The 71,356-nt window shown below is 46.9% G+C and overlaps 2 protein-coding genes and 1 pseudogene across 4 annotated transcripts in view; all 3 read right to left on the reverse strand.

Moving 5' to 3' along the window:
* Window positions 1-6,549: 6,549 nt before the first annotated feature.
* SLC22A1 (solute carrier family 22 member 1) lies at window positions 6,550-41,625 on the reverse strand. 3 transcript variants are annotated; one of them, XM_032253141.1, is made up of 11 exons: window positions 40,871-41,625; window positions 33,959-34,062; window positions 31,936-32,090; window positions 30,234-30,402; window positions 28,038-28,152; window positions 27,722-27,828; window positions 24,706-24,920; window positions 21,287-21,395; window positions 10,367-10,479; window positions 9,206-9,305; window positions 6,550-6,753 (listed from the first exon to the last, which is right to left on the reverse strand). In XM_032253141.1, exons 1-11 carry the CDS (start codon window positions 41,279-41,281, stop codon window positions 6,687-6,689), a joined length of 1,665 nt encoding a protein of 554 aa, XP_032109032.1. In that variant the 5' UTR covers window positions 41,282-41,625; the 3' UTR covers window positions 6,550-6,686. The 3 variants fall into 3 exon arrangements, with proteins under 3 accessions (XP_032109032.1, XP_032109033.1, XP_032109034.1); XM_032253142.1 differs by lacking the exon at window positions 40,871-41,625 and adding an exon at window positions 40,399-40,535; XM_032253143.1 differs by lacking the exon at window positions 10,367-10,479 and having other exon boundaries at window positions 6,718-6,753.
* Window positions 41,626-53,173: 11,548 nt separating this feature from the next.
* Window positions 53,174-71,356, reverse strand: part of IGF2R (insulin like growth factor 2 receptor) — a 123,949-nt gene continuing 105,766 nt past the window's right edge. The window contains exons 42-48 of the mRNA XM_032253140.1: window positions 70,599-70,713; window positions 69,479-69,625; window positions 68,612-68,799; window positions 62,885-63,071; window positions 56,934-57,086; window positions 55,855-55,924; window positions 53,174-54,998 (exon numbers count right to left, since the gene is read on the reverse strand). Of these exons, the coding sequence (XP_032109031.1) occupies window positions 54,582-54,998; window positions 55,855-55,924; window positions 56,934-57,086; window positions 62,885-63,071; window positions 68,612-68,799; window positions 69,479-69,625; window positions 70,599-70,713 (1,277 nt within the window). The 3' untranslated portion in view covers window positions 53,174-54,581. The remainder of the gene's footprint in view (window positions 54,999-55,854; window positions 55,925-56,933; window positions 57,087-62,884; window positions 63,072-68,611; window positions 68,800-69,478; window positions 69,626-70,598; window positions 70,714-71,356) is intronic.
* Window positions 63,282-66,326, reverse strand: LOC116533414 (annotated as a pseudogene).

A 71,356-nucleotide genomic window follows, 5' to 3' on the forward strand; every position in this document is an offset into this window, starting at 1 on the left:
TCAGCTCCTTCTTGGGAAATCTAAAGCTTTTGAGCAGGGCTAGGGCCCTCAGCTGCTGTTCCTATTAGAGGCAGACAAATAGAACAGTGTGCCCATAGGCCAGGGTTAAAATTTATGAATCTGGGGGGCATTCCATTTCAGCAACTGAAGGTTGAGGAAGCAGAAATTGTAACTTGATAAAGAAATTTATTCACAGCCTTGCTGGGGTTTAATGTCAGTAGAGTTTACTGAACAAGAACAGAGCCTTAAACTAAGACATGAACTTCTCCCTAAGTAGGTTTAGGAGGGGTATTGTAACCAAGAGCCAGAAAGGTCTCTATGAAAAGAACTTCAAATCAATGAATTTACATAGTATTAATCCTTCTTCAATAGAAAAAGGGGAATATATACTCATTCAGGAGCCACGGTAATCATGTAGTAATATTCTCTATTCAAGAGAAAAGAAAAAATGGTTACACAAACACTTAACTAAATTAGTCCTGGGGATCCATTCAAGTCTTTCTGCATCCTATCATCCTGAGTGACTTTGTCTCCTTCTGAAAGTATTTTGATCATCTCTTCAATGTCTTTAGTCTGTCTCCCCCAACTAGAATGTAAATTAAATGAAGGCAAGAGATCTTGCCTTTGTTGTTCTCTAAGTGAAAGCCCAACACCTCGAACTGTGCCTGGCACATAATAGATGGTCAATTAACAACTACTAACTGAATTCATGGTGGATGGCTCGATGATGGATGCATCAGTGAATGAAAACAGGTAAGAAACTTCTCAAGCCATAGTTTTCCTTTATTTGGCCTTTACCCAAGACAAAATAAAAATTAGGGGGGCGTGATGGTTGGTTATGTAGCCCCACAAAGATGGTTAATATTGTATTGATCTAAGAATACCCAAGTAAGAGCACTTTTTACTGTTGCTATCAGAAGATCATCATTCATTGGTCTTAAACAGGTCATTAAGTCACCAACTACATTTGCCTTGTTGATTTTTTAAAATTACCCAGTGCACCATTTTCTTTAACTGATCATTAATTCAAATCTCTGCCTCCTTCACACAGTGGCTCTCACTGGCAGAAAATGCCGGGAACTCTTGACCAGCAAGAGGGTTCCAACCTGAATGGGGAGTGCGCAGGAAAAACAGGAGACAGAAAAGCAGAGTCAGGAGGTTTGGGGAGTAAGTGCTCCACCAGCAACTTTTTCAAGGCTCAGAATATGTACATTTTCAGGGTCTGATTGACGTCATGGTTAAGGAGAAAAACAAGTAGCTTAATCATTAATTCTATACAATAAATTGACAGCTAAGCAATAGGTGGTTATAGAAGATAATAATATCTTTGGTGCTCATAAGCAAGTTTCCGTAGCAAAAAACCTTGTTCCTCATGAATGCAGGCCATCTGGTTTCGCCCATCTGGTTATAACTAGATTCTCCTTTTTCTCTTGGCCCCGACTTCCTTATCTTGACTTCCCTCTGCCTGGAGGCCCTGCTCCTGGGCTCAACCTCCCATATAGTGAATACCTGCTTTGCAGTCTCACATGGGAGGGCTCCCAACAAGAAAACATGATCCTTTAACCAAATTAACCAGGGTTTCTGCACCAGATGTTGGAATGACCTGGCCTTTTCCTTGGTGGTAGTAGTCAGATACCGCACAACCATTCTTTAGAACAAAGCCAGCATAGGAACAAGGTTTCAAGGGCCACTCGTACACACATTGGCATTTGGGGTAGGGGTGTCAGCCCCAGGCTCTTACACATCTGTTTTTCTCATCCAAAGACAGCAGCCTTTGATTTGGAGCCTGCAACCTCAGAGGCCATGCAGTAGGGATGCACTGGGCAGGGTCTTGAGCTTTGAATACCGCCAGTCCTGTCAAGAGCAGGTGGTCCTAGGGACGACCCTGAAAAAGGGAATCTTTAGAACCTCCCCATTTTAGATGACTGTGGGTCACAAGCTATATTTCCCAAATCCCCAGACAATATTCTTCATGCCCTTGGTTTGGGTCATGGACACTTCTTTTTGCGGCAGGCCGGGTCTCACCGACCACTGAACAGGCAGACCGCCAGGACAACCATTTGTGCACTGACTGAGTGGTTAACTTACATATGAAAAGCTGGTAGAGCCAGTGTCCTTATACAAAGGCTAGAACATCACAAAAGCCCACCAACAGTTTTGCCTAGGCTTTTCCTGGGCCTTGAAGCATGACAAGATAACAAAGGAGTTCTTAACAGGACCTATTTAGGATTAAACAAGTTTAATTAGGGTCTGAAGAAATTCCCAGACCTCCACAAACAAGTTTTATTGGGGTCTAAAGGAACTCCCCAAACCTCCATGATTTAGCAGGAGACAAGACAAGGATAATCACCCCAGCACATTAGAGTCAGTAAATTTACTGAGGCTCCAGAGGAATGTCTTCAGGACTCAGACCTCAGAGATTAGACAAAGTTAATCACTTACACCTTTAGATGAATGCACACGTACATAGACATACAGCTTAGAAGGTGTTTAAGCTCTGGACAACATTGTAATTTTGAGTTGGTCTGGCGATATTTTCCCGGCCTTCTCCCTGTACCTGGTTACAGAAGTAAACTCTCCTCTTTTCCAGTTCATCTGCATCTTATTACTGGGCCAATAATCAGCCTGCCCCTCAGTTTGGTTCCGGAACACTTGCCTCCCCCACACTTCTGCCCTGCTCAGCCATCCCATGGCTAGAGGATATCATTTCAGTAGCCTTTTTGGCTAAGTATAATCAGTAAATCAGCATCAAATAATTCCCTCAAATTTTGTTCTAAAAACCCCAAATACCTATTGTTTTAAGTGCAAATGTCTGATCACTGTTTTCCAGTTCAATGACAATGGTGACCGTTTTGACCTCCTCAGTGGTCGTCCCCAGGTCCCTTCCTGGTGGCTTTATCAGGTCTGTATGGGTTGGGTCATCACCTGACCTCACCCTCCCTGAGCAGAGGACAGGTTGGGAGGGAGACTGTGGCTGTGGGAATTTCTGAGTCTTACGAGTTCTGGCCTGGAATTTAAAGTACCATTTGAAGGGTTGACTATAATTACCGTTAGAAGTATGACAGATAAGTTAAGAGGAACTGTCTTGTAATTCATGATTTTTCAGTATAAACAAGGGTTGTTTGTTGTCTCGCTCTGTCACCAGGCTGGAGTGCAATGGCCCAATCTCGGCTCGCTGTAACCTTCGCCTCACAGGTTCAAGCAATTCTCCTGCCTCAGCCTCCCAAGTAGCTGGGATTACAGGCGCCTGCCACCATGCCCAGCTAATTTTTGTGTTTTTAGTAGAGACGGGGTTTCACCCTGTTAGGCTAGTCTCAAACTCCTGACCTCAGTTGATCCACCCACCTCGGACTCCCAAAGTGCTGAGATTACAAGCGTGAGCCACCACGCCCAGCCTAAACTAAAAAGTTTTAAGATACCATTTTAATTTTTTTTTAAACTCTTCGAAAGTGATCAACAGTTCTGTGACTGTTTCTGCCCAAGGCGTAATTCCTTGGCTTGTTGACCAGCAGCTGAATCTGAGCCTTGAGAGCCACAGCAGGGAAAATGCCTCAGGGCCTCTAGAGCGCCCTCTAGCTTCCAGCCCCGGACTCTGCAGGCCATTATTCCCATGTGGGCTAAGCAGGTCTACATTCTCAATTCCAAATCTATCACCTTCAATTTGGATTGAGCCTTTGAAAGATTTGACCTTGGCTTCCAAGTCACTATAACACTGGATGGCCAAGATACTGTAATTTTAAATGATCAAACCATAGACATAATATATTTTAAGCACGCTTTAATTATTTCTTCTCTACATCTGCTTCTTATTTAGGATTGTTAACTTTGGTGTTTCTCTAACCTTGAGTCACATCAGTCTTGTTGAACTAATTGAACGTCTTGTAAACTTTATTGGAAACGTGTGCTTTTTCCTTGGCGCTTGCTATTTGTTCCATGTGAGTATTATCACAGACTTGTTTACAGGCTCAGCCTGTTCTGCTTGACTTCAGCCGCTGTTGTCAGGATGTTGAAGTTGTCTCTGCTTGGCATTGGGCACCATCCATATTTAGGCATCTTTGACTTTTGCTGCTACCCTAGACGTCTCCCAGAGTCCTTGCCCTTTGGCAAAACGTTTCCCTGACCTTCTTAAACTTTGCATTTCTTTTCTTTAGGACCAGCCACAGCAGCCCCATATCAGAGGCAGCCCCTGAAGGAGGGGCCTGGGTGTCTCACAGCAAGGCCTTGACCAGGAGCTTTGTGTGTTTCCTGATGCCCAAGTCGCAGCTACCAGCCTTTCCAAGTATTTAAAAGCCCATCTGGCCCCCCACCCACCTATTTCTGCCTTCACACTGCCAAACGCCCTTCACCACCCCTCATTTTTATCAAGACAGACTTTGGCTCTATCACAGCAACAGTGAGGAAGGCAGGAAGGGAAGGGTCCCCAGTGTCGCCTTCATGATGAATCAGGCAACAATGAAATATACTCTGTTTCCACTGGGCTCCATTTTTAAACCACTCTGTAATGGGAATAACACTCTCTCCCCACCTTGGGAGAGTATAAGCAGACACACCTGTGGGGAACCTGCCATGCTCCCAGATCCACTTCCTGAATGGTCAGTCAAACCTCACTGTGTGCTGTAAGCGGCTGTGCCTTATCCTGTAAGAACAGCACAGGTGCTAATCTGTTCATACGTGTCTACAGAGCCGTAGGGAAGCTTGGCCACGGAGTGTCGCTGTTTTTAATGGCAACCTTTTTTTTAAGGTCTTCCTCAGAAGTTTTCCCAAGAGGATTCTAAGAAAGATTAGCAAGGACATTTTTAATACACACTTGAAAAACATCATTCAAAGCCTACAATTTACATATTGGTTACCAGTAAATGGTGTGATCATTATCATCATAAAGTATAAGATACAGGACAAAGGCTTTGCTTCCAGCACTGAAATGAAGTGCTAGGTTCACTCCACTATTGAGAATCTCTTTTTCCTCTTCTTTTCTTTTTTTGCCAAGGACAAAGATTGGACTTTCCAAGTAGCAATGTCTAGTCTCAAAGGACAACCAAAGTGCTGTTGGGGACCCACTTCCATGACCTCAAGTCCTTGCAGCCATCACTGACCTCAGCTGGATGAGTCCGGAAGTGTCTATAATACAACCATGTGTATTTCACTGTGCCTCCATTTCCCGTTAGAAGCTTTTTCCTGATATGCCCCAAAGACTGGCTGTTGTTATCTTTGTGATTTGTCTGACAGGTAAAGAAATTTTAAAATAAAGTTTTTATGTCCTCCAGGAACAAAATCATGGCATAGGGTTTAGGAATCACATAACTCATTGTGAAGTGAACTCTCTCTGATATATTTACTGTGATATCTCATGGTTGGCACAGGAGTTTACCTTCTAGAATCACCAAGGAGAATCAAAACCAAGCATAAAATGTTCCTGAGACAAGGGGGCAGAAACATCTTCCCTAAAATGGCCGTAGTGCTTCTGGTATTTAAATGAGGAGCATGTTTTAGTCTGTCATGTGTATGTAAATGTCACAAAGACATGGTTTGCTGGCAGAGGCGCCATACTAAAAACCAGGACAGCTGCCCCTCGGTGTCCATGGGGATTGGTTCCAGGACCCCCATGGACACCAAAATCTGAGAATGTTCAAGTCCCTGATATAAAATGATGTCATTTCTGCATATAACTGGTTTACATCCTCCCGTATACTTTAAATCATCTCTAGATTAACTATAATACCTAATATAATGTAAATGCTATGTAAATAGTTGCTATACAGTGTTCTTTATGGAATAATGACACACAAAATAGTCTGTGTACACAGATGCAATCTTCTTTTTTCCACAAATATTTTCTTTCTTTTTTTTTTTGAGAAAGGGTCTCATTCACCTTTTCTCAAAAAATGCAACAGCCCAGGCTGGAATGCAACAGCAGAATTATGGCTCACTGCAGCCTTGAATTCCTGGGCTCAAGTGAGCCTCCCACCTTTACCTCCCTAATAGCTGGGGCTACAGGTGTGTGCCACCATGGCCAGCTAAATATTTTCTATTTTTTGTAGACACAGGTTCTCACTGTTGCCCAGGCTGGTCGCAAACTCCTAGGCTCAAGTGATCCCTCTGCCTCAGCCTCCCAAAGTGTTGGGATCACAGGCATGAGCCACCAACCCCAGCTACCCAAATATATTCAATCTGCAGTGGGTTGAATCCACAGATACGGAACCCACGGATGTGGAAGGGTGATGGTACTCTCCAAGCAATCTACATGTTGAAAGACTTTCACCAACATAGATACCTACAAATTCAAAGACATTTTCTTTCAGAGAGTGAATCAAACCAATTATCTTTCTAAAAAATTCTTTCCAGAACACTTATTCTAGGAATCTGGTTACACAGACCTCTTTTCTAGCAGTATTTAAATTCTACTGATCTTCAAAAGCCTTTAGATAATTAAGTATTTGATACCAATAGCACCAGCAGCTTTCCCTAGAATGAATGCACAGGTGAAGACAGCCAGGGCCTTGGATAACTTAAAAGAAAGAAAGCAAAATAAGATAAAGCCCATGCAAACCATTCTTTAGGACTGATATTAATTTGGAGGTAGGCAAGTATGAGAAAGAATACAGAGAAGTGAAGGCATCTAGGAATTTCCACAGAGGATAACTCCATCTTCATCCCTCCGACACTCCATCCTCCACAAAGCATCTCTCTCAGGTGCCCAAGGGTTCTGATGTTTGGACCTCAAGGCAAATCGTATTTTCTTTGCGCTTTGCTTTTCTGTAACAACGAAAAATAAAAGTTGAAGTTAAAATAAATAAATAAGCCATTAGTATGTTCATGATGAAACTGTCGCAAAGTTGTACACAGAAATGAGTAAGTGTCAAGACAAATAAAAAATAAGGATAGCAAACAGCAAAGAAGAAGAGGGCTTAGCAAACTATAGCCTGTGGCCCCAACCGGCCTTATTGCCTGTTTTTGTACCACCTGTGAGCTACGAATGGTTTTTTTTACATTTTAAATAGTTGGAAAAAATGAAAACATTTCATGGCACTTAAAAAAACTACATTAAATTCAAATTTCAACATCCATAAATAGCATCCTTCAACCATTGTCTGTAGCTGCTTCTCCAATACAGGGGCAGAGATGAGTGGTGTCAAGAGAGACCACAGGACCCTAAAACCTGAAATATTTACAATATGGCCCTTTCCAGAAAGAATCAGCCAACCCCTGAAGTAGAAGGTTGATCATGTTGTTGCCTAACACAGTCACTTAACTGGAGGCAGCATCCCATTTGGAATCTGGTGACTTTCGGGATACAGGTCATTATCTCCTTCCTCTGTGGAATGGGTCTGATAGCCATGGAAGCTGCCTCCTAATGTTTTGGGAGGATTCGGTGAAAACGCACATGGAGCTTTCAGGGAGGCAGACACACACAGTACGCACCCCATGAAGCTGAGCTAGAGTTACAGTCACTTCCATTCCTGATATTCTCCCCTTGCAAGTGGGGAAGAAGAAGTAATCAACATGATCACTCTGGCCATAGACTATGGCTCCTATATATGGAATTGGTATAGTAGAGTAGAGAAGACAAGCAACGAAATAAACAAATATTAGGAAGTGTGAAGAGTATTGCCAAGAACCCCAGATGCACAGGGGGCGCAGGTTCTGGGCAGCGGTACCTGCCTCCCCTGGCAGGGTGGGAATGGTTAGGATGAGGTAGTGAAGGGATTAAACAAAACACCTTAAAAGACGACCAAGCTGGGCGCGGTGTCTGACACCTGTAATCCCAGCACTTTGGGAGGCTGAGGCAGGCAGATCACCTGAAGTCAGGAGTTCAAGACTAGCCTGACCAACAGGGAGAAACCCCGTGACGTGATGGCACATGCCTGTAATCCCAGCTACTCAGGAGGCTGAGGCAGGAGAATCACTTGAGCCCAGGAGGTGGAGGTTGTGTTGAGCTGAGATCACACCATTGCACCCCAGCCTAGGCAACAAGAGTAAAACTCCGTCTAAAAATAAAAATAAAAAAAAGAAAAAAGAAAAAAGAAAAAAAATAAAGGCTACCAAGTGCCTGTAAACAAACTAGAATGAAATGTCTTTAAATCAGATAACACAACATTTGGGATCAAAAAGAAGGAAATCATCAGCAACTAGAAAACGTATTTACCGTTAAAATAAGTGTTTCACCCTTACCACTATGGAGAAATCTAGAATTTCTGCAAGTGAGGTGTACAGAGTGCCTATCTGCATGGGCATTGTTGGCAGGGATTATTAAAACAGATTCCTGAGTTGCATTGCTCACATTCTAAGTCAAAAACCAAGAAGGCCAAGGAATTCAGCATTTTAGCAAGTTCCATTTGTGCTTCTTCTGCACTCAGTTTTGAGGATCACTGGGGAAACAGTATAGTTTGCAAGAAGAATGGAGAAAATCTGAGCTCTGCGGAACACCTACTACATGCCAGGCAATGGATCAGTCACTGCTACCTACTTAATCTTATTGGATCTTCATAGAAACTCTGTAAACTAAATGTTACTGTGACTATTTTGCAGGCATGGAAATTAAATGAACTGTAAGATTCAATGACATTCCTGAAGTCACAAGGCTGCTGAGTCAGGTGACCTAGGTTCAGATCCAGATCCTCAGGATGGCATAGACTTTCCTCTTTATTCACAAGGACACAGGCATCCTTGCCGGGGAATCCGGAGAACTGAGCCTGTAAAGGATCCGGAGAGAGACCACTTCCTCAAGCTCTGTTCCTTCCTTTCCTTTTTCATTGCTCTAAGACTAGAATATGAAACTCCAGCAAATCTTGCTCTCTGTCACAAGAATTTTGTGAAGAAAGTCACTAAAGAATCTGAGACAATTGCTCAGGGGACAGAGACTGATTTTAAAATGTTCCCCACTCAGAGTGATTAACTCCCGGGTGAGCTAGGGATCTGGGTGCACCACAGCCAACATCACAAACAAATCATTCGCTGCCATGCAGTTGAGAACAGGTAACTGTCAACTCATGCTCTTCATTATTTCCTTACATAAAGTCAGTGGCTGTCGTGGGTTTTTTTCCCCCTCATAGCAGTTCTGGGAATAATAAAAAGACACACAAATATCTGTAAAGCTCTCCTAAACCTTTAAGATAGAGGAAATGGAGAATGTGGAGTGAAATTAGGCCCCTTTTGGAGGGTGTGTCAGACTCATGGGTCTCAGAGTCCTGGGCACCATGGGCTTCACCTCCCAAGGTTCTCGGCGTCCTTCATGGTCTCTGGCAAAGTGACCCCCTTGGTCTCCGGAAGAAGTAGCGTCATTCCTGCAGCAAGCAGGCCCAGCACCGCTTCAAAGGAAACAGATTGCAAACAGAGCCATTAGAGCACAGCCAATGCCATTTACAGAAATCATCACAGCTAGCCAGAGAGAGGAAGAGACAACACAGACGGGAGAGATACTATTTTTTTTTAAAGTGAGGAACATTTACAAAAGAAAATTAAAACAATAGGATAGCTGGCGAAATGTCAAAGTAAAGGAAACATCGCCTTCATTTTACTCCTATAGAAGTATAAAGTTCCATAGTAACTGATGTTTAAGTATTAGGGGATTTGTTGATTGGGGTACATATACACATATAATTAGCTACGGAGCACAGTCTATATTCTATACGTGGGCAGAGTGGACCCCTCCCATCACTCTCTCCCTCCTTTTTTCCCTCACCTTCTACCTCCCTTTCTCCCACCTTCTTCCTGTCTCCCTTTCCCTATCTCTTCCTCCACCCTTCTTTTTGTATTCACCTGTACCCAGGCATGGCAAGTTTCTGCAACCAACCAACCATTTTTGCCTTCTATGAAGTGGGTACGCAGGGTCTTGGAAGTTTCCTGGCCTAGGTTTGGAGAGAGAAGTAGGAGTCCCCTCTCCCTTTTAACATCCAACTGTATCAGGAAGAAAGCAGATACAGAACTTTGACTCCCACTCAACTCCTTGTGAGTGTTCTCAGTTGTTAAGCGCTAGATATAGGAGAGAGGTGACAATTCAGCACCTTCAAGACTCTAGCAATTATAAGTTAAATGTGTAAGAACTGGTGATCAGATTTATCAGGAGACTATGTCAAAAGGTCTCTCAGATTTTGTCCTATAGTATGAATGACTGGGGTCCAGAGCCAGAGGATAGAAATCTCTGACCCACCTTCTAGGAATGGCTTCTTATCTTTCCCATGAAGCAAGACAGAATAAGCCAGGAGACACCCCAAGAGCATGCACCATCCTAGCCTTCAGTAAACTCATTGAGAGCTATCATTCCCTTCACTCAACAGATATGACCAAGTACTCACACTCAGTCACACCCACGCTGAGCCGACTGCCAAGCTGGAAAACAAGGAATAATATATGCTTCACAAAGTCTTACCAAAAAAAATGAGAGGCAAGGCTTGCCAAACTGCCGTCAGTCTGAAGACTATGAAGGGGACGAGTATCCCACCTATGTCACACACAGAGGAACACACCATCACTGCAAGGTTCCTGATAAAATACAGAGGACAAAAAGTATGATAATTCTGTGATTCACTTTTCCAAATGTTAACTGATGCTAAAACAAACACAATACCAGTACCTGCAGCTTGCTGTGGGTGTCCAGTGCTTAACACCTCAGAAGCAAACTGCAGGGGTCAGGAGGAGCCATAAGGACCAGCCCAGAGGGTATTGAAAGGAGGTAACAGGCTAAAGGGAAAGTGGGTATGAGCCATCTATTGCCCATGCAATGGAAGAGAGCCTACCTCTTTTTAACTATCCATTCAAATATTTAGCTCTTAGGTGTGTAATTCCTGAAGACTTGCTACAAGCCTTACAAAGATAAAAAGAACACATGCTCCCTGCTCTAAATTTCAATTTCACCTCACTCCTCTCCCAGCTCCATGACCTGTGATCACCTGTGAGGAAAGCACAGTGTCTGGGAGTGACTGAGTCTAGTAGGATTTGGGCCCATCCAAGCCCTAAGACTCTGGGAGTAGGAGTTGAGCAAGGAGGGAAATCCTGGCTGATCTACACCAGGGACTAACTAACCAAGCCATCACCTCAATAACCAGCAAGTGACCCTTAGAGGAGACACATGGGGAAGAAAGGAGACCTAATCAGAATGAGGGATCCACCACTGGTATTCGCTGGTGAAGGGTCAATGAATGTGGTTCCTTATGCATGTGACCCAGAGATTTGTTGCACGGGGTAACAGGCCTTAAATAGACCTTCCCAAGGAAAACATGGATTCTAGCTTCTAGCACTAGCACCACGGGGGATCTGCAGTTTTGACGAGGATACTCTGGTGCTGAATGTATAGTTGTTGAGAAAGATAAGACTAATCACTGAAATTCTTAGAGCTCCTTTCCTGTGGCTGCAAGCCTTGGTCTTTGCTAAGACGAGCATTTTCTTGGGAAATGAGATTTAAACTGTGACTCGTTGCTTTTTCCACCCGATGAGTTGCTGGGGATGCTCAGAGCAGGTGTTAAGATATGGGAGGAAAAGAGTCTCCACTAGGGACCCCCCCTACCCCCATGCATGGAAAGATAGGGAAGGGTGGACAGAAGGCATTGAGGAATCAAGGACAAAGAAAGCTAGTGGGGAAACATGTAGAGAAACTGCCTACTTGAAATGACCCTCTTCATCTCTGGTAGTGTTCTTTGCTCTGAAATCTATACTATCTGATATTACTATAGCCTCTCCAGCTTTCTTTTGATTAGTATTAGCATAAAGTATTCTTCTCCATCTTTTCACTTTTAAACTATCTTTCTCCCTTAGTTATTTAAAGTGAGTTTCTTATAGGCAGCATGTTGTTGTTGGGTTTCACTTTTTGTTCAATCTGACAATCTCTGCCTTTTAACTGGAGTGTCTAGATCATTTATATTTCTTGTGATTACTGATACGATTGAGTTTAAATCTATCATCTTGCTATTTGTTTTCTTTTTGTTCTGTTTGTCCTTTGTAACCCTTACTTTCTTTTTCTGCCTTCTCATAAATTATTTTAAATGATTTCACTTTATCTTCTGTGTTGGCTTAATAGCTATAATTATTTTGTTTTTTAATTTTTGATTTAGGTTTACAGTAAACCTAACTCTTTGATCACCATACCTTCAAGTAATACTGTAACATTCATAGATTATATGTGAACTTTATAAGAGTACACTTGTATATCTTCCCTCCAGCCTTTGCACAACACATTGTGATTATTGCTTTCATTGGAAAACTATAACCCACAGGCCTATAAAGACAACATTTTTAGCTTTGGAGTAAAAAATTATTTTTGCATGATTAAAAGGTTTCTTTTTAAAGAAAGAATAATATGGAACAGAGACCACATGTGATCCACAACGCCTAAAACATTGGCTATCCAGCTCTGTACAGGAAAAGTTTGCCAATCCCTGCTTTAAACAGTCCATTGTCTTTTCAAGTAAATAACCAGAAAAAATAAATATTTCCATTTACCTCTGTAGTTATCATTTTCAGTGCTCTTCATTTTTTTGTGTAGATGTAGTTCCCATCTGATACTGTTTTCCTTTTTTCTGAAAGACTTTCAAGGCTAATATTTCCTGTAGTGTAGGTCTGCTGGTGATTAATTCTTTCAGACTTTGTATGTTTGAAAAAGTCTTTATTTTCCATTCTTTTTTGGAATTATTTTTGCTGGGTCAAGAATTTTGGATTGGCAATTTCTTTTTCTTTCTTTCGGCACTTTAAAAATGTTACTCAGCCATCTTCTTGTTTGTATCATTTCCAATGAGAAATTTGCTGTCATTCTTATCTTTGTTCTTGTTTGTGATATCTTTTTTCTCTGATTTCCTTTTAAGATTTTTTTTTTTTAGACAGGGTCTTGTTCTGTTACCCAGGCTGGAGTGCAGTGGCGTGATCTCGGCTCATCCGCCTCCCCAGCTGAAGCAAACCTCCTACCTCAGTCTCCAGAGTAACTGAGACTACATACACACACCACCATACCCAGCAAATTTTTGTATACTTTGTAGAAACAAGGTTTCACCATATTGCCCAGGCTGGCCTTTTTAAGATTTTTATAATGTGCCTTTCTTGATGTTTTTTGTGGTTAAGATTTATTGAAATTCTTATATCTATGTATTTGAAGCTTTTATCAAATTTGAAGAAGTTTTAAACATTATTTCTCTCTATTAACCCCTTCTACTCACTTCTACAGATTCCAATTACATGCATTGAATTGTCTCACAGCTCACTGATTCTGTCTTTCCTTTTTGGTAATTTCTATTGCTATCTTCAAGTTCACTAATCTTTTCTTCCATAATGTTTAATCTGCTGTTAACTCATGTGGTGTATTTTTCATCTCAGACATTGTGTTTTTATCTCTAGAAGTTTAATTTGAGACTTAACATTTTTTATTCTTATCTCTACTTAACATGCTCAATCTTTTCTCTAGGTGTTAAACACACAGAATATAGGTATCACAACTGTTCTAATGTTCTTGTCTACTAATTCTATCATCTACCCCATTTCTAGGTCAGTTTGAATTTATTTATTTTTCTCCTCAAAATTGGTTCTCTTTTCCTACTTCTTTGTATGTCTGGTAACTTTTGATTGGATGTTAAAAATTGTAAATTTCACTTTGTTCCATGCTCAATTTTGTATTCCTACAAACAATATCGAGCTTTGTTTTGAAAACATGATTAAATTAGGAATAATAAATCAGGAAACGTTCTATCCTTTAGGGTATTATTTTTAAGCTTCTTCAATTGAAATTATTTGCATAATTTCTTACTCTCTACAATGACTAATTACAAAATTCATATATTTATATTTCCTTCCCAATCCCTCTCTCCATGACCTATATCCTGATGATGTATTTGGTTATATCATCTCTTAGAAAATTTTAAAACAAATGTAGAGGTGGAAATTTTATTGAATGCCTTTCAGTATCTATGGAGATAATAATATAATTTTTCTTTTTTTACTTATAAACATGATTTATACTGTGAGATTTTCTAATACTAAGCCATCTTTGCACTCCTGGAGTAACTCATCTTTGACATAGCATAGTAATTATTTTAATGTTCTCCACCATTTGATAATATATTGTTTAGAATTTCTAAAACAACATTCATAAATATTTGTCTGTACTGTAGTTTCCTTTATCTTTGTTGTTCTTTGATACCAATATTATGCTAATTTTATTTTTTTTAACTCGGAAAATGTCCTCCTTTTTCTATGGTTTAGAGCAATTTAAATGTTACTGGAATTTTCTATTTATTAAATGTTTTATAAGATCCCCTTTCAAAATCATTGTGGATTCCTTCTTTATCATTATTTAGGGCCCTCCTTATCTTATTTAGTACATTTTCCCATAAATTCAACTTTGATTAGATTATGGTTCTTGCTATATATTTCCCTAGTATGCTTTTGTGCATTCTTTCCTTCTTAGCTTTTCTGAGGAACAGTTATACTTCATACATGTAGCATATTGTTGGATTTTGCTTTGTAATCAAGTAAGGTAGTCATCTTTTTTTTTTCCAATAAAGGATTTAAGCCTCTTTTCATTTATTTAAATGTCAGAAATGTTTGGTCTTAATTCTATCATGTCAATTCTATCATGTCAATGCTATCATCTATTTATATTCTACCTTCTGTTCACACCACAGCTTTTTATTGCTTCTGGTGTCTTTCATTTTCAGTATACGTTGGTTATGTGTATTTTTTCCTGATAATTTGGAAGGGCTGTAATTTATTCAAATGATTACCTGTATAACCTTATATAATATAATTAATACCATTCCTTTAGACCGTATTGATTAACTTTCCATTATGAACAATCACAAAATTAGTATAGTTCTACTTCCTCCTCAAACCATCCCTCCATTACCTGATTTCATTGATTATATCATTACTTATAGGGTTTTCCTTTGTATCTTAAAATATACCTAAGATATTACTTATCAGTTTTTAAAAATATATTGCTGCTGAACAAATTAAACTTGTCAGTTTTTAACAATACGCTTCCCCCCAAAAAAAAGTGTATTGAAGAAATCAGTGCATTACACCATCTCCAACATTCTCTTTCCTTTTCCTTTTCAATCTTTGTTAGTTATAACATTTCTTTATTGTCATATTTGTGATATTATATTCTGTTTTGTAGCCAAAAATACACTCATTTTAATATCAAATTCAATGATCCCTACCAATCATTCTGACACATTACTCCATTTGTCACTATATTTACTGAATTTTTTTTCTAACAGCTTTTTTTGGGAAAGGATCATAGGAACCATATTCTTTGAGGTAATTTTAAACGATTGGCTATTGCTGTTATATAGAAATGAGAGCTTTGTCAAATAAAGTTCATTGGATTCAGGCATGGTAGCTCACACCTGTAATCCCACCACTTTGGGAAGCGGAGGCAGGCTGATCATTTAAGGTCAGGAGTTCAAGACCAGCTTGACCAACACCGTCTCTCCTAAAAATACAAAAATTAGCCAGGTGTAGTGGTGGGCACCTGTAATCCCAGCTACTGGGGAGGCTGAGGCAGGAGAATGGCTTGAACCAGGGAGACAGAGGTTGTAGAGAGCCAAGATCATGCCACTGCACTCCAGCCTGGGTGACAGAGACTCCATCTCAAAAAATAATAATAAAAATCATTGGTAAAATTACACTTTATTTTCTTGCGATCATTGCAGGCATTGACTGTCTTCATCAAATGATACCAATTTGTTCTCCTTATATAGGTGACAAACTTGCAGCCTGGCTCCTTGATGACTCTTTATCTTTAAAGTATAGTAATCAAATAAAAATATGTCCTAATATTGTTCACTGGGTCAGTTTTCCCTGTTACATGTGTCCCTTTAATTTATAGATTGAAGCATTCTTTTATTTTCAGATGTATTCCTGAAGTATATTTATTGTGTATGTGTGAGTGGGGGGTGTATATATATCTTTTTTTTTTTTTACCAAAAGGGCTACAGACTGCATTCATACATACATATATGCATACATAGAACCTTTTAAACTCTATTTTTTTTTTAAAGACAGAATATCCCTCGGTGGCCCGGGCTGGAGTACAGTGGCCCTATCTTGGCTCATTGAAACATCTGCCTCCTGGGTTCAAGTGATCCTCCTACCTCAGCCTCCTGAGTAGCTGGGACTATAGGCACACACTACCATGCCCAGCTAATTTTTGTATTTTTAGTAGAGATGGGGTTTCACCATGTTGGCCAGGCTGATCTCAAACTTCTGGCTTCAAATGATCCATCCACCTCAGCCTCCCAAAGTGTTGGGATTACAGGTGCGAGCCACTGTGCCCAGCTTAAACTCTGCTTATTTCTTATTTCCGTTTTACTTTGCAACTCCTTGTCCTGTCTTGCCTTTCCCTTGCTATATTTATTCTTCTTTGCATTGTGTGTAAATTGGTCTTCGTTTCTCAAATGCAAAAATTTCTCTTCTTAATTTTTTTTTTATTTCTTAAGACAGCTTCAATGTCTTCTACTGTCTTGCCCTATAGTCTCTGAAGAACTATATCTCTGCTTTAAACACTTATTTTTATAGAGATGACTGATTTATCAATATTTTGCACTGAGTAGTGTATTTGGTTAGAACTCTGATCTAGTTTGTGATGGTATTTTTCTGGTAAGTATTTTTCATTTGACTTTTGCTTTTTCTGCCCATTTCCCCCTTTTTCTCACGATATGTTTGTGTAGCTCCTGAGTGAGTTACTTTTTGGTTTATTATTCGTCTTTTCATACTGTGATTTCTTCCTCTTTCAGCCATTTCTAGAAGGATTTGTGGGGAAGCAGCCAGGCCATATTCTGGGCTAGTAGAAATCCTTTTTTTTTTTTTTTTTTTAACCAGAGTTGTATGTGATTAGGTGCTTTTAGCTCACTCATTCCTGATCTACAGGGGCTGACGGTGTGGAACTAATCTCCTCCACCCGCCTCTCAGTAACTGCTGTCTGAAAGTTCCTGCGCGTCTTCTTTTACAGCATCTCCCTCCCTGCTTCACCTACAGCCACACAACGTACAGGGCAGGGAGCTTCCACCTCCAGCCCACGCACCCATCATTCTGTTCTTCCAGACAAGAGATCATGGCTCCCACCCTTCAAGGCACACTGTCTACTTTGGAAAGCTGGTGGCCTCGTCTATGATTTGCTGTCACAGGTGTCCTTTCCTGGAGTCTTCTCAGACCCCCTTAGACCTCACGCACTGGGCAGCCCTTCCTCTTGTGGATTGTCTTTTCATGTTATCTTAGTTTCAAATGCATTTGCATTTTCCCTCATTTTTCTGATAGTTTTGTGTGATTTCCAAGAGGTGCAAGAAAAGAAACCATTATTTTTTACTATTAATAAAAGATTACTGTTAAAAAGGAAAAAAATGGCAAGCAAGTATAGAGAAGCTAGAAGAAGTAGGGAACTGGGTCCCTTATTTAAAATTAGATGTTTGTGTACTTCATTGAGTCATTCTCCAGCATGTAGTGAGTGGGGCTATGGAAGGGTTTTGTGAGGTACAGAGAGTATGACGTAGTTTGTGTTTTCAAGGACCTCATAAGATAGTGAAGAGATAAAAATGGAAAGATCATTTTCAAAGTGAGGCAGTGGGCATTAATGCCAAACCAATCTTCTTACAACACGTGCTACACAAAGATGGGGGGCAGAGCAGTCCAACTCTGAAGCCGTCTGGGACAGAGGCAGGGTCAAAATGGTTTACACAGAGACTGTCTAAACTCGGACTGCTTATAACGTAATAAAGTCACAGAAATTATCCCTTTTCTGCAATTTAAATTTGATTCAATCGATGAGAAATACTGGAACTTGAATGACTGCCTTACCTGTGTGTGTATGTAACAAGTTGAGAGCTTTTTTGTGAACATCTAGCCTCCCTTCCCTAGTGAGTGAGAATGCTTTTCACACAGGCTTTCCGCAAGCGGTCAAGGGCTCCTTGGGGATGGGTTACTTGGCCTTTTTCCCTAGAGAACTACGCACTCAATACGTTGCATGGTTTATATTTTGAGTCAGTCCCCTGTGCCCGGTGGCCATGACAATGGAATTGTTTGGCCTGGCTATTTTAGACTCCGGGCTCAGAACTGCCAAATATAGAAGGCTTTCTCTCTAATTTGCCTTCATCTCCCTTACTCAGTCCAAGTAACTTTTTACAAGTGAGAGTCTCAGACATGGGCTCTTAATAAAGGATTAGTCGGGAAAGAGTGAATCAACACCATCCTGATGTCTTCTGGCTTTACTGAAGGGCTCAGAGCACTGTGCAAGTATAAGATGAGACTGGGGAGCTGGGGTATTTTTTAGAAACTGTTGGTATGATGACGTAGATGACCTAAGGAGAAGAAACAATTTATACAGAGGAAAAAGAGTTTAAGGTAACAAACAGAATGTCTAACGAATTACAATTTTTAAAAACTTTAAATAAAATGATTTATTTTATAATTAAAATAATCTCCATTTAATACTAAGTCTTCCAAGATACAGAAGGCAATAAGTACAGGCAAAGATACTCAACAGTACTAGCAATTAGATAAAGTAAAGTTACAATAATACTATTACCTCCCCCAAAACAACTTTTAGAAAGCTGAAAGCACCTGGCTCGGTGCAGTGGCTTATGCCTATAATCCCAGCACTTTGGGAGGCCAAGCTGGGTGGATCATCTGATGGAGGCCAAGCTGGGTGGATCATCTGAGGTCAGGAGTTCGAGACCAGCCTGGCCAACATGGTGAAACCCCATCTCTACTAAAAATTCAAAAAATTAGCCAGGCACAGTGGTGCATGCCTATAGTTGCAGCTGCTCAGGAGGCTGAGTCAGGAGAATCACTTGAACCTAGGAGGCAGAGGTTGCGGTGAGCCAAGATCACACCACTGCACTCTTGCCTGAGCGACAAGAGTGAAACTCCAACTCAGACAAAAAAAAAAAAGAAAAAAGAAAAAAAGGCTGACAACACCAAACACTGATGAGAATGAGGATCTACGGGATTCCTCAAACATGGCTGGTGGGAACACAAGATGGCACAGCCACTTCGGAAGGCGGTCTGACAGTTTCTCACAGAGTTAAACACACACTTACCATAGCACCTAACAATCCCATTCCTGAGTTTTTACCCAACATAAATGAAAACATGCATCCACTCAAAGACCTATACCCAAATGTCTACAGCATCTGCATCAGAATCACTCTGAAGCAGTCCAAATGTCCCTCAAGTGGTGAACAGCTAAACAGTGTATGAATCGTGGCACACTGACATTCACATGCTGGAGTACTACGCAGCAGCAACAAGCAAAACACTGATACATGCAACAACTAGGTGTGCAACACCATGCTAAGTGAGAAAGCCAAACACACTATTATTTCATGCCCTATTATTCATTTACAGCTCATTGTGGAAAAGCTAAACCTGTAGGGTCTGGAGGAGAGAAGAAAAGGGCACTGACTGCAAAGAGATGTGACGAACCTTTTGGGGATGACAGAAATAGTCTCTAATTGTGGCAGTGGCTAAATAACTATATACACATGGCTCTGTGTGTGTGTGTGTGTGTGTGTGTGGTCAAACTAATCAAACTGCATGTTAGAAATGGTGAAGTTTACTCTATGTCAATTATATCTCAATAAGCTTGATTTTTAAAAAAAAACAAGTTCTTCAGCACCAAAAGAAAAGGCAACAAAAGTAAAGTAAAAGATAAATTAGACTACATCAAAATAAAAAACTTCTGTGCATCAAAGGTCACAATCAACAGAATGAAAAGATAGCCTGTGGAATGGGTTAAAATATTTGCAGATCATGTGTCTGACACAGTTAATCTCCGAATATGTAAAGCGTTCCTACAACTCAACAACAATAAAACCAGTTCAAAAATGGGGAAAGAACTTGAGCAGACATTTCACCAAACAAAATATACAAATAGCCAACAAGCACATGAAAAGATGATCAACATAATTAATCCTCAGAGAAATTAAAACCACAATGAGATAACACGTCAAACCCATTAGGGTGGCTACTATCAAAAAGACAAACAGAAAATAACAAGTGTTGGCGAGGATGTGGAGGAACTGGAACCCTTGTGAACTGTTGGTGGGAATGTAAAATGATGCAGCCATTGTGGAAACAAGTATGGCAGTTCCTCTAAAAACTAAAAATAGAATTACATTATGATCCAGTAATTCCACTTATGGATATTCCACCCCAAAGAACTGAAAGAATCCTTGAAGAGATAGTAGCACATCCATGTTCATAGCAGTATTATTCACAATAGCCAAGAAGTGGAGCATCTCAAGTGTCCACTGACAGATGAATGGATAAACAAAATGTGGTATATATATATATATATATAATAGAATATTACTCAGCCTTTAAAAAGAAGAAAATCTTGACACATGCTACAACATACATGAACCTTGAGGCCATTACACTAAGTGATCCAAGCCAGTCATACAAAGACATGATTCTACTTATATGAGGTACTTAAAGTAACCAAACTCACAGAAACAGAAAGTAGACAGGTGCTCGTCAGGAGCTGGAGGGTGAAGAGGATGGGGAGTTACTGTTTAATGAGTACAGAGTTTCTGTTTTGCAAGATGAAGAGTTCTGGAGCTTGGTTGTGTGAAGGTAGTTAACACTACTGAACTGTACACTTAAAAGTGGTTAAGATGGTAAATTTCATATTATGTATATTTTACTACAATTTTGAAAATTTCCTCAGTTTCCAGAACAGCAATGTGTTGTAATGGGAAAACCACAGGGTTCCAGGTCAGGAAGATGTGGTCCTTACCATAGCCCTGCTTCCTTCTAGCTGTCTGAGCCCTGGAAGGTCTCTTTCCCTTTCTAAATCACAGCTTCCACATATATAAAATGGGGATAACCATACCCAAGAACAAATGCAGGTGCTGATGGAATCTCATGTGTGGAAATACTTGTGTGTCCCCATACAAATGTCAGCTGGTTAAGAAGATGATACCCAGAAGTGTCAATGGAACGGCTGACATTTATACACTGAATTAGTGCCAAGGACAGGGCTACAACACAGGTTTCCCAGCTCCCTATCCAGTGCTCACTTCTCTACACTAGCCACCTTTCGTTCTTGTACTTGCTGTATGTACAGAACAACCTTGACCCCATCCGTCAGCTCACAAGGTCCCATTTCACATTCTCAGCTATAATAATGGATTGACCGTCTCTTGATGCTCAACCCCATCTCTCTGAATGGGATTTATTAACCATGCCACTCAATGTCCAAACTGAGCAATGCTTGGGGAAATCTTGAGGAAGCATCTTGGAAATGTTGGTCCCCACTGAGCTGGTGGGTTCACAGCCAGTTCACTGGCTACCCTGTTTATGCACTCACCTGATGAATGTGGGGTACAGCTCAGCGTTCACCAGGCAGATCATTTGGATTGCAATGGTGATGCCCATTCGGCCAACACACATGATCATGATGTTTAACCAGTGCAGATCTGGAAGGGAAGCACAAAGAGGGTGTGGGTGGTGGATGGGGGTTTTTTTCCCCGAGTTACTGGTGATAGGCCACGGTGGGTCATGCTTGGACTGTTAGAGCTGTTAGCCTGGAGGGTTGTCTTATCTAACGTTTTCATTTTGAGATAAGTAAACTCGGTCTCAAGAGATTTGGGGATTTGATTATGACATATTCAAGAAGACTCCATTGTGTGGGGGAAAGAAGGAGCTTTTTGAATCTCAGCTTGGTTTACTGAGTTGTAAAATAGGAATAATGACACGCAGCTTATCATCATGAGACTTAGAGCTGATGTGTGTCAAATGTCCACTGTGACCACAGAATTTTGAAGTTGGCTTTTCATTTATTATATGATAGCATCCACTGCTAGTTCAGTTCCTGCAACACAGAAAGAACTCAATAACATAATCCCCCTAACAGTAGTTCTCAAATTAACAAAACAGATTTCTAATCCTCAATCTAATGTTCATTTCCAATACAGTTTTAATGAAAACGTCTTTCATAATAGTCTCAGAGGCTGAGAATTAGGGAAGTGTGCCCTTGTTTCACTCTGGCAGGCTGCTATGGGGCTCTTGACCACCCAAAGGCCCAGAAAGCCCTCTCCCTATTGAGATTGATCAAATAATTTGGCTTCATTAGAAAGAACCTCAGCTCCTTAATAACCACCATCATCTGCTCTGCATGGGTTACCTCCAGCACTGAAATGCAAGTGACCCTGTGACACACAGCTCACTATAAAGGCCTCTGGGGTCACAGACACGTTGTCAGCTTGACTCTTGTCCACAGATACTGGGTATTTATGGAAGTCTTGTTTCATTTCACTAAGCCAGTAGGAGGTTCCAAACGAGAGTGCCCCTCACCCGTCTCATGGGTGAAACACAGTCTCTGGCTCCTGCAGCTTTCAGCCCTGGTGCAGGAGCCAAGCTGAGCCTTCCATTAAGGACCACACCCCATCTAGCTTCTAAAAGATAAAAGGCAAGGAGTTCACTCTGATGCCTCGAGGGAGGTCCTCGTTCACAGGCTAAAGACCTAGAGGTGCACAGCATCCCTGGCCTCAGAGAACTGACCATGTCTCCACTCTGTACCACCAGGGCCACTCATTACAGCAGCCAGAGCAATCCAGTTATGGAGCAAGAACTCTCTCTGCTTTGCTCATGGTTGAAATCCTAGGACCTAGATATCTGCCAGCCACATAGAAGGCCTGGAGATATTTCCTGCAGGAGAAATGAATGACTGTCCTAAAACGTGATAAGGACTAAGACAGAGGGATGGGGGGAGGGCAGGAGCTGGGGGGAGGGGGCTAGGGAGAGGACGATGCCTGGGCTCTGTCCAGGTGGCAACTGAACAGACTTAGCTCTCAGTCACCCTCCTTCTTGGCACTCAATGCTGTTAACTTTTAAAAGTTTGCCCATCCATCATGTCTTACCCAAGATTCCAGAAACCAAGAGGTGGGGAAGAAAGGGAGTAAAATCTATTTCAGATCTATGCTGCCCCTTTTCCTGCATTCTCTGTTCTTTCTCCACGAAAGGAGGAAAAAGAAAACAGCTTTCTTTCCCCACCCCATTTTCTTTCCAGCCTGACCTACACAGCCTGGTTCTTGGGCATACAGACTTCACGGGAAGTCTCTACAATACCCTGCACAAAAGCCTGCCAGAATGACTCACAAAACCAACAAGTGCAGAGCACGAGCAATAAAAACTGAGAAAAGAGCAAATCTGCCCTTGTATTTATTTTACAACGTATCCAATGAATGTGAAAGGCAATGTATGTACTCAAATTAAAACTGACTGAAGTTCATCTGCTTTAGGTTTAAATGCAGCTTGGTTTATCTTTGATTGTAAGAATTATAGGCTAAAGTATACATCCACTGAAATGGCCACACTTCAACAGACGAGCCATATCAAGCGTTGGGAGGATCTGGAATAATTGGAACTCCCATGTGTTCCTGGGAGGAGTGTAAAATGGTTTCACTGCTTTGGAAAGCTGTTTGGCAGTGTCTGCTAAAACTAAGCATATGCCTCCCTGGGACCCAGGAAGTGCATTCACAGACCTGTACCCAAGGGAAATAAGAGCATGTGCCCACCCAAAGATATGTGTGCAAGGATGACTTTAGTCCCAATGAGTAGCAAATGTTGGAAACAACGCAAGTGACAATCAACAGCAGAATGGATGCAGAGTGTCATATTCACACAATGGAATGCTACACAATCATTTTTTTTGAAGTGCCAACTACACCCTCATGTGACAACATGGGTGGATCACACAGGTGCAGTGATGAATGCCTCATGCCTGTAATCCCAGCACTTTGGGAGGCTGAGGTGGGAGGACTGCTTGAGCCCAGGAGTTTGAGACCAGCTTGGGCAACATAGTAAGACCCCATCTCTACAAAAAATAAAAACATTAAATGGGCATAGTGGCTTATACCTCTAGATCCAGCTACTACTGAGGAGGCTGAGATGGGAGGATCCCTTGAGCCCAAGAGTTCAAGGTTACAGTGAGCTGTGATTGCACTGCTGCACTCCAGCCTGAAACAGAGCAAGATCCTGTCTCAAAACACAAGAACAACAACAAAAATAGTTTATAGTGTATTTGGTATGGTTCCATCTGTATGAAGGTCATCAACAGACACAATCTGTAGTGACCAGGGGCAGAGTAGTGATGACCTTGGCAGGGGCAGCGGGGGTTGTTGTGAAGGAGCATGAGGGAGGCTTTGCAGGAGTTGGAAATGGTCTCCGTCTTTATCTGGATCCTGCTGCCCAGGTGTATACATTTTTTAAAGCTTATGGAGTCACGCACTTATAGTTTATTGATTGTATGTATATTAAACCTCAATTTAATTTTGTTGTTGCTGTTTTTTGGCTTTTGGTTTTTTTGGGAGACAAAATATCTGTCACCCAGGCTGGAGTGCAATGGCACAATCTCGGCTCACCGCAACCTTCCCCTCCTGGGTTCAAGCCATACTCCTGCCGCAGTCTCCCAAGAAGCTGGGATTACAAGTGCGTGCCACCAACCCCTGCTAATTTTTGCATTTTTAGTAGAGGCGGGTTTTCACCATGTTTGCCAGGCTAGTCTCAAACTCCTGCCCTCAGGTGATCCACCTGCCTCGGCCTCTCATAGTGCTGGGATTATAGGCGTGAGCCACTGTGCCCAGCCCCTCAATTTAAAATAATAATTTTTTAAAAATTGTAGACAAAGGTAGCACCTCGTCTTTGTTCTCATTCCAGAAGCTTATCAAAGGGTTACAATATTCTCCCCTTCCATTGCCTGGGAAATTGTGAAAACAGACAACTCACCAGGTGAGATAAAAATCTTGACGAGGCAGGCTGTCCCCGCCAACAGAGTTGACACGGCTAAGGGGTAGATACGGCCCACGCGGTCAATGGTGACGAGGGTGATGAAGGCCCCCGGGAATTCAACCAGAGTGGAGTAAAGGAAATCCAGGTAGAGATTCTCGCTGGTGGCGCCCATGTGCAGGATGAGCCCCTGATAGAGCACAGAGCCGGTGAACCTGAGCCAAGAGGGGGTTTCAAGTCAAAGACATGAGTCAGAGACTGATGAAGAAGCCCTTCCCAGCTGGAGAGGAGTGTGAGTCACTTGGTTTAGAATGTCCTAGAGCAATATGAGGAGAGGGGAGTAAATATCAGAAAGCATGTCTACAAGAGCCCTTGATGATACATTTTCTTCGTGACAGATGTGAGAGTATGACTCGTAGGACATGTCCCCAAGTCTCCTAGAGATCGCACGTGGTGATGGCTACTGTTCACTGCACTTAGACGTCTGGTTCTGCGCCCAGCCCTGCACGTGTGTAACCTCATCTCGCACTCCAACAGGCCTACGAGGAGGTGGGCAGGAGAGGGCAGGAAGTGAGGGAGCAAGTTCAGGTGCCGGACTGCTTTATGAGCTGTGTCACCTTGAAGAAGTTAACTAACTTCTCTGGGCCTCAGTTCCCTCACCTGTAAAGGGGATCATAATAGTGCCTACCACAGTGGTTTGCCTTGAGCACTTGCTGAGTTAGTGTGCAAAAATGCCAGTTTAAGTTCCCAGCACACAGCATGCACTCAGTAAAGACGAGCTGTCATTGTCTTCATCATCATCCTCTTTCCAAGGTGGAGGACCCAGGGCATAACAAACAGGCCTGGGCCAGGTTTTCCAACTGCACCATGGCGTTCCCTGCCCCTCACAGAGCTGTCCTTAGTGGGCGCCCTTGATTCACCTGTGCTCTTCCATCCACTGCACACCCCCTCAGTCCATATTTGAGAAAATATACCAACATTGCAGAATATGGCACACAGACCTGAGGCCTAGCTAAATCGCTCTCACCTGCGCCAAATGTAGAACACCTCATGTGTCACTTTGGGGGGAAAATATCATTTGGAAGCTGGAAAGCTTTTACAGTCGTCTTTACATTGTGAGAAGAGGTTTGGGAACAAGAAATTGCTCTCTTGCCCCAGCATGCAAATTGCCTATCAGCTCCAAAACCGAGATGAAATGGATGTTTCTAAGGAGTGTATTGCCTTGTTTGAGAAAATTTCGCCTAAAGAAGCATTGGGAAGCTTTCGTTACTAGTCCTAAATTATTCCTGATTAGACAAAGGTCAAGGGAACAAGAAGGAAGGCGCTTGCCCGCACCTCAGTGCGTTTAGATTAGCCTGAGTGCCTCTGTGCCATTTAGCCAAGTGAAGACAACAGTCATATTACTGACAAGGAAGGGACGTACAACCTGGATGTTCCTGTCAACAAGCCGGTTAACAAATGTGCCAGGCTGCCACCCGTGGGCAGAGCCCATGAATTGCATGTACGTATTAACAAAAAAGGAACGTTGACACTGAACATTTCCCACATCGCTGCTGTACCCTCCTCTATGTCATTTACATATATCATCTCACTAATCCTCCCAATACGTCTGTGAGATAGGAACTATCGCTACTCCCATTACTGAGGAGGAAACTGAGTCACAGAAAGATTCAGGCCCTTTGGAAGGTCACACAGCCAGGACATGGTGGACAGACCTTCCAAGTCTCAGTCATGACTTCCAGTAGGACAGTAGGAGAGGGTGTCTGGGGCCAATGGTGTGAGGCCTTGGGGGCCACAGAAAAGGATCTGACTTTATTCTCAATGATTAGAAAGCCAGCGAAGGGTAAACAGGGAGAGACAAGGCCCGCCGAGCTCTAAGGAATGCCTCTGCCTGCTTTGTGGAGCACCGAGGAGTGCGGGTGAAGCCAGCCAGCCACCCAGAAGGTGCCTGCAGCAATGCAGGTAAGAGGTGCTGCAGAAATGTCCATGCAACAGCTGACATTTATACAATGAATTAGTGACAAGGACAAGGCTACAGCCCCAGCAAGGGAACCCAGGGTGCCCACGATGGGAAGTAGCAGCTTCCAAAGGCAGTTCCAAGCCAGCTGATGGAACTTGCCAGAGAACTGGAGGTGGGGGTAAGAGAACAGAAGAGTCAAAAACGCTTCCTTGAGGGGACTATCGGGGCTGGACAGCGCAGCAGAGCAGGCAGCTATTTCCACCGCAGTGGCCAGTCCCAGCCACCATGCTGAGTCCATGAGTATCCATGGAAGCCTGCTAGGCACATGGGGCTATTTGCAAAGGTTCATGGGCCCGGCATGTGGCTGGGTGCAGGACCCCAGGGGCAAACAAGTGCACCTGCATAGCCGAGCTGCTCCGGCCAAAGGGCCGAGGCCCAGAGCGCAGTTGCGGGGCCCTCACTGTCTGCTGAGGCGACAGCCCTGTGCAGAGGTGGTGAGCCAGCATCCTCTCAGGGAGGAGGGCAAGGGATTCCTGCTCATGACAGCAGCTGGGGGAGCATGCAAACTGTGGGACTGTGCAAGACGTGTGTGAGTGGGTCCATGTGGGTGTGAGTTTTCTAGTCAACAGGTAACAAATGCACAGAGACACTCAGGTAGGGTCTGTAGGGTGTTTAGATATGAGGAATTGAACTTCTTCGTCAAAAGCTCCGGGAGCTCTCATCCACCTTCTGACGCTGGGTCAGGACTGGGCTATTCCCAGAAGATGAGGCCACATGGAACGGAAGCAGCCCCAGAAACATTTTCTCATATTTCACTCATCCCACTAGTGCCCTCTCATGGGTAACAAATTCTCCTTACTAAAATGAAGCTTTTTTCATATTATTCAATCCCCAAAGGAGAAGTAAAATGAGCTCTTTGACTACTCACAACTACAATAAAATTCCTTCTTCCTTTCTCTTTTCTGACCTGAGCATTCCACTGTCTCTAATCGGTAGCCCAGTGTTTGGGAGATCATGCTGATTCCACCTCAGAAAACAAACAGGAAAGCTCCTCACCACAGGTGCATCAGGATGAAGGTGCGCTTCCTCAGGCGGGGTGAGCGGAACAGGTCTGCGAATGAAGGGCTCAGCTTTTCGGTGACATCCTCTTCCAGGGAGAGCATCTAGGAGAAAGGGAGAACATCAGCCACATCCATGCTGCTGCGAGCAGAGCCACCCGGGAGCCCCAGCAAGGTCAGCCTTGCCACTGCTGTGCTTCACGCCCATGACAGGAAGAGGTTCTGCCACTTCCCCTGGCAGCCCCAGATGAACCTTCTGCACCAGAGCTCAGCCCCAGATTCCGTGACGTGAGACACCCCTTCCTAAACTTCACCTTTAAATCAGCAGGAGGCAACTTCCCATTCTTTTGAGCGATGTGGTCCATTATCTTTATTGCTTGAGTGTTTCTCCTTTGTGATAACAGCCACCGGGGGGACTCTGGCACACACCTGCGGACACCACGCATCACTACCCGGCAACTTCCCCGGAATTCATCTGATGTCCAGCCCTGAGCAGGGAGATGCTGGTGCTTAGTGCAGCCTGCCCTCCTCACATTGGGACTGTAACCCTCAAGAAATTGAGGACCTGGGGTCACTGTGCCCTGCCCATGTGGCCCAGGTGGGAGCTCTGTAGGTCACCCATGCTCCTAGTCTCACCTAAGATTTATAGACCAAAAGGGAGCCATCACTTCCTACATAGCCTTCCTTCCGTGAAGCAGGGGTCTCATCTCTCCTGGATGCTGGCAGCCCTTGTCCCCCAGGGAAAACACTCACAGAGGAGACGCTCCATGTACATCACCCAGTGACAACAGGATGTCTCCAGCTAACACAAGCGCTGTTGAACACTTTTCAAAGTACTTCCCAAACAAAATAAAATGTATTTACCATCACTTAAAATCAGATCAACACCATGCTGTCTATTTCAAATGGGATGAGGAGCGTACAACTCAAAGACTGGGCCTCTCTGGCAGAAGGATCTTCTGAAAACTCACAGGCATTGATTGCCTCACCCTGTCTGACCATGCAGACACCGCCTTTCTGCGGGACAGACCCCTGCTTCACACTGACGAAGCTGGGGGAGGGCAGGCTCCTCAGAACTCCCCAGCCATGCATGTACAACTCTTAGAGGCCGGCTTTCATTTAGAGAGACTGAGTTAACTCTAGTGTCACCCACAGATGACATCTGCTCTCAGCACAACTAAGACAAAAGGTGGAGGGATGAGAAATTTCTCTCTGTGGCCCTTTCTGCTACCCCCTCTTCCCTCCACCACAATAAAAACTGACCTGTGGAGTTCTTTGTCCTTCAGACCCTGCAGAGCACTCACAGCTAATATGATTAACACCTTGTTTGGACTGGTCTGTTTCCTAATGGCTTGGTGTGCACATTCCCCAGAGAACACTGCATTGAGCAGGACTGCTGTTCCTTCCTTCTTTCATTCATTCAATTAAGATCAGATATCTGCTCTATGGCTAGATGAGAGGGATTTCCGAGCCTTATTAATAACACCAATAGTATATAAAAATGAAGACGTGGGAGAAGAGGAGAGATGACAGCAGCACGGAAGAGTAGAGGGGAAGAGCGAGAGGACCAAGAAGAGAGCAGAACATCTGACTTCATGCAGCACCTTGGGGGAGCTCTAGGGGACCATCGGGAGTGGTGGCCATTGCAGTAGCATTGCCACGTATGGAGGCTTTCCCACGACCAGTCGCTGATACAGATTTCCCAAGGCCACCGAGCAGCCCACGGAAAACCCTCCTTCACCTGGGAGCCAGGCTCGGCCTGGTGTTTCTGGAAGATGCACATTCTGAGGCCCTGCGTTTCCCTGGATTTCTGTCCGACTCTTGGCATGGCTCACCTTTATCTGGGGGAGCCAATCTAAAGAGGCTGTGTCTGAGGATGGCTCCACGCATAACCAGGGTCGCCCAGTAATAACGGAACACCCTAAACAGTACAAGTGGCGGGAAGCTCCGGCTCCATGCAGCCCCGTGCGGTGTGTGTGTGGGAAACCCCGGGCTCCATGCAGCCCCGTGCGGTGTGTGTGTGGGACACCCCGGGCTCCCGGCTCCGTGCAGCCCCGTGCGGTGTGTGTGTGGGAAACCCCGGACTCCGTGCAGCCCCGTGCGGTGTGTGTGTGGGAAACCCCGGGCTCCCGGCTCCGTGCAGCCCCATGCGGTGTGTGTGTGTGGGAAACCCCAGGCTCCGTGCAGCCCCGTGCGGTGTGTGTGTGGGACACCCCGGGCTCCCGGCTCCGTGCAGTGTGTGTGTGGGAAACCCCCGACTTCGTGCAGCCCCGTGAGGTGTGTGTGTGGGACACCCCGGGCTCCCGGCTCAGTGCAGCCCCGTGCAGTGTGTGTGTGGGACACCCCGCGCTCCGTGCAGCCCCGTGCGTCATGCGTGCGGACACCACGGCCTTTGTAGGACAGCCTGTTGGCGCCCCCCACTCCATGAGCCCGGTCCCACGAGGGGACAGAAAGTGCAGCCGGAGAAGTGGCCAGTGCCCCTTCCCGGTTGGCGGGAGGAAGGGCCTCACCAGTAGTAGAGCAGGAAGAGGAAGGTGGGCAGGGAGACGGCCAGCTGCAGCCAGCGCCAGTGAGGCAGGACGTAGGCCAGCCCGGTCAGCGCCACCAGCCCCATCGTGAAAGCCATCTGGTACATGATCGCCACCGTTCTTCTGGAGCCCGAGCCAACGAACTCTGTGACTGAAACAGGAGGCGTGGTCGTTATGTGGGTTCCTCGCAGGAGCGCAGCACAGAAGCCCCACGCGGGGCGTTCAGAAGCTCCGGGCCCCTCCGGCTAGTCTCCCCATCGGGAGCCCACGCCCGGCCTGGCCCAGCCCCACCTGCTCCCAGGCTTCTCTCTTATGTGTCTCCCATTTCTCCTTCCCCCAAACCACAGCCGCGCTCACACCTCCCCTTCTCCCTGGGTCCGCGGACCCATCAAGAGAAGGCCCAGGAGATCCACCAGGCTGCTTCGCTCTCTGGCTTTTCCCTGACTGTCCCCTTCTGCACCTGCTCCTTCGCCATCTGCATTTCCCTCTGCCTGTGTCAGCACTCAGCCGACGGGTCTCTCCTCCCCAACACCTTGCTCCAGCTCCAGACTCAGCTGGAATATTTGTCAGGACCCCAGGGGTGTTCATTCATTTAGCAAATATCGGTGAGTGCCTACTGGGGACCTGGCACTGTTCAGGGTGTCTGGGGTGCGTCGTGGGCACAGGAGATAGAGTCCTGCCCTTGGAGGCCTCATTGCCATGAGGGATGGCAGACGATCCGCGCCACAGATAAGTGAATGCAATCCTATGTTAGAGCGTGATATGTGTTATGGGGAACACAAATGAACAGGGGAAAGGAAATCAGGGAGTCGTGGGAGGAGGGGCTGCGGGTGGTGCTGGAGCCTGAATGTGGCCCTGGGCCGGCCCCCCTAACCATGTGTGGAACAGTGTGGAGCAGCAGAGCCTGTCACAGGCTCCACATGCATGGGGCTGAGCCAGCTCAGCTCACCAGCCTGTTCATGGCTTCTCAAGGCAGGAGGGGGATCCTCTTGGCCCTTGTGAATGAGCTCCCTGAATGCCAAGTGATAGTACCTTGTTTACAAAGACGACAAGACATAGCTATTGCTTTTTCTCCTCCACTAAAGAGCAAACGTGGCTAATCCTCATTGCTGTGTGCTGTGCCCTGTCCACGGGCCTGGGGAGTACAGGTGACTCTTAGGCTACCTCCCTCCGGGAAAGGGTTTTTTGTTTTGTATTCTTAACCTTCACAGAATATTTGAAAGTAAAAAAGGCTGACATGTAGACCTCCTCGTGTTGGTTCACACTTCAACTTTTCAACACCCTGATGGCTGGCTCTTCTGCTATCGGCTCCTGTGTTCTCTCCTAAGTCTTGAGTGTCATTCAAGCCTGTCAAGTTTGCTGTATTTCTTTTAAGGAGTTGTTGGTTATTATGTAAGGTGCTAGAATATTCTCTCACTTGTCTCCTCTTCTGCACCCGCTCCTGACTGCTGTGAGCACATCAGCATGGGGTCTTTTGTTCCCCCTAGAGATTAGTTAATTAGCAGATCACTGATCTAAGTGATCATTTAAGTATCTCAGACACAAAAAGAGAGGAGAGGAAGCCATTCTACCCCATGTCCTGCCCTAGTCACATAACAAGGAACTGGTGCTCCCCAAGCTCCCTGACCCCACAAACAAGCCCCCCACTCTACCCCGGACCTGCCTCAGCCCCATGCATAATTACTCAGGGTGTAGCCGGACATCCAGGTGCCCTTGCTGACCAGGCCCTGCAGCAGGCGGAAGAGCAGCACGGACATGTAGTTGGGCGTGAAGGCCATGAGCACGCCCGACACAGCATTGACTAGCACGGTGGCCAGGAGGCACAGCTTACGGCCAAACCTTCAGAGACAAGGAGACATGGAGGGTAGGCAGTGAGGTTGAAATCTGGGGTCAGACATGCATGGTGGGATGCCAAGGGTTGCAGTCGGGGGCCACCATGCCACTGTCTCTAGGATCTATCAGGATAGCAGTACCCAGTGCACCGCCCAGCCCATCTGTCCCAATGAGCCCCGCAGCCCTTGCCGGGTCTGAAGAGGAGTCTGAGTGCTCTCAGCAGCATCACAGCTCAGCCAGGCAGTGCCCACAGCCCCTCTCCAGTTCTCACACCTGTCCCCTCGCCTTAACTTCATATTTAGCAGATGGCATCATTATCACCACTGACCAGACTGTGCCAAAACCGGGCTTCCTGCCTACCACAGTCTCATCAACCATCATGGAAGCTTTCCTGTGCCATATTCAGCTCTGATAGTGTAGCCATACAGGGCTGTTTCTCTTCTCCTTTTTTCGAGATGAAATGGGCAAATTACTTGCTAGGATCGCGCTGTTCTCACCTGATCTTTTCAACCAAGAGTCAAGGAAGGAAGCCGAGGCCAGGCCACGGGGCATGCCCACCTGCCCACGTTCCTCACCCACCTGCCTACCCAGTCCCCTCTGCCACCCCCACCAGGCCACTTCACTTGTCCACTTTGTGTCTCCTGGCTTCAGACCTCCACCCCTCCTCAGCACAGCCCTACACTGGCCAGTAAACCCTCGCCCTTTATGAAAACATAGGAACTTCTGCCAGAAGCCACGTCTTCTCACCAGGGATGCTCAGACCCAGCGGCAGCACGTGGCTCCTTCCCCTCTCCATGTCTCCTGGGGCAGCACCTGGCTCTGTCTCCCCTCCTTGTCTCCTGGAACAGCACCTGGCTCTCTGTCCCCTCTCCCTGTCTCCCGGGGTAGCACCTGGCTCTGTCTCCTCTCTTTGTGTCCTGGGGCAGCACCTGGCTCTCTGTCCCCTCTCCCTGTCTCCTCCTCTAAGCGAAGCCCCAGACCCCCACCCAGGCCTGGGTCCCCTGGCCTGTCTCTTCCTCCTGCATCCCTGATTCCCGCCCCCGTCGGCATCCTCATTCTGGACCCTCCTCCCAGCTGTTTTAAAGAGCTCTCCACACAACTCCACTCTCCGGCCTTCCGGTTTTCTCCAACCAACATGTCCTGGGTGCCCAGGCCCCCACAGCAGATTCTGACCACTCCTCCTCAGGAGCTCCTGGTGCGTTTCCACAGTGCCCTGGAGAACAGTTGTCCTGCGATCTTGCTGCCATTTCTCCTACGTCTCCTTTGCCAGGGCACTTTCCCTGCCTACCTTTCCCGCGTTGCAGCTCTCTCTTGACACTCTTGTCCAGTGCATCCTGATATGTTGTATAGTCTTAAATACCAAGCACTGGTGACAAACCCCGACGTGGAACTCCAGCCCAGACCCTTTTACCAGAGCTCACTCACATACCCAAGTGGCTCCGTGGCATCTCTTCGTAGATGTCTCAGCCCGTGCAACACATCCCCAAACCTAACGCCTCTGAGATAGAGCTCTAGCTTCCTCTATGCCCCTCCCCTATAAACAGCTGCAACAAAATCCACTCTGAATCCTCTACCTCCCATCTCAAAATGGTCTCACGACCATGCACTTGCTGGAAGCATCAACCTGGGCTCTGTCCCTGCTTTCTCTCAGCCCCCCGACTGGACAATTTGCATGCAGCTCTGACTCTGAAACACACCTCAGATCTCTCCACTGCTCCCCTGGCAGCCCCACAGTAGCCCAAAGCAGGGACCGCTGCGTCTCGTCTCCAGCAGCTTCTGCGGCCAATTCCAACTGCTCATGCTCCCCACCACTGTCCCTTAGAACCTGTTCTCATGGTACTGGGGGAGGCTTACCTGGACTGGCCTTTACATACCTGTCTGCAATGTAGCCAAAGCCCAGAGAGCCGAAAAAGAAGCCCGCATTCAAACAGGACTGAAAGAGGTCCAGCTTCCAGTCGTCACCACACACCAGGTTGAACTGCCAGTCACATCACAGCAGGAGAAGGACCAAAAGCACAGAACCACGTGTGAGTTAGGTCCACCCCCTTCCATCCTCTCTTCAGCAAAGCAAATGCATTTCATGACTCAGTATCCCAGGCTGTTTCACAGAGCTTTCTCCTGCTACATTTTCATAAAACACAATAGAAGGTTTCTGATGAATCGCTCAGCAAATATCAAATGCAGTTCACCCTTGAACAACGTGGGTTTGAACTGCGCGGGTCCACTTATAAACAGATTCTTTTTTCAATAAAAGTTACACCGAGTGTGCCTGTGTCTCCTTCTACCTCTTCCACCTTTTCTACCTCTGCCTCCAGGGCAGCAAGACCAAGCCCTCTTGTCCTCCTCCTCCTCAAGCCAACTCAACGTGAAGATAATGAGGATGAAAACCTTGGTGATGATTCTCTTCCACTTCATGAATAGCAAATATATTTTCTCTTCCTTAGGATTTTCTTAACATTTTCTTTTCTCTAGCTTACTTTATTGTAAGAATATAGTATATATTGTATTCTTATATACGGGGAGGGGAATATCACACACTGGGGTCTGTTGGGGGGAAATGGGGGAGGGACAGCGGCAGGTGGGGAGTTGGGGAGAGATAGCATGGGGAGAAATGCCAGATATAGGTGAAGGGGAGGAAGGCAGCAAATTACACTGCCATGTGTGTACCTATGTTCTTCACATGTACCCCAAAACCTAAAATGCAATTAAAAAAAATTACTTGACCTAACAGTTCTTTATCTAGTACCTGTACATCAGAAACCTGTACGAAGAGATCCCAACGAAGAATGCATTATGTCATGGTTTGACATAAAAATTAGAAATAATTTAAACATCGATGAGAAAGTTGTGCAATCTTATTATAGAATTTTATACACATTTTTAGAGAAGTATATTTTTAAGAACTGACATGGAAAAGGCTTATGAACAAAAAAAAAAGAATACAGTATATAATACATATGACATACAAAATATGTATTCATTGGCTATTTGTGTGATTGGCAGAGCTTCCTTCCAATCAATAGTAAGCTGTTAGTTGTTAAGTTTCGGGGGAGTCAAAACTTAAACGTGCATTGAGGGGTTTGGTGTCCCTGCCCCTGCGTTGTTCTAGGATTGACTGTATTCCTAATAGCATGCACCACTCTCATCACACAGGAATTAAAGAGGCTGTTGTCAAGAGCCTTACTATTGGTAGTTGTTTATCGAAGGACAAAATGTCTTTGGAAAAGGAAGCAAAATGTCTTCTCAGAAGAGACATGGCTGCTAGGTAAGATTTCTAAAAGAAATATAGCCAAGGAAGTAATTTTTCTAAAACAGAAATGTACCAACAGAAATATGACGTTTTCCAGAATTGACCAAAGATCCCTCATTAATTACATATTAGTGATTCTATATTTAGTTATATAAACGCCACCAACAGTTCTGAACGTTCTGTTGTCGCTGTTGGAGCTGAGAGTGGCAACCCCAGAGGAGGGAAGCAGAGACAGTGGGGGTGCCTGGGGTAGACTGTGCTTTAGGGTCACGTGTGGGTGCGACCAGGGTTTAGGAGGACATCAGAGGCTCCCCTACACCAAAAGCCAGGAGAGGGGAGATAGCAAGGTGGAGGGGACAGAGGAAAAGACAGGCATGGGCTGCTGGGAAGGGCTTGTTTTGTTTTGGTTTTTGGAGAAGGCAGATGCTCCCTGCATTTAGAGGCCTTGAGGACGAAAACCAGCAGCAGAGGGAGATCCAAGAGCCCCACCTGCCCCAGCACAGAGCATGGTGACACTCGCACATGCCTAGGCATGGTAGAGGCCAGAGGGCAGAAGAATGGCCCCTTCCTCTTTAGAGCTGAGACAGGCAGAAAGAGTGGACTCCAGGGAGAACAGAAGGTGTTGGGGGCCTCTCGACCCCTTCAGTTTCCGGTACAGCCCCTCCGGGGTGGTGGACACATCCTTCCTTCCCGCCCCCATCCCTCTGCACCACTCTATCTGCATCAGGTCCATAGCTCCCCTAACCGGAATGCTGTTGAGTGTGATGGCAGAAAGTCACAACTCTGGGCCTCAGTTTCTCAGCCTGAAACCCGTGTCGTACCCGTTCCATCACACCCATAGGGCTCCTGCATGCATTGGAGGGGAGAAATCACGTGCAAATAGCTTTAATAAATAATAAGCCCTTTTATTTTAGAAACTGGTTTTGTTACCCCACTTCCAACCCTCAAATCTCTAAACTTGCTAGTTTGAGCCACGCTATGCCCCATCCTGGGTCGAACATTCAGAGCTGGCTTGGTGCAGCGGCTTACACATTAATCCCAGCACTTTGGGAGTCTGAGGCAGGAAGATCACCTGAGCCCAGGCTGAGACGACAGAGTGAGACCTTGTCTCTACAAAATATTTCAAAATTAGCCAGACATGGTATCACGTGCCTATGGTCCCAGCTACTTGGGAGGCTGAGGTGGGAAGATCGATTGAGCCCGGGAGGTTGAGGCTCCAGGGAGCTGCATTCAAGCTCCTGCACTCCAGCTTGGATGATAGTGTGAGACCCTGTCTCAAAAACAAAACAATGTTCAAGGCCTCAAGGACTGAACTCAGCCAGCCTGGATTCTGTCTGATGGACTGACTAGTTCCTTGACATGAGCACATTTTTTTTCTGAAACATAGATTAAACTCTGTGTTACCACTTGAATTTCAGAAACAAATACAAGCCTCTCCTAGTAACTGTCTTCTGCCCAGACCCCAGCATCTGCTCCCGTGGGTGGTACAGCTTTGGGGCATGCGACAAGCTACTGCTCAGTGTCACTCTCATGTCCTCTGCCAATCCCAATGTCGATTTCCTCTAAAATTCAGCTTAAAACACACCTTCTCCATGGAGCGCCTCCCAGGTTTCCCACCCAATGTGTAACTCTTTACAACGTGTTGTTCTTTTCCTGCCTGCCCTGTGTTCTGCCATAGAATACACAGGACACGCCCTCCCTGGGCTTATCTGGCTGTCCCAGGGTCTGTGTCTCCAACTCCTTCTTTGTAGCCTCCGCCCGTGGTCTGCTGCACAGGGTTTCACTCAAGCTGCAGGGATTTGGGAAAGATGTGGAATTATTTCCCAGGGCCTCAGCTTATTCTCCTCTCAGCCATTGTTCGCCTGGTTTTCATTATAATCTTTGCAAGTCGGCATCTCTTGAGATGTGCCTATCGCCTTCCTGAAACACCTGGTTGCCATCTTGCCCCAGGACTGTGTATGGAGCCGGAGCGCATCTCACCTTCTAACGCCTCGTCCACGGAGAACTGACTCTGCCCCCAGGCTTCCCTGAGGATCAGTTTCTAGAGCCACCTGCAAAGCTTGTAAACCTGCCATGCTTCCTCTGCTTCCAAATACCAGCCCAGTCATGAGTCCCCTGACACATTTGTGTACCTTGAGAAGACAGGCCAGGCCCTGGGAGAAGCTGGGGCTGCACAAAGGCAGGGATGGGGTGGAAGGTGGGAGTCTCCTGCTGGGATTTCACCAGGGCTGAAGCAGCTCTTTCCAGGACAGTTATAAAGCAACCTATTTGCTTCATCACGAGAACCACTCAGGGTCCTGGTGAAACCACAGATTCCCTGCAGATTCTGCCTCAGTGGGTCACGAATAGGAATCCAGGCGATCCTGAGGACCAGGCCAGTTTGGGAAACACTGATGCAACTACCTCCGTCTCCGCTGGCCTGAGACCCCTTTCCCTTGCTCAGCATTCATGGCTGATGGAAGACACCTGGCCTGGTGTCAGGGATGACTGAAGCCAGGACTGGCAGAGGAGATCCTCTTGCTGGGAGAGCCAAAAGTCAGGAAAATACCCACATTGCTCCCCCAGTGGACCTCTTGGCCTTAGCCCTGGTCTTGGGGTGGGAGTTAAACTTGGTGTTTAAACAAATCGGCTCATCTTCCCTCCTAAAACAAGTTCCAAAGTCCAAGGCAATGCTAGGTTAAAAATTAGTTCTGCAGAAGCGAATGACCAAGGCTGATTCCCCAACAATAATTTTAGTTTCAGAGGAGAAGCTGGGGCCAAGGCAGCTGGGTTAAAGTGGAAGACAGTTCCTACGCAGGAGCCAGTTTCCGTCACCCTTCCACCTACCCCAGGCTTCCAGTCACCTCGGAAAATCTTCACAGGAACGCCACCACCCTTCCACCACAGCATGGCCCCAAATGAACGCTTTCTCCTAAAACCATATCCTCTTCACTGTCTCTGCCAATCAGAGTTCCAGGATTCCCACAGTCCTCCCCAGGGCTCTCTACCTTGGGTTATTGGAAGCCCCCTCCACAGCTGTCATGGACAGGCAAGCTGTTCTAAAGCCTTCTCGGGCCGCTCTCATCTGCCCATGCCTCCCCACTCCTGCTGTCCCCCAAGGTCCCTCTTACCAGGCCCCTCCATCTGCCCACACAGCTGCCTCTCAGAGGCTCCCAGATTAGTGTTCAGAAGCTCCATTTGCCCATGCCCTCAAGCCAGAGCCCTCCACCAAGCTGGTCTTTTTCTCCCCAGCCCTGGCAACACTGGCAACTCTTACGTCATTTCTTCCCTTCATTCCCACAAGAACCGTGTTGGGAGCGCTTCTCACCCAGGCTCTTTCTTGGCCCCCTCGTGCACCTCTCTACCTCTCCTGAAGCCTCCAATCCCACCATTACCCCTTCCCATCCATTCACGAGGTCCAGCTAGGATCGCCTTGCTTGCTTGCACAAATAAGACCCAAAATCCTTCGTTGGGCACTAAGGTAGGGTTGCCAGGATTTGCAGATAAAAATACAGAATGCCCAGATAAATCTGAACTTCAGATTAACAATTGTTCTTTTAGAATAAGTATGTTCATGCAATATTTGCATTCCCAGTCTCAGTTATCAGAATCAAATATCATGCTGTATCTGAGATGTAAGTATCCTATCCAACTGGATTATCTGAAGTTCAAATGTTCGAATTTCACTGGGCGTCCTGTATCGTATCCAGCAACGCCACACCAAGCACTCCATGTTTTGATCCCAAGGTTAGACACCAGTGTTCTCCCCACAACTCCCAGACATGACCCTCATATCAGGGTTCCTTTCACCCTGAACGCACCAAACACTCCCTGGGCCCTGAGCCTGGGCTCAAGCTCTCCCCTTAGTCTGGGATCTACTTCCCTTCCCACCTGCCCCCTCTCCTTGCTGGTCAAAATACCACTGGAGACTCAGCTTAAAGCCGCCTCCTCCCAGAAGACGTCCATCATCAGCTCAGAGCCCAGCAGCTGAGATCTCGGCCTCCTTAGAGCCCACCAGCCCCTTTCCGCACTGCTCATGGCACTCACCACAGGTGGCGTTGGGCTGTCATTAAATGGATGCTGGTCTCATTCTTTCCACACTCCCCCGTCCCCTCTCAGTCCCCGCGAGACTGCAGACTCCTCGGGGAACCTCACAATCTTCTGTGTCTCCCTCGCGGCATCACACCCGGCGCCAGGACAGAGTGAGCGTGCAGGGCGTGCTGGATGGATGTGTGACGGGAGGACGACTACATCTGATCTCCTCAAAGCAGAGTCTGTCCCAGCCCCAGAGAACAAATGCATCCCCATCCTGGTCTACTCTAGATTCCCAGTGGGCATGTCAGGTGGTGGGAGATCCCTGGAAGGTGGGCTGCCTAACTTGTCATCCATTGTTGGAGGATGCCTTGGAGACCAGATGTCTCTTTAGCATCATAAAGCGCATCGCTTGGGCACATTTTTGCCCCAGGCAATCAGGGAGAGCAATGCTCAGGCCCAGAGGGGAGGGACCCTATGTTTCCTCCAGTAGCATCCCTAAATGTGTCACCACTCAAGCCATTCAGAAAAGGGAAGAGAGGAAGAAGGGAGACCCAAGAATCCCTGAGAGCTTGGGTGAGGGTAGTGGGGGCAGACAGAAGCAAAGAGGACCCAGTTACCTCTTACTTCAGGGAGCAGTGCCCATGCCAAAACCACGTCATTGCTCCCTACTAACAGAGAGCCTCTGACTGGCTTTGGCCCACGGCTTCTCCAGCTGACCCAGTGTCCACACTTGTTACCATACATCCCTTTCAAAAGGGCTCATGGTGCGAAAAAAATGTGGTGGCACTTTTTACTAAAAGACTCTCAAGGCAAAATGCTCAAATAACCTGGTTTTTAGTAAAAAGTGCTACCACATTTTTTTCCCATCATGAGCAAGGGCGCTTTGATGCCATCGCCCTGTCCCAGGGTCCCCATCATACTGCACGGGGTGACTCAGTTTGGATTTGCTCAGTGCTTTCGCAGACCCCAGCTGAACCTCACCCCACTGTGAGGCAGCTGTCATCACCTCTGGTTGATGAGGAAATGAGGCTCAAAGAGGTGGTGACTTACCCAGTGATGCTCAGCTAATAAGGAACACAGCTGAGATATTCTGACTCCCAAGCCAGGGCAGTTCCCAGGCCACTTAAGCACCATCGTTTAGGTCACTTGTCATTGCTCGTGAGTGGAAGGAGGGGCCACAGTACTGTTGGTGGGGAACAGGGCCCAGAGCTAGTTGGTAGTTCTGGGAGACGCCAGTGGGGTGGTAAGAGAGGCTGCTGGTCTCCCAGACGACTCCCGTTCAAGTAACCCAGCAACCTGGCTCCCCGCAGTGCTGGCTGGTCTCTCCTGCCTCAGCTTCCCCATCAAAGTCCCAGAGTTCGTGGTGGAATAACTAGAGAAAAGAATGTCCCATGCCCAGGACACAGCCAGACACCCACTAAAACACGGCCCCACCTCTTTCCTGATGTGGAACTGAGCCTGGAAGGATTTACTTTAGATTTCTCCCTGTCCCAGGAACCCCGTGTTATGGAGGTTCTTTTACCTCAGTGACAATGGAGGAGCCAGACGTGTCGTATACCCAGCCGTCCTGGCAGGGGCCCAGGGGCAGGTGGCTCCTGTTGGCAGCCAGGCTGGCCAGGGGGTCCACACAGCTGAGGGCACTCTGATTCCAGTCCACTTCATAGCGCCTGCACTGGCGAAGGAAGTCCTCACCCACAGGCCCCAGGCCGGGCACAGTGTAGTTCAGCTCCTCCGCAGGGCTCCAGCCACAGCGCTGGCTCAGCTCAGCCACCCCGGGGCTCTGGCAGCGGTGTTCAGGGGTGAAGCCCAGGAAGACGATGTTCATGCAGATGGGCGCGAAGGCAAATGAAAGCAGGCATAGGGTGAGGAAGGCTTGCTTCTGGAACCAGCCAAATTCCCCAACCTGCTCCAGAATGTCGTCTACGGTGGGCATGATGACTCAGCACGCTCATGGCGTGGCCAGACCTGCTCTGGGCTGCAGTGCCCAGGTGCAATATCTCCCTTATAGATCTTTGAAAAGGAGTGGTTTGAAATCAGTTTGCTGTCCAAGAGTGAAACATCTGGAAGGCAACCAAGTAGAAATAATCTTTTACCCCATGGTGCTGATTTCAGGAAAAGGGAGAATGCAGGTGGCCGCCTGATCAAATTGTTTGCTTTGCCAGGGAGCGAGTCAGTGGGGTCTAAGCCCTAAGAGAACTGGAGTTCGGCCACAGAGCGAGGGGAGGTCAGGAGAGCAGCCGAGCGAACCTCCAGCAGCCCCTCGGGGCTTTTCCAAAGAGAATGTTTTTCTTCTAGATGTGATGATATGAGGCACGTATTGGGTGACAGCCAGGTACTAGGTGCTGTATTTGGCTAATTACTTCTGTGATACCATTCAAGTCTTTTTCTAAGGTTCTTTTTTCCATAGGTGTTGGGGGAACAGGTGTTATTTGGTTACATAAGTTCTTTAGTGGTGATTTGTGAGATTTTGGCTCTCTCATCTCCCAAGAGGTATACACTGCACCCAATTTGGGGTTTGTTTTTTGTTTTTATTTTTGTATTTGAGATGGAGTCTTGCTCTGTGGTCCAGGCTGGAGTGCAGTGGCTCGATCACAGATTACTGCAACCTCCATCTCCTTGGTTCAAGCGATTCTCATGACTCAGCCTCCCATGTATCTGGAACTACGGCATGGGCCACCACACTCAGCTAATTTTTGTATTTTTAGTAGAGATGGGGTTTCGCCATGTTGGCAAACCTGGTCCTAAACTTCTGACCTCAGGTGACCTGCCCACCTTGGCTGCCCTAAGTGCTGGGATCATAGGCGTGAGCCACCATGCCCAGCCCACTGAACCCCATTTGTAGTCTTTTATCCCTCACTCCTTCCCACCCTTTCCCCCCCCAGTCCTCGAAGTCCATTGCGTCACTTTAAAGAATTTCGCATAACCCAGACAAGTCAAAATAAAAAATAGCAAACTGACTGCTTGACGTAGCACAGGTTCTTGGAGATCCTGCACCCCACACTCCCTTGCCCAAAGCCTGCTCTGCTCACCTCCGCCGAGCTTCTGTGGGGGCAAGGTGTGTTTGTCCTCCAGGCCCCACTTCTATTTGTCTCTCAGGGATTTCAGGCCAGAAACTGGTGGGGAAGGGAGCAGTGGAGCAATCACAGGCCAAGCTCTGGAGCCCTGCAGCCAGCCCCACAGCCAGCACTAGCCCTGCCCTGCTGCAATGTCCTGGCCTCAGGCCTGCACTCAGGTCCCAAGGGATCTGCCACTGGGCAGTGGGACACTTGGGAGCATCATCACACAGCCACAGACCCCAAGAAAGGGCTGCTGCCAGACACAAGCCAATCAGTGAACCTCAATCATAAAGACATCAGCCTCCATTTGGAGTGCACCTACTCAGTGCTAAAGAGGCATGATTTAGTTCATTCTCACAGCAGCCTTCAAGGTAGATGCTGTGACTGTCCCCATCCACAGCTGGGAAAGCAGGGGCTTAGAGAGGTAAAAGCAGCCTTCAAAGTGTGCAGTAGCTGTACTTGAACCTCATTCTTCTCCAGAGCAAGCTCTCTGGATTTATTAAGCCACCATTGCCTGCCCAGGGACTCCTCACCAGCTCATGCGCTGGATCCTTTGTTCGTTCCACAATTACCTGCTGAGTCCCTATATATGTCAAGCAGTGTGCCAGGCTCTGGGACACAGAGATGGGACACTCCCCAATTCCAAGCAGCCTATGGTCCAGTGGGGGAGATACTCACAAAGGTGATGGCAGCAGGTGCTGCGACCATGCCAGCTGCAGCGAGGAGGCACTGGCTGGGGCTGCATACTCTGTGGAGCTGGTGGGAGCCCTGCCCTCCTAGGCAGGACTACAGCCCCCAAATTCCCACTCTTGGAGGGGGCCAGGAGCAGGCAGGATCTGCCTGCCTGGATGCAGCTACAACTGCCTGACCCACCACTGCAGACCTAGGCATCCTGCTCCACAGAGCAGACAGGAGCCTAAGACAAGCAGAAAGCACATCTCTTCCAAGTTGGAAGTGTAGGAACTCTCTGGGTGCAGCTGTGGCAGCGCTCCCAGGTGCAGGACCTGGGCATCTCTGCAGCCTGCACTCTCAGGGACCCCAGAAGACCACCCCCTGCCACCCCAGGCCCTGCAGGCTCAGAAGTGTCTGCTCCCACTGCCTGGCCTCTCTCCTTTCCTGGTGCCCACTCTCATCTCAGAGCAGCCGTTGGAACTGAGCCCTGAGGCCATGAATGGCAGCAGGAGGCAGACAGTGTCCTGGGTGGAAGGGTCGGGTCCCCAGTAAGGTCCCGCCTTCTGGCCAGGGAGGGCCTGAAGGCTGGGGACCAGCCTGCCAATCCCGTGAACTGAGTAGAGACTCATGATGCCTCTTCCAAACCCACCCATGGCTGCCTATGGACCAATCAGCATATACTTCCTCCCTTCTGAGGCCCATAAAAACCCTGGGCTCAGCCAGAGCAGAGCAAAGGACAGCCAGAGGATGAAGAGGGCTGAGAGATGATAGGACAACCAGCTGCAGGAAGGAGCACCCTCTCTGCTGATAGCTAGAGAGGATGGAACAACCAGCTGCAGAGAAGACCTAGCCTCTCTGCTGATAGCTCGAGATGATAGGATGATGGGACCACCACCTGTGGAAAGAAGCTACTGTCTCTGCTGAGAGCTGCAGAGACTACCTGCCCACAGAGAGGAGCCACCCTCTCCAGGGTCTCTTCTCCACTGAGAGCTGCAGACATTGGGATGACCAGTTGCAGAGAGGAGCTACCCTCTCCAGGGCCTCCCCTCTGCTGAGAATGAACACTCACCAGATGACCTGCCTACAAGAGGAGCTACCCACTGTGAACCTCCTCTGAGCTGTTGCAACACTCAATAAAGCTCGTCTTAGTCTTTTTCACCCTTCATTTGCCTACATATCTCACTCCTCCTGGACACAGGACAAGAATTTGGGCAAAGGCACAGTGGCCACAGGGGTCTCCAGAAAAAAAGTGACACCTCAAAGATCTTGTAACATTTAGGGGGCTTGTCTGGGATCTGTGGAAGGGTCAGTAAAAGCAAATCTGCTTTCTGTCCTTTTTCAGAGTCTCTAAAGTCCATAATAGTCAAGGAAAAATACTAGGCTTGTGTCAGCCAATTAAAAACTACTAGCATCGTTGCCAGACTGAGGACACAGAGGACAGGCTTGCTGGGGTAGATGCTGTCTACCCCCGTAACCCTTGGGTGTTGGCAATATTGGCTTTGTTCCAACCCAGTTTTACTTCACGGAGGTCTAGCCCTCATGTGGGACTGCAAAGAGGTCCTGGGGCAACTGAGGGTTGGCCAAGGCTACACCTCAGTGTTATCCAAAGGCCCCTGGACCAGCTACAGTCCCCAACTGCCCATTAGGGTGTTGGCACTATAACTTCCAGTCTTTCCTTCTTTCTTTCCTTCCTTCCTTCCCTTCCCTTCCTTCCCTCCCTCTTTTCTTTTTCTCTTTTTTCCTTCCTTTTTTCTTTCCTTCCTTCTTTTTCTTTCCTTTCTTTCCCTTTGATGGTGGCACACACTCAGTGCCAGCCCTAGTGTGCCCACAGCCCTGATACAAGTGCCTGGCACATGGCTGGGAAGCAGCCAGGGTGTGAGGGGCCCACTTTCAGCACACTTTGAGGAGAAGCCAGGCCCCTCTGTGGTACCACCTCCCCAGTGGCCAGGCCAAGCCCAAACTGGTGCCACTGCTCACCTGTTCCATGGAGAAAGCAGCTACCCCCCAGCTCTGGTTGCTCAGTGGGCCCAGGCCTCCTTTCTTTGGCCTGGACCAGGGAGCAGAGGGGTCCTTACCCACCCCTGCATTCTTCCTTTTCCACTGACTCCCAGCCCCATGGTTTGGATCCATGAAGGGATGGCTAGACATTCCAGGCAATCAAAATAGCAAAGGGGAGACATTACCAAGGGCCATGGCCAACTGAGAACAAGCCGTTGCCAACAACCTGAGCATCTAGAATGACAGACCAGGCTCCTTCTGAGCCACCCTCTCCTGATCTGATGTAAGCCGTGATACCCCATCTACTGCAGATGAGAAACCAAGGCCCAAGGGGGCAAGTGACTTGCCCAAAATCACATGCCTGGCTCTATGTCAAGTCTCAATAAATCAACCCACTCAAAGCCCTGTCACCAGGAACTGATGTTCCAAAACGTCCTGTGCTGAAACCCAATTCACCTCATGTCCAACCAGACACAGATGCCTGGTGAGCATCTCATCTGTCCCAGGTCTCAGTGCCCCCTGAGGCCAGGGAAGAGAAGGGATCAAGCCAGCTGCCGGAGCTGGAGCAGAGGCAGGTCTCACCTGGACACAGAGAAGGTAAGAGCCGGGTTCAGGCCCAGATTTGTACATGAATCCGGGTGCCTCTCAGTGAAGTGGCTGTCAACACACACAGCAGAAAAGTCAAGGGCTGTGATGGAGGTCTGGAGAAGCATGTATGTGTGAGAAAATCAGCCATGACTGAGCAAGTCGGTCACTGGGCACTGGGCCTGCTGCCCACCTGGTGGTCTCAGGTGCAGAGGGGGCAGCTGTCTGGGGTGGAAACTCCTGCTCCTGCCACTCCCCTCCCCCTGAGGCTGTGCTCAGGGCCCTGCAGCCTGTCCTAGGCTTCTGGCCTCTATGCGCCCCTAGGGTTAGCTAGCTGTTTCCCGCTTTGTGCCTGTCAGGAAGGGAACACTGTGGTCCTACGAACCTGGAACAGATTCTCCCTCTCAGCCTCAGCAGGAACCAACCCTGCCAATACCTCGATGTTGGACTCCCAGCCTCCAGAACTGGAAGACACACATTTCTGTGGTGAAGCCTCTAGTCTGTGGTGCTTTATTATGGCAGCCCTCCCAAACCAATCCAGAGACAAGGCCCAGGGCCTGCGAGCAGAGCTCACACAGGGAGGCTGAGCTGCAGCCATGAGGAGCTCCAGGCCAGGCCGGTCATCCAGGCGGCCCCCACCACGTCCACTCACCACCCTCCATGCCCTCGTGGCCCATTATACTAGCTATTCCCAGGAGCTACTGAAAACGTGATGCAGAAAATCCACTCATTTTCCTGGCTGTTCAAAAACATGGTCCTGAATGTCTACTTTAGCCCAGGTTCCATGGCATAGACACTTGTGATACGAAGAGAAATGCTCACGCCTTCCTACACGGAACGTTGTAGGGAGGAAAAAATCCTGTTCTGTGTACTCAGAATTCTAAGTTTTCCGCTGGGGCCCCTATAAAAAACTAAAAGATTAATAAGAGAAAATCAAGTTTGTGGCATGTGCATCTCACACAGACACGAGAAAAACTCAGGAAAGAGCAACTGAAAGAGAGGCTTTGAGCTCTGGCATAGGCAGTATCTTCACTAAGAACAAATTCTTTATAGAAAAATGCGAGGACAAAGGAAAATGGCTTCAGGTTTCCAGGGGTGACGCTGCAGGAAGGCGTCTGTACCATGCAGGGAGCTCAGGGTAGAGAAGGCGAGTTAGGGAGGCTGGTTACGTGAACACCTCTGCTGCCATCTCCAAGCTGAGCAGGGTCTTCAGCTGTCTTTGTGATTAACTCTTAAGAGAGCGAAGGACAGACACCTTTAAAAAATGTATGTCCTGCTTTCAGGTGAATACATTTGCCGCTTCTTAACTGTGTCCAGTGCCAAATACTCCTAGGCTAAAGTGGCATGTTGCAGGTGAGCATGTTCTGCCTTCCTTCAGCTCCGATGGGAGGAATCATGATATGGGGTTCTGTGTGCTCTCCCAGAGGCACAGGGCCCTGGGGAGTGCCCAGCATGTATGTTCACGCATGGTGTGACTGGCGATGGGAAGGTGGCTGGGTGTCTGGGCTAGTTTGCTTAGGCCTCCATAAAGTACCACAGACTGGGTAGTTTAAACAACAATTTGTTTTCTCACATTTCTGAAGGCTGGGAGTTCAAGATCAAGGTGTGGGCAGGTTTGGTTTCTTCTAAGGCCTCTCTCCTTGGCTTCCAGTTGGCCATGTCCGTGTGTCTGTGTCCTAATCTCATCTTATAAAGACACATGTATTAAATTATATCCCATTCATATGACCTCATTTTAACTTAATTATCTCTTTAAAGACGCTATCTCCAAATAAGGTCACATTCCGAAGTCCTGGGGTTAGGAGTTCAACATGTGAATTTTGGGGAATGTCATTCAACCCATAGCAACCTACCCCAGCACCCAAAGGTGGGAGAGCAAGTGTGGGAACGGGTCAGAAGCATCAGTTCAGTGGCTCCAGTATTTAGGCAGTGTCAACGCCAAGGCTAACTTAGAGAATTTGACCCAAAGGAGAGAGCACTCTGTTAGGGGTGTTAAAATACAGATCATAAGGTAGCAGAACAGACCATGGGGTGGCAGATCAGACTCTTCGTGGCAATAAGCTGCCAAATTACAAACATGACCTAGGGCCACGCCAGGCAAGGGTTAAGTCAGGCACTCCTACACTTAAAAAAGCTTCTAACTACCACAAAGTTTGTTTTTTCTCTTTCTCTAGCAGCTAAATACACAGGGGCTTGGAGATCAGCAATACTGCAACAATTGCAGCTCACCACCTATGGCCAGATGCTGGTTGACCGCCTGCTCCACCAGCCATAACTACAGCTTTGATTGAACAAGAGACTGATTTCAGGGACTTTCTCCGGATAAGAGACCACCGAGCATGGACTGGTTCTATCGTTTACTGAGGCATGCACTGAAGGCGTTCATGTCCCTGCTTCACTGTTTGGCACGTAGGGCCTAATTGTAATACATTTAAATGTTAAGTTTCCACCCCAAAGTGATCATGGAATGTATGTAACAGGAATGTTTGTTTACATGTGCATGCGCCCCTTTCATGAATATTCATAGCTTCCCCCCACACCCTGTTGACCATGTATGCTCGGCCAAACCATTCAGCATAAATTCCTGTCCCATCCTTCCCTCTCTCCAAGTGCCTGCTTTTGGTCTCTGCCAGAGGCTACACTTCCCAGCCTGCCAGGATGGCCACTTTGCAGGCTGTGACCCTTTATAAGAAATAAAGCTTTCCTTTCCAAATTTATGAACCTCATGATTTTAAGTTGGCAGGGAACAAAGCTGAGGGGAGGAAGTGAGGACTGCCTCTGGGGAGAATGGATGCTGGCGTGGCATGTGTTGATTTTCTCTTGGCCTTCATAGTCTCTTGGGTTTCACTTTTATGCAGCTTTATTGAGGTGTAATGAGCAGAAAAATTATGTAGAGTTGACCCTTGAATAATCCAGCGTTTAGGAGCATGGACCCCACACACAGTCAAAAACCCACATATAACTTTGACTCCCCTAAAACTTAACAATATAGCCTACTGCTGACCAGAAGCTTTACCAATAATAAAAATAATTAACACATATTTTGGATGCTGTATGTATTATAGACTGTATTCTTACAATAAAATACAGCAAAAATTTTAAGAAAATCATGAGGAGAAAATATATTATTCATTAAGTGGATCATTATAAGGGTCTTGATCCTAGTCATCTTCACCTTGAGTAGGCTGGGGAGGAGGAGGAAGGGGGTGCTGGTCTTGCTGTGTCAGGGGCGTCAGAGGTGGAAGAAGTAGAAGGAGGGGCAGAAACACTGGGTGTAACTTTTACTGAAAAAAAAAATTCCACATATAAGTAGACCCATGGAGTTCAAACCTGTACCGTTCAAGGGTCATTATATTATTTATGGTGTTCAACATGCTTTGAGATGCGTGTCATTGCAAAATCATTGCCCCAATCAAGCTAGTTAACATGTCCATCACCTCAAATAATTTCCTTTTATTTGGAGAAGGGAAGGAACACAAAGTCTACTCTCTGAAAATTTTAAATATACAAAGCAGTATCATAACCACCATGCTGCACAGTAGGTCTCCAGAGCTCACTCGTGCTGCACAGTAGGTCTTCAGAGCTCACTCATGCTGCACAGCTGCACCTCTGTACTCTTTCACCAACATCTGCTCATTTCCCACACCTCTAGCCTTTGGTAACCACCATTCCTCTCTCTGCTTCTGAGTCCAACCTTTTTAGATTCCACATATAAGTGAGATCATGCGGTATTTTTCTTTCTGTGTCTGGCTTATTTCATTTAGCATAACGTTCTCCAGGCTCATCCATGTTGTCACAATGACAGGATTTCCTTCTTTTTCAAGACTTAGTGTTCCACTGTGTGTGTACACACACACACACACATTTTCTTTATCCATCTCTCTTCATTTGTCAGTAGACACTGAGACTGTTTCCCTATCTTGGCTGTTGTGAATACTACTACAATGAACAGGGGCTGCAGAGATCTCAAGGCACTGACGTTATTTCTTTTGGATATACACCCACATGTGGGATGGCTGGTAGCTCCGTTTTTAATTTTTTGAGGAACTTCTTTTCCATAATGGCTGTACCAATTTACATTCCCACCAAAGGTGGACAAGCGTTCACTTTTCTCCACGTCCTCACCCACACTTGCTATCATTTGTCTTTCTGACAGTAGCCATTCTAGCAGGTGTGAGGCGATGACTGTTTATGATGTGCTTTTCCCTGGTAATTGGTGGTGCTCAGTGTTTGTTTATATATACACACATACCTGTTTGGGCCTCATGGCTCATCAACAGTGTAGTCTCACACAGACCACCCACCCAGCGTGCTCCGTGGGAGCCCCTGGAAAACAGCACACCCTCACTACAGGAGGAAATTTCCCGTGCATGGTCCACAGGCCGCCAGGTCCCCCACGGAACATGGGCAAACGTCTAGGAATTGCTGCATACCTGGAGGCCTGCTGGCTGTTTTCTACTGTGATTTCAGGTGTGCTCAGCAATTCTCCTTTAAAGACTTTGAGTGAGAGGTCTCATGCCAAGAAAAGCTGTTTCACTTTAATTCAGCGTTTCCCAAACTTATTGGAGCACAGGTCCTTTTCATTTTTTGCAGAACATCTGTTAACATCATACGGAACACGTGTTCCATGGGACACACTTTGGAACATATTGCTAATGACAACCCATACCTATGCCAACGTGACTTTCTAGTTTAAGTATGATTTTTGCAGTTAGACCCAAGGGCCCTCTCCCTTGTTGTTCCTGAACAGCTGAGTCCTAAAGCCACTGGGTGGGGCAGAGCAAAGCAGGCACCCCACCTCTCCCCAGAGGTGGGACAGGTGAGAAGAGTGACCTCATGTGTCATGGTCACGGAAGTTACAGAAAGGAGAAACTTTCCAGACATAAGTAAACCAAATAGCAGGGTGATCAAATGCAAAATGTGACCATCACAGGCTCTTCTACTGGAAAGGGCAGCACTGTCACAACTGTCAACACCTGAACAGCACTGAGGCTTAGCTGGCAGTACCATCCCCACACACTGTGGTTTTGATGGTGGCATCTTACTCATGTGAAAGTCCCTGTCTGTAGAAATACCTGGTGATGGGAGGGAACTTAGTCTCAAAGGATTCAGGGAAAAAGAACAGGCCTGTAAGTTCAAATGTCTGTATGTTATCTCAAAATGTTTTAAAAGAAAAATAAAATGCTGAAGCCAAGGGTGAGGTCATGAGTCCTTTTTTGAACCTGAGCTCCCACTTCCTCCTGGGGCACTGTGCTCTACCCTGTCCCTAGCAACCTGTCATCACTTCGTGGTTGTCATCAAGGCCAGCGTCCCATGGCTGTTTTCTCCAGGATGGTGCTGAGTGGCACCAGATGACCTCACCTGGGGTGTGAGCCCCTCGTGTTACCCTCCCAGGTGTGACAACCAGTAACTCCACTCACTAGACTGTGTTTCCATCAAACACTGTTCAAGGTTCATTTTGAGCATCGAAATGACATTATCCATTACTTTTTATTCAATTTGATTTGCAAACTGGTCTAACTACAAAATAGCATAAGAGGTAAAGAAATACAAATAACTGACCATGCACAGCCTAACTGCAGTCTGTACCTCTATCTTTAAGAAGACCTGACTTTCTCCAAGAGAGAGCCTTGCAGGTAGAGACTAAGGCTTCTCAGCTCAGCACAGCCACAGCTCCCATGCCCAACCTCCCATCTGGATGGAGAAGCGTCTCCATCTCTTTACTTTCTTCTAGACTATCTTTCTCAAAAGCCAATCTGGCCCTCCATGGCTCTCAGCTGCTTTCAGGACAAGTTCAAACTCCTTACTGCAACAGTCACAGCAGGCTCCAAGTTCTGGGCTTGCTTCTACCTTACCTACACAACATCCCTGAGCCACTTTGTCTCCAAACTCAGCATGACTACCTTGCCACCCTGCGCCCACAGCTCACCTGCACCACTTCTGCCCGTTGACCCCATTCTCACAAGACAATGTCCAGAACTGACAGCAAGTTTGGCTTAAGGGCGCAAGAGGCCAACTAACTATGAGTCAACAGAGTGGAGCCAGAAAATTAAGACAGGGCATGAGTGCACCTCCCTGAGCCATGGGACTCTTCGGAATTTGGTAAAGGGTATTTCCAGAAATCCAGTCTCATGCATACCACCTCCCAGTGACACATACACTGGCTCGTTGTGACCCGATCACCAAGAGGGGCAAGACCTACGTACCCATCAGTCCTTTAACTTGCACAATCAGACCAGCCCAAAGTATTCTTAAATCACCAGGTGGCCAGCGTTCTTCCTGAGGAATCACCTCATGTCATGTATTATTTTAGGGCTGGTGAAGTACAGGCTTCAAATGCTGTTCAAATGTTCATAAGAACCAGATTTCCTCTTTTCCATGGATTTTCTTGGTGTGGGGTTTGCCTAGTCCATCCTTAGCACCCCAATTCTTATTCCATGTCTCTGCCTTTCATGGACAGTCTCAAAAAAGGGGCACAGAAAATGTTAAAAGGAAACTAAATACCAAGGTTGTATCTATCAATAAAATCCTTTCTCTGAAAAGAGTCCAATTCTGATTTGCTGTCAGGGCATCTTTTCCTAAAAATACCATCTGTAACAACAGCTGGCAAATAGTTACTCTTTTTTCAGAGGCTTGGGTTTTTAAGTCAAAGCAAATGCACTCAAAGATGTCATCACTTCTCCTTCCTCACTGAGAGCGACATTAGCAGGCAGCCAGCAGTGCAGACAACACGCCTCTTTGTCATCCAGCTAACCAAGGGGACGGCCAGGTCCCTGCATATGCCCTCCTTACAGAGAGGGCTCCCCATGGCATTAGGAGGAGATGGGAATGGCCTGAAGAACAGCCCCCTGGGCAGAATGCCTGAGAACCAGTGACTCTCTTTGGTCATAATGTAAACTTTTAGAAGACCCCGACATGCCTTCCTCAGGAGAGGTATTGTAAAGCCCTTAAGAGTAACTTTTTTAAAAAAGGTAACTCCAATTGGATAATTTAAAAGTGAGATGCCTGAGATTTCTGAACTCTGTGGGCGGAAGGGGGAAGAGATGGAGGCTAGGATGTTGAGTCTAAGTCTGTTTTTAACACTGGAGTAACTTTCTGCGTCCAGGTTAACACAAAGGCAGCGCACAGTCACTAGTGAGTAATTTAAGATGGAAGACTCAGTGCATTTATTCAAGAGACAACCTCCCCGTGTTAGATTAGGTTGCATACAAAAAAGCTTTACTGTCTCACTGGACTCTAAACTCCATGATGAACAGGACACACCCTGAGGTTGGCCTGGAGAAGGTAAAGAAATCAGATCTAGAAAGAGCCGAGGGAGGCAGATTGGACCCAGAGTTAACACCTATGACCAGGAGACTCCAGAGAAAAATGAAAGTGCTGCCTCATAAAAGGTCAACGAGAACACCAGCGTGAAAACCCAAATCCAGTCACTTAACGGGAAGAAAAGACGGGCAGGCAGCCTGGCAACTCGCACGGGAATGTCTCACTATCAAGGAAAAAACGGTAACACTCAATTAATAATTTACCTTTTATTGAAATTGTTGAATACTTTATATTACAGTAAAGTTGATTGAAAAAAAATGAGAGAAAAATCAATTTTAAAAAATACACTCATGTTGAAATCAAACAAGCCAGCCAAACTGGTACAGGCCGAGGGGTGCTGTGGGGCGGTTTGCTTCTCAGCATTAGACACTGAGTCTATAGACAATTCTACAACGCGAGAAACGTCGTTCACTAAGTATGGCAGGAAAGGCGCTGCCACCAGAGGAAGAACAACAGCACCGCCTCCCTCCTCCTCTACGCCGTGCCCGCCCAGCCTCCCTCCAGCATGAGGCCAAGTGCAACGCTGGGACCCAGGCTCTGGCCCAGGATTTTTCATGCAGTTTCTGTAAGTCACACACTGTGCAAATTAAGGCTTCTTATAGGTCGAATGGTTGATCAACACTTTTTTCTTAAAAAAATAAGCACAGTAAAGGTGGTATCATGAGAACCTGAAGAGATGAGACCTATACCCCAAATCTGGAAAAAATTCATTTTCTCTGACACCTCAACTACACACACATACACACACGCGCACACACACACACACACAAATCAATCTTTGGGCAGGTTGTTTGAATTCACCAGCCGGCGAAAGAAATACTGACAAATGTGCTCTGTACACCCAGGCTTGAAGATGTCATGCAAAAAGCTGCAGCCATTCCTGACTAAAGGCATAGAGCAGGCAAACTCTCCAAAACCTGGGCACTCAGGGACCCTGTGCGCGTGTGTGCGCGTGTGTGTGCGTGTGCGCGCGTGCCTGTACGCACATGTATATGCCCTTAAGAAACAAAAGGCAAAAGAGAAAAGAGAATGAGCTCCAACTCAGGGGACACATTAATGACCAGTTCAAAATCCCACCGGAAACTGTCACACTGACAGCCTCGCCATCTCAGGATGGACAAACCGGTGCACTACACCTGTGCCGGCAGGAAGAAACTGTGGCTGTTTTCTTTTTTTCCTTTTTCTCAAACCTGAGTAATTGTCAAAGTCAATAAATAGGAGGAGAGAATTAAAATGCTAAAATATAATGGGGTTAAATACCCTATCGGGCCTAAAGCAGCAAGGGTTTTTCAAATGCAGCCCCTATTTGGAGACATGTCCGGCCTTATGCTTTTAAATTGAGGACTTGGGGCAAAACCCTGGGCACGAGGTACTGCCCTGTGGCCGATCTGAGCCATGCCTTATTCCAATGACTGTAAACAATCTGGAAGGAGTGGGGCCTGACCTCCTTCACCCTCTCCCCCATCACAAAAACTCTTCCCTTTTGAAATAGTTTTTGTTAAAGGCAAAATTATAGAAGCATCATCAAGTGGAAGTCTTATTTGGTTGGAGGTGCTTGGCTGTCTCACGGCTCCGTGCTCCCCTGCAGGCACTGCGGAGTCAGATGTGTAAGAGGTCCTCGTCGCTGTCGTCATGGAAAGACACCAGCTTGGTGGAGCAAACTGTCTTCTGCTGTGCAGACCTGGGCTTCCCTTTCCTCACCCTCTCACCCCTGACCAGCCCCGCCCTATCGTCCTCACACTCCCAAAGGGCATTCCTCTGCGGGTTTCTCACCAGGTGGGAGCTCTCTGCTCCAGCTCCCCTGCCCGAGTGAACTTTCACCTCTGGGATGGTCAGAACCTCATCCTCACTGTCCTGGTCATCCCCATGCAGGGAGCTGAGGGCCTCAGCTTTCACAGACTTGGTGGTAATATGGCCATTCTCCTGCCCTTCCTTCCCCAGCCGTGGAGGAGGCAGCTGGATCTCTTCCATCAGCCACTCTGTTTCATTCTCATCTGTCTCTTCTTCCTTGTTCACCTGCCAGGGATCAACAGCAGAGACCACATGAACCCCCTCAGAGACCCCATTCTGCTCCTCTCTTACTCTTTCCACCATCCACCCCACATCAGGGATGCTCTCTGCTGGCACGAGCTGGGGAGGATCTGGCATACTGTCCTCACGGTTCCCAGGTCCCCACCAGGGAAAGGAAGACGAGGGGAGGCAACACCTTCCTGCTCCTAATGAGACTGCACCAAGGCAGGAGGGTTTGGGAGGGTGGCAGTGGGGCCATTTGGCAAGATTCTCACAGCCAAGGGTGGGGCCAAGCAGAAGGCATTCAGGATGGCATGAGCCTGAAAAGCAGACCAGTGACCTATCAGCAGCGCTAGAGGAGGGGGGCTCTGCTGGGTGCCTCATCAACTGAAAGGTGCCCCCTGCATGGCAGGGAGGAAAGTCAAGGGAGGGCCTCAAGTCAAAAGCCTCGTTTGAGAAAGCAATTAGTCAACACTCATAGAGACCCACAAACTTTACGTCCTTTGACCCAGAATATGCCTCTTTTCTGGAAATTTATCGGAAAGAAATCATCCAAATGCTAGATGCACAACTATCTTCACTATCGTGTGTTTTTTTTAGGAACAGCCAAAAACAGTGGAAACAACCTAACTATTAAATACCCCAAAGGAAATTAGTTGCAACCACAATGAGAGAAACTTTGTAGGAAAAAAATAACAAAAAACATGTGCTGGGGTAAGTGGCTGAGGCAATGGGTGATGCTTTCCCTTCTGGATTCCCGGCTGCCTATGACTGCTCTCCTCAGCATTCCTGATGAGAACACAGACAGCGCAGCACGGGAGGCTGGGGAGGCAGCCTCTCAGGAGACTCCACAGAAAATTACCTTGGAGTATTTGTAGGACACGTTGGAGCTTCTCCTACAGCAAGTGGTTAGCTTACTTATCACTGTTTCCCTATTAAAGAAAAAAAAGGAGACCATAATTACTCCAGGGTAGAGGAAGTGTGGGCAGGAGCTCCACCCCCACCAGCACCACCCCACTCTGCACCGCCAGGAAGCTGGTGGCGGCTGCATTTCTCCCACAAGCACAGGTTAATGGACGTTCTGAATGACAAGTGAGCAGCTGTGACAGGGTTATACCCTAATGTATTTGTTGTGATTGAGTGGAAAGACCATGGGCTTTGGAATCCAACAGGGGAAGACCCTCAAGTGCAATTTAACATTTGGGCAAGGCCTTCTTCACATATGACTCTAACAGGACCACACCTGCCCGCTGCCCCTAAGCCTGCCCGATGGTGGGTCACAGAGATGTACATCACATGCCTTCCTGGCCCAGACCTTCTTCTGCTCATTCTGCATTGTGGGTGTGGAGGGCCATGATTAGTACTTCCTGACCACCTCTCTCATTGGCCTGCGGCTCAGCTGGCAAATGACTGGCAGCAGGGAACGCCTGAGCTGGCAAGCCCCTTCCTCCAGGCCAGAGCCACCAACACTGACGCCTGATATGAAAATCCACTTGACAGTCACGTGGCAAGTCCTTGCACCCAGCAAAGTGGGGCAAAAGGATGGCACCATGGCTGGTACACAGCAGGCACTTAATAAACTCTTGCTTTTATGACGTGGGAGGGCAGAGGGATCAGCTGCTCAGTGGGAAAACGCACTCACGAAAGGTGCCATTTAATGTTCTACCCATCTTTGGACACAAAGGACCATGGTCCTAGAAGCCGCAGGCATGGGTGCTGTGCGAGGGCCTCGGCCTTGGTCAGACAGAAATGCAGGCATCTAAAACCACAACGCTGGAGACTGCTTCCAGAGAGTTTTGAACCAAGAACCTTGAGCCTTTTGCTGTTGTAGAGCTCAAAAACAAATAAGTAAATAAAATTAAAGCCCACAAAACTGAGCCTATGATTAGCTGTGGGAGGCATGCATAAGCCTGCCTGCCCTCTTGCCCTACCCCCACTCACCTCCTCTCCTTCTTGTACAGCAGAAGGGCCAGCAGGCAGCAAGTGAGCGCCACCAGCAGCAGGCTGAGCACCGCGCCGACCGCCTGGCTCCGCTCCGACAGCCCCTTGTGCGCCTGCCCGTCGTCCCCAGGATTCTCCCCATCAAAGCCCACCCTGCAAGGACATCACAGGAAAGAAGCCGTGTCACAGGGCAGTGACACAGCCACAATCTGAGACCCGAGTCCCCAAGGCAAAAGCACCTCTCACTTTCCCCACACCAGGTGATTCTTACTCCTGCCCCAGAAAACAAGGCCACAAGGTCCACACCACATGGAAAAGGGCTGCAAAAAGTTCCTGATGAGTTTGGGGCAGGGTTGTCAGAAAGCAGACAAGAAGGCACTGCTTCCAGCTCCATGAACTGTCATTCAACCAGAGAGCAGGGACAGGCAGGAGGGATGCGGCCCTCTCCAGGTGGCCCAACGCACAGCAGAACCAGGCTCGGGCAGAGGCTGTCCCAGGGTGGAGAAGAGCACCACACTTCTCTCCAGGGTCAGAGCTCTGTCCTCTTGGATTTCTTCTGGAAGCAGTGGCCACAGCCCACCGTGGGACACAACCTCCAAACCAGCGGGGCCCAGGGGGCCTTAGAAACAGGCCAGGACAGGGCTCAGGGGTAGCCACAGACCAGGAGGGGCCCCAGGGGGCAGCCACCGGCCAGGACAGGGCCCAGGGAACAGCCACAACCCAGCATAGCCCCCAACACGCTTCCTCTCTCCAGCCTGCTCCATCCCAGGAGTGGGCTCTTGGAGCACTGCTGCTGCCTCACAGCAGAGTTCACAATTCCCACCCAAGACCCACATGCACACTTTTGGGAAAAAGTGTATTTCTGTGACATTCACCATTCAAGCAGAGTTGAGAAAATAATAATAGAAAATGAGAAACAACCGCGAAGACTTCCCTTTGTGCTCCGAGAACATTACACTCAAGAGTATAACGATTTGACACTTCAAACCTCAGGCCCTCTGTCATTTGGGGCCACACACATAGGAACAGGATCACATAACCGAAATGCTTCCTGCGCTGCTCGAGATAAGAGGCCACCCCAGCGGGGCTCATCCTGTGGTGCTGAAAATGCCGGCTGCTCCAAGAACTGAGGTCGAGGGCAACCAGCCAACCTGCGTCATGGCTGCAAGGGCTACTGCTCTCAAAGTTCAGCTTAAGCCAAACAATCTTGATCCAAAACATCAGCAAGACAAGAAACCACAGGGAGAGCCTGGCATCCAGTTCTAAGTGACCTGCGAGGGTTGACCTCTGCTCGGGCAGAAGCGCCTCCACACCTCACAGACAAGTCTGAGAGCTCCGCAGACCTCTCCCTCCAAGCCAGAAACCCACTAGCCCAGAAGCAGCTCCAGCCACTCAGGAACACTCGACATGTGTCCGAGACACATCATCATTCGGTTCTAGGCATATTTTAATTTCTACCTTTGATTTCTTCTTTGGACCATGGATTATTCAGAAGCGGGTTTTAATCTTCAAGTGTATTTCTGTTTTTCAGTTGTTTGTTCTTGATTCCTAACTGCATTGCACCATGTAGGTATTTAATTGCATCAGCCAGAAATTTGGTGACTTAGGCCAAGCACGGTGACTCATCCCTGTAATCCCAGCACTTTGGGAGGCTGAGACAGGCAGATCACCTGAGGTCAGGAGTCTGAGACCAGCCTGGCCAACATGGTGAAACCTCATCTCTACTAAAATTAAAAAAATTAGCCAGGAGGTAGTGGCATGCACCTGTAATCCTTCACGGGAGGCTGAGGCACAAGAATCACTCCAGGAAGTGGAGGTTGCAGTGAGCCAAAATCATGCCACTGTACTCCAGCCTGGGCAAAAGAGTGAGACTGTCTCAATAGAAAAAAAAGGAAACTGCTGACTTGCCTCCTTCGTTGTTAACTTTTGATAAAGTTTTCTAAGTGTTTCTTTCATGTGAGCCTGGGAAAACAGCATTCTCCCGCTGCAGGGAATAGTGTCCTACACATGTCTATTAAATCATGCTTTTGCACTGTGCTGTCCCAATCTTCCAAAAAAGCTTTACTCTTTGTCTACTTGACCCAGCAATCACTAAGTGAGGGGCATTTGTCACTGTTTCCTGTGTGTGTGGTTTTGTCAATTTCTGCTTTACATATGGAGGCTTTTTACTAGGTTGACAGAAGTTTAGGATTCTTGTATGTTTCTGGGAAATTTGCCCTTTTAAAATTAAAATGACCCTCTTTATCCCTAATATTTTTCTTTAATATCCTATTTTACCTTTTATTAATATAACCACTGTAGCTTTCTTTCAGATTATTTTCCAGCATCTTTTCTTATCCTTTCACCTTGGTCTTTTCTGTATCCTTGTTTTAGGCATGTTCCCTGGATACAGAGTTGCTTTTGAAATCCAATTTGACAGCTTGTTTTTGAACTGACAAGTTTAGTCAAGCTATGCTTACCATGATTATAGACAGTCAGATTTATTTCTACCACATTAGGCTGGAATTCTACTCGTCTTATTTTTGTTTTCCTTTTCTCCTGTCTTCTTTGGGGGCTTAAGAATTTTTATTTCTCCTTTTCTTCACTACTGTTCTGGAAGTTACATACTATATTTCTATTATTTTAGTGGTTATTCTCGAAATACTGGCATGCATACTAAGACAAAGAGTCTAGTAGTATGTCTTCCAAACAATTAGGAGCTCTTTTTCCTTCTTCCTTCCTTTCTTTTAAGACAATGATTTTACTTTCATATGATGCTACTGCTGTGAGAAATGTCAAAAGCCGGGAACTCTGCCACCCCACTCAGCTTGGACACCACCTGTCCAGTACAGTGAGTCCTCACAAGGTGGCGGACAGGTTCCCTCAAACTGCAGCCTTCTGTGAACCAACTACAGGAGGTCTTTGAATAACATCATTTCCTTCAAAACAGTCTCATTATTAAGGTTGATGAGAAAAAAAATCGGTTTCATTACACATCATTTCACAAAAGTTGCAGTTTCCAAGAATCTATTGATGATGTTGAAGTGAGGACTTAAAAGTATTTTAACCTTTCTTAAATTATTTTCTAATACAACAAGTTAGCTTCCCCCACAGTTTTTACAGAATTTCCTTTGTATCTGCTCTCCTGGTATGTCGTAAGTGGGTGGGTCTTGTCATCGGTAACTGTGCCAGGCACACAGTACGCCCCTTCCATCTGTAGATGTCTTTTAACTGTGCACGTTTTTTGATTATTGCTTTAACCAAATATTGTGAAATAACCATTTTTGGAAAATATGAGGAAGGTGTAAGAGAGCCCAATCTTCATCTACTATTGCAGGAAGTCAACAGGTGAAATAAAAGATGTTAAAGACTGAGGTAAATTCCAAAAGAAATATCTAAAAGAACTAAAAACGATCATCTATTAAGGTAATCGTTGCTACCTGTTTGTTATAGTTACATGATTTTTTTGTTGTTTTTGAGACCGAGTCTCGCTCTGTCACCCAGGTGGAGCGCAGTGATGCCATCTTGGCTCACTACAACCTCCACCTCCTGGGTTCAAGTGATTCTCCTGCCTCAGCCTGCCAAGTAGCTGGGATTACAGGCATGTGCCACCACACCTGGCTAATTTTTGTATTTTTAGTAGAGACAGGGTTTTACCATGTTGCCCAGGCTGGTCTAGAACTTCTGACCCCAAGTAATCCGCCTGTCTTGGCCTCCCAAAATGTTGGGATTACAGGCGTGAGCCACCGCATCTGGCCATATTTACATGACTTTAAAATGTACAACACTGATAATATCTGGGGAAAAAATAATCTCAGGCACCGTTCCACATCACCCCCAGGGGTGACATCCCTCATAATCCACCAACTGAGTTTTTGCTGTTGGTTTCAACTTCTGTTTCCTTCTTTAAAAGTCCTTATTACTTGTCAATGTGTTAAGGGATTTAAACAACTCCCATTCCTGATGACATCATGAAACCGAGGTTTCCTGGGGAATTTTCCTCTCTGGTTTTAGAGTAAAACACCAAAGCCTTATAAATGGTGCCTTTCCCACTCACAGAAGTCCAACTCTAAACATCAACACTGACAGGACCCCAGGCCTGGGCTGGTCTCCCTCAGACCCACACGCAAGACCAGCAGCCGTGTCCGGGGGCAGGATTCATCTCATGGCAGTTCTAGACTCTCAGTGACAGACAATGCAGGGAAAGTTCGCTTCTAGGTTTTACCTTTTTAAAAAATTCACATTTTGCTTCTTAAAGGAAGAACTTCCAGTTTTTTTGTTTGTTTGTTTTTTGTTTTTTGTTTTTTTTTTTTTTTGAGACGGAGTTTCGCTCTTGTTACCCAGGCTGGAGTGCAATGGCGCGATCTCGGCTCACCGCAACCTCCGCCTCCTGGGTTCAGGCAATTCTCCTGCCCCAGCCTCCTGAGTCGCTGGGATTACAGGCACGCGCCACCATGCCCAGCTAATTTTTTGTATTTTTTTTTTTAGTAGAGACGGGGTTTCACCATGTTGACCAGGATGGTCTCGGTCTCTTGACCTCGTGATCCACCCGCCTCGGCCTCCCAAAGTGCTGGGATTACAGGCTTGAGCCACCGCGCCCAGCCAGAACTTCCAGTTTTAATCCTTTCATTTTGTAATGATCTCACTGAACACCATAAACATTCAAAAGCTGAAAATACCACAAGTGAAATTTTAACCAAAGCCTCTTTCCCTGACTGTGCAGCTAAGAGTCCCTAGGTACGCAGCCCCTGAACAGCGTAGGAAAAAGCTGTTTTTGGCTGAGCTGATGTCCACAGGTAAGGGTTGGTGGGGGAATCGGGGGTGCTGATTTAAGATGTAAAAATGTGTGATCTTCATTCCCCCATGACCCCTACCACTGTCGTCTGCTGACTGTACGGTCCCTTTTTCAGGACATGAAGGAAACCATTACATAGCAAGAATTCATGTTCCCCTGATCTTAAAGTCTCAAGACAGAATGAAAAGCTTATGTAAAATGGTGGGCCAAGCCAGGCACAGTGGCTCACGCTTGTAATGCCAGCACCTTGGGAGGCCGAGGCAGGCAGATTATCTGAGGTCAGGAGTTCAAGACCAGCCTGGCCAACATGGTGAAACCCCATCTCTACTAAAAATACAAAAATTAGCAGGGCATGGTGGCACACACCTGTAATCCCAGCTACTCCGGAGGCTGAGACAGGAGAATCACTTGAACCCGGGAGGCGGAGGTTGCAGTGAGCCAAGATGGCACCACAGCACTCCAGCCTGGGTGACAGACCAAGACTGTCCCAAAAAAAATAAAAAACAAAAACAAATAAAATGGTGGGCCAGGTGACACAGGAAAATCAATCTAAGAAAAAAGCAGCTGACAACATGTTATTCATGGCAAAGTATGAAACAGCTGTGGGACACAAGACAACCAATGGGGGTGCCACCTTCCTTCAGGGCAGAAACTGCTGCCTCTGTTCCCACGCTGGTTCTCAAAATCTGCAGAGTAAGCTTTTCATGCATTCAAACATACAAATACTGCACTCACATCAAAGTGAAACTTTACTATACAATCATTTGTATTAGGACCAAAGAAAAGATGTCCCGGGATTACAAAGAGGAGGCACGGCCAGTACCGGCTCCCCAGAAGCTAAGGAAAGGGAAGCAGCAACGGGAAAGGGGTGGAGGGACAAAGCTGGGACACTCTGGTTGGACCCTACTTGGGGCACGGTACTCACGAAGAAAGTGCCTGCACTGCTCCTGAGGGTGACGCAGGCGCGGACCAAAAATGAGTGGCAGGACGCTGACAGCGCTGGAGCACGGCACTGGCCGTGGGGGGCTACCTCTATCAGTGTCTCTATTTTTTGTGAATGTTCCGAATATTTACCAATAAAACATTGGGGAAAACAACATGCATACACTTATTCTCAAGATAAGGTTCAAGAGAGGATGTGGGGTCCAAGTGCTAAGCATCCAGATGTCACACTTACCCCAGAGGACACACGGCCGAGGTGTACCAAGAGAAGAGGTACTGGCAGTCGGCAGTCTCGTGACTGAACTCGGGGATCCCATCCTCCACCAGAGGGTCACAGTGAAAGAAGATAGTGGAAGAAACAGACTTGGTCTTATCCTTTCCACACTTAGAGGAAGAGGCAAACACGACATCGAGATCGCCATCTGTCAAAAATGAAGGGGCACACACGGAGTGTCACTATCAGTTTTCACAAGCAGACTGAGCTTAGCTCCTTATGGTCTAAAAGAGTTTGCAAAGACTTAAAATCACACAGAAGAGACTTCATCCCATGTCCCATGTGCACTCTGTTCACAGCTTACAAAGCCACTCAGTACACCTTGACAGAGCCCTGCCCTCAGCACCCAGTAAAGAATTTTTGTTTTGTTATTACCACAGGTATTTACTGATGGACTGAAGATACAATTTTAATGGAACAGTAAGGCACAACTGTGGATTAAATCAGTCTGTTATACAGCCAAAAGAGGGGAAAAGCTATAATCTTAGGAACTTTAAATATGAAAATCAACGAGCCTCTGAAGTATCTTTCTAACAGATCAGTATAAGATATCTTTCCCTTTTATACAATTCCTATACTACATCACTCGATCACAAAGTCCAACTGAAACTTCACAAAGAATTCCTCGTTCATTTCTATTTGAGCCATCCAGCCTGGCTGCTTCCCTGTTCTCCACCTTTTTCCATTGCTTTGCAGTGGTATTTTTTAGCAATCCCCTTCCTAAAGAATTATGTACACAGCTTCAATAGTTTCCAAAGCAAGGAAACAAGCAAGCAAGCAATAAGTCAAGAAAGCCAAGGGCAGATATGTGAAGGAACAGACTCACAGAGACATACATTAGGATGGCAACAGCCCGATTCATGGAAGTCTAAACTAAGCTGACTTTGGCAGGAAAGTTGCTGTGGTTTGCTCAAACACTTGTAATGCCACCTGAGGTTGTGCTACTAGTGCCAGAACTCGTTTCTAAGGGATTAGCAGTGGTCTACACAAGGAGCTGGGGAACTAACGTAACTAGGGAGCTAATGACAAAACCATCATGCATTAGGAGCTGGCTATCGCTTCCAGCATTAACATCTGCCAAGTGTAAAATTCATAAAGAATTTTGTGCAAAACTTCAAGACACAGAGAACAATGTTTAAATATGTTGGACTGGGATAAGTTAGGCACTTCCGTAACACTAACCTTTCTAACTTGGAAACGTAAAGTGAAAAGCATTCCAGTGTACATAACACTGAGGCATAAACCATGCTGCAGAGGTGCGAAAGCAGGAGGGTGTACAGGGTGCCTAGCCTCCTTGTTCAAACAGCCATGAGAAAGTCCCCAAGCATATTGTTAGACCAGCCGTTCTGGTGGTAACGGTGTCCCAAGACTAAGTAAACCTGCAGGCATATTGCTACTTTTTGAAGAGCCAACACTGCACCAACAAGAGGAGCCACATAGGTACAGAGTTGAGAATCAGAGACCAGAGGTAGAGTGACGTGGGCAAGCAACCTAGAAGACTTGACTCGATACCTCTCACCAAGGCCACCTGCCAAGAATATCTCCACCCAGCAGCCCTTTGATGACAAGGCAGAGTGTAGAGGATGATCTCGTGCTCCTGGGAGAAGTGTTGGTTACCAAGAAGCTCCTGGAGAGGCAACATCCCAGAGGCCCACTGAATAATGAAGGTAGATAAAAACTACCACACCACCAAACTATCCTGCCAAGTCAGAAATACATATACCAGGCATAGCCTGGGGTGCCAAGCAGAACAGAGGAGACTTTGAGCCTTACGAAAAGCAGAAAGACTGCATGACTCGGTGAACAGTATGCTGAATGACACAGAAGTAGGAAGCAAAGGACATATAAAAAGGATGCATGCTGGCGAACTCGCCAGAGGGAAGGCAGCACGGGTGCAGTCTACATCCAGTGAAAGAGCTTTGCTGGCTTGTTCCTCAGCATGATTCCCCATCTTACTTTCTCAGACTTGATGGATGTGTGGCATTCAGCAGCAGAACACAGAAAGATGGTATTTGTAAATGAAGAACTGGTGAATGGATATGGAACAGAAATCGACTGGGTGTACCATTCTGTAATTCCGTTTCTAGACCAAAGGCAGGTTTGTGTTGACAGAACATACTTGGGGTTGTCACGCAACAGCAGTAGCACTTTGGGAGAAAGGGAATGAAGGAGTGGGGCTGGGACTGGTAGACAGGAGGACTGTCAAGTTCCAGTTCTTAAATACTAGGCCACAAGGAACAGTTTGCTGTCCGTCCTTTAGTGAAGAAATGGAACGCTCATTTTCTGCTCCACATCAACCTTCTCCAAAACCTTAGCAAAGTCTGTGATAAAGATACGTCACTGTCCCCATGCTCATCGGCCTCCCGAATGGTCCTGTCTGCGATGCTGCTCAGCTGTTCATCTGAGATATTTACTCGGACCATCATGCATGGCGCCTGTAACAGCTCATCACGAGAGATCTTGTCATCTTTATCCAACTCATATAGTCCAGAAGCAAAGTGCTGTTTGTTGGCTATTGAGTGGTTCAGGTCCATTCATGTCTTTGCTCTCTTCATTATCCTCAATGGTTCAGATATAAGCCAAAGTTCACAGGAACCCACGGAGTTTACCTGGTCCTCTCCCTCTGGCAAGAAGGCACTGATGACTCAGTCCCCCACTGGGTTGATAACAAGTTCTGGAATCCTCTGAAATCACCCCGTTCTCTCCTTTGTCCAGACTGGTGAACCAGCTGTAGAGGGGGTAATCTGACAGTGGGAAAGGCCAGTCTCCTTCTTGATCCCCTCGAGCTCTTCATTTCTCAATAATGTGGAGGCCTGAGATCCCCTCACTGCGCCAGGGCTCCTCCAGGAGCAGCGGCACCAGAAGAGACAGTGACAGGAAGGAAGGCAAGCATTTAACTTTGCCCAAAAAGAGGGCTTGTCCTCAGCTAACGACAGGATATGGAGCAGGGGCTGGCCATGCAGTACCTGAGCAATCAGCCAACCAGTTCTGCCCATGTCATGGAGCCCCGGGAAAAACTCTGGATGCCAAGGCTCAGGGGAGCACCCCGGCGGGCAATACTCTATGTACAATGCCACATGTGGGTGCTGGGAACACAACACATCTGATTCCACAGGAGAGTCCGGCAGGAGCTCTGCATTCGATTCCCTCCTGGACTCCGCCCTGTGTGCATCTTGGCTGATTTTAACCTATATCCTTTTGTTGCAGTAAATCGTAACTGTGAGCGTAATCGCTTTCAGGGAGCTCTGTGAGTTATGGTGATAGGGAGAATATAAAGTTGGCTTGGGATCAGGCGCCGTGGCTCACATCTGTAATCCCAGCACTTTGAGAGGTTGAGGTGGGTGGATCACCTGACGTCAGGAGTTCAAGACCAGCCTGGCCAACATGGTGAAACCCCATCTCTTCTAAAAATACAAAAAATTAGATCAGTGTGGTGGCAGGTGCCTGTAATCCCAGCTACTTGGGAGGCTGAAGCAGGAGAATCGCTTAAACCCAGAAGGTGGAAGTTTCAGTGAGCCAACATTGCACCATTGCACTCCAGCATGGGCAACAGGGTGAGACTCTGTCTCAAAATAAATAATAAATAAATAAAAATAAAGTTGGCTTGGACACCCCCTCAGTGTGCCACTGGTGTCAGAAGTGAGAAAGCCTTGCATGGACTCCTTGCATAAACTCTGCTGCTCCCAACCTTTGTCATTGGCTCAAAATATTTGTGGCTGGCGCTGCTGGGTACCAGGAATGCAGAGGCGAAAGTCCAGGGTACAAGATGGACGTGTCCACACACAGAGGGGCCCAGAGACAGGCGGTGCAGCTCAGCTTGGGGAGGGTCCTGCATTCTCGCCTGGGAGTGGCTGAAGCAGGGGCTGCTGAACGGACCGTTCCGCAGGGCTGGTGGCGGGGAGCAAACTGCCCAGCAGCCCCACATCCTGACGAGAGACAGCTGCTGCCCTCCTGAAGGAACAGCAAGCCTCAGGAAGAGAAAGAAACTTCATTTCTTTACGAAAGGTGAAAAGAGATCTTAAAACTAAAGCTACTTTCTAGGGCTGGAGAATGAAGAAAGTGAAAAGGTCTGAAAGCGATTTTATTTATCAAAATGACTAAATGCACATGCACCAGCCTTCTGAAAGCTGGGGATCCTCAAAGGTCTGCCAGACACACCACCTGTGAATGTGGATCCTTGTAGGTCTGCCTGACACACCACTTGTGAATGTGGATCCCCGTAGGTCTGCTGGACACACCCCTTGTGAATGTGGATCCCCGTAGGTCTGCTGGACATACCACTTGTGAATGTGGATCCCCGTAGGTCTGTTGGACACACCACTTGTGAACATGGAGGTGCTTATGTGGAACACGCGGCCAGTGCTGTGCTGTGGAGCCTTAAGACTCCTGAAGACACACGAGGCGGCACCACCCTGCTATGAGAAGGTGGGCCTTCCAGGGAGGGGCACTGGAAGGATGAGGAAGGCGGGTCGAGGCATTCCAGCATGAGGAACAGCATGTGTGAAGCCACCAGGTTACAGAGTGACTTTGGGAGCTGGTAAATAACCTGATGGCTGAGGCATGACAATCCCTCCTTCCTTTCTTCCTTTCATCAACATTTACCGAGCACTTCCTATGGGCCAGGCACTGGGAAACAGGACAGCAAGAGCGGGCCAACCTGTGATGTGCAACATCTGACTCTGAATGACTGGAGGATTCACCGAAGCATAAGGAAGGCAGAGAACACAGAAACACAGAGCACTTGCTCTGTGCTGTGGAATTATGCAAGTGAATGAGGCTGATCAACTTTCCCATCATCAAGCCACCCAGAAGCAGGACACTCACTTTCCCAGTTCCATTCATGGGCCACAGGTGCTATGAGCAGATGTACCAGGGCGCTGTCTCCAATCTGTGACCGGGAGCAGCGGTGCTGACCCAGCTTCCCTCCACCAGGTGCTGCTGTTGTGGAGATGCACACTGCACCAGGGCACGGAGTACCCCCACTCCTTCTTGGCTATCACTACTCTCCCCTCCCACAGGACCCGTTCAGCAGCTGTTTGACATCAGAGAAGGCTGGGGTTTTCTTATAAACACACTTGATTTTTTAAAGAGTTACTACATCCACACATGGTTTAAAAATCAAATTACGGAAGGTATACAGTTAAAACTAGTTGTTCAAAACAAAAGCAGCCTTTCAGGATGATTCCCTCAAGGACAATACCCTTATCAGTGCCAGAAAAAACCTTCCTTCACACCCTGGAGTCTGCCCTATGTGTGTCCTGGTTGATTTTAACCTATATCTTAACACTTTCATCTTTCTTACAAATATGAAATCTCTTTCCCTTCTCTAATATTATTTGGTATTCCAAAATAAGGAAGTGTCATGGCTAAAACTAAATCAAAGGTAATTCTGACTCTGCACAACTCAGCCTCCACCTGACCTTGGAACCACAGGATCAGACCAAGTTTTCGTTTTTTGGACATTTGTTTACTTGTTAACTGAGATACAATTTATGTACAGTGAAATGCTCAGGTCTGGCATATATCATCTGATCCACTTTGATGAAATTCATAAGAAAGCAAAGAATTAGACCATGGTTTTTGTTTTAAAAGTGATCTGAGATTTCAACCGAAGGGAGTTAGTTGAAAATTTTAATGCCCTTCCTTGGAGGAAGTTAAATGAGGACCTGTCATGGGACGCCGGATTACCTTGAAGATAGTACTTGGTCTTGTCAGAGGTTCCGACTTTCCGACTGAAGTGCTGATCATTGGGCTTCACCTGGCATATGTTGGCTCCGGAGCACGCCGGGTTTCTGGAGCTCGTGATGGAGGAAAGCTGGATCTCATACAGGTAGTTGTCCCCATTGGTCCTCATGTCCCCAGAGGCTCTGAACAGCCTGAAGAGACAGAGAAGACCAGTGACATGGACGTCCTTCAGGAAGGCATTCGTTACCTAAGCCCACAGGCCTGAGAATCACTGCAGGGCCCCAGGATGCTTCCTGTCCTAAGCCATGGCAGCACATCTGTGACCCCACAGAGATTCTGAGGACACCAGCTTCCATCTCAAGAGGCTTTCTCCACAACCAGTTTTGCCCTCTGAGTGCTAACCCACCTTCCTCAGGTACCCTGTCCAGCACCGCGCCCAGCACCGCATGGCCCTCACCCTGCCCGTGCACAGGCAGAAGACATGGCCAGGCACCTGGGCCACCGGCCCCCGAGAGCAGCCCCAGTAGCACTGCTGAGAAATCTGTTTTCTACAAACTGGCAATCCCAGAAGATCCCTGCTCAAACATGTCAGAAGGCTTCTGCTTCAACCCGGGAGCTTATCATGAAGTGAGGGAGAAGGGGAGGGGATTTATTTTTACACTCACAAGAATTCACCATCTTTGGTGTTAAAATTTAATAGTTGAGTAATGCTTGTCCTCAGTTTAAGAAAAAGATGACGACAGTTCCAGCAACAGTAACTAAAACACACAGACCTATTGATCCTGGAGTGCGCCCCAATAGGGAAAGAGCTGCATTGCTGGTTTAATTTTGAATACATTTCACAGCTCAAAAGGAAAACATTTTACTTACTTAAAATAAATGTCTCCGAGGCTGAAGCTCTTGCCATTTATAGGGTTGGTGATGGTCCCATTCACCATCTGTACCTCCTGAGGCTTCACGGCGCAGGCAGCCCGGGAGTCCCAGCTGAAGTGGTAGGTGCAGCTGTCGATGTCGAACCTAGGAGGGGGGAAGTGCAGACTACAGTCGTCACAGGGCAGACTGCAAAACAGGGAACACTCGGAGCCCTTGAAGCAGCTCGCTGGCTTTCAGTCAAGGTGCACTGAGATTTCGGCTGCGTCCTGAGACCCCCACTCCCCGGGCTGCATGGGCCTAGGCAGGACTTCCCAACTCAACACTGACAGCGGCTCTGAGCTAGGATGGTTATTTTACTCACTTTTCTTCATTGCCACAATGGATAGGGAAGACGACTGTGTCAGTAATGTGACAAAGCAGGCAAACACTCAGTATCAATTTTTTAAAATTTGTAAACCATGTAACATTTAAAACCTGGAAACATTTGCTCCTAGATTTTTGGTTTTTTGTTTTATAAGCTTCTCAGACTCACACACTGATAAATCCTTTGGCAATTTCTAAGTCTCCCCTTTTCCAAACTGAGCGTCTGGAAGGAATCAGTTTTGTTCACAGACAGCAGCTCACATGCACCCTCTGCTGGCCAAGCTCTCCCTGGCGCCAGCTGCAATGCTGCCTGGAAAACCTGAATACAATCCAAGCACATCCTAGGTCCAGAGGCAGGTCTCACCTGCTTGAAGGTCCCAGGCAGGCTGCCTGAACACCTTGAGTGGGACAAATCAACGCCCCTTTGTTTCTACTATGACAAAGATGAAGGCCAGTTAAATATTGCTCAGCCAGTGCTAAACCTAGTTCAAGAGGCAAGCTAGGCCAGAGAAGTTGCACTGGTCTTGTAACACTGTCTCAGCACTGTATCTGGGATCTTCCCTGCCTGCAGCAGCCCCACCCAATACAGCACAATCAGCCACTGTAGCCCCGAGCTCCTAAGACTCAGTCAAAACCTGCACATGAAAACCCCAAGGAGGAACCTCCCCAGTGTGCTCGCTGCACTGTGCCCCCAGTCTCCTGACCTCTGTGCCCCCAGTCTGTGCCTCCCACTCTGTACCCCCAGTCTTCTGACCTCTTGAATGTAGGTCTGCCCACCGTCTTTGTACAGGTCAATTCTATCACGGAGGATGCGGTCTTATTTCCACCACATGGATAACCTTTGGAGTACGTGACAACAACTTTGTCACCTGAAACACACAATTGAAATGACGTTATTTCTAGCGCATTATAAAAAGCCTCAACAGGTGTGCTGGCTCATGCCTGCTAATTCCAGCACTTTGGGAGGCTGAGGTGGGTGGATCACTTGAGGTCATGAGTTTGAGACCAGCCTGACCAATATGGTAAAACCCCATCTCTACTAAAAATACAAAAATTAGTCGGGTGCGGTGGCAGGCACCTATAATCCCAGCTACTTGAGAGGCTGAGGCAGGAGAATGGCTTGAACCCGGGGAGGCGAAGGTTGCAGTGAGCTGAGATCGTGCCATTGCACTCCAGCCTGGGCAACAAGAGCAAAACTCCATCTCAAAACAAACAAAGCCTCAATGTTAGAAGTCAAAATCTGGTTTAAAGGCCAGGAAAAAATAAATTTTTGGCTCCCTACAGGTTTATCCACCTCTTCTGGCATTAACATGATCAGACCTGGCCTAACGCACCATTGCCACAGCCCAAGACCTGGTGTCAAACCCAAACCCTCCTACTCCCGCACTTTGTGACCCTCGGTTGCTAAGCTTCTGAGCTTCAAGGGCCTTACCTACAGAACAGGACACTGTCCAAAGTGGGCAGGTTTCGGGCATATATAGAAATTGCCTGACAAACTCATGTGAAGAGCGG

This window comes from Sapajus apella, unplaced genomic scaffold, assembly GCF_009761245.1.
Source record: "Sapajus apella isolate SASKATOON/1434 unplaced genomic scaffold, GSC_monkey_1.0 scaffold82, whole genome shotgun sequence".
NCBI lineage: Eukaryota > Metazoa > Chordata > Mammalia > Primates > Cebidae > Sapajus > Sapajus apella.

Bases quoted from the DNA above. Each gene is read 5' to 3' on its own strand.
- SLC22A1 (XM_032253141.1), bottom strand. From the start codon at position 41,281: ATGCCCACCGTAGACGACATTCTGGAGCAGGTTGGGGAATTTGGCTGG. The intron at 27,829-28,037 runs GTGAAGTTTAGG...CCTTTCTCCTAG, and splicing joins TGCCTCCTGCTGATTTAAAG to ATGCTCTCCCTGGAAGAGGA. The intron at 10,480-21,286 runs GTGAGTGCATAA...GTATTTTATCAG, and splicing joins CTGTACCCCACATTCATCAG to GAACCTTGCAGTGATGGTGT.